The sequence below is a fragment of the Juglans regia genome, chromosome 2, assembly GCF_001411555.2.
Source record: "Juglans regia cultivar Chandler chromosome 2, Walnut 2.0, whole genome shotgun sequence".
Taxonomy (NCBI): Eukaryota; Viridiplantae; Streptophyta; class Magnoliopsida; order Fagales; family Juglandaceae; genus Juglans; species Juglans regia.
This window is the reverse complement of record NC_049902.1, coordinates 19,031,988-19,104,076: the sequence shown is the minus strand read 5'-3', so window position 1 is coordinate 19,104,076 and position 72,089 is coordinate 19,031,988. Positions and strand designations below refer to the sequence as shown.

The following is a 72,089-nucleotide window of genomic DNA, read 5'->3' as shown; positions in this document are numbered from 1 at the left end:
AAAATAAAAGTGAAAGAAATTTCCCGCTTGATTTCGGGTTCTATCATAGGATGATACGTTCGAACGTGTATATTTAACGTTCGAACGTTATCTGCAAAAAATTTAGCTGAAATTTTTTTTATGTTCGAATGTCATCTGAAAATTTGGCAGGATATTTTAACGTTCGAACATACAACTTAAACATTCGAACGTTATATCTAATGATTTAGTTTTTGCATAAATACACGCACGGGAGGAAGCAGACTCATTTCTGCTACTTCTCCCATGCGCTCAAATAACCGAGAGAGAGAGAGAGACAGTGAGAGAGGGCCGTGGGTTAGAGAGAGAGAGGGTCGTGGGTTAGAGAGAGAGAGTTAGAGTGAGAGAGTAGGGGTGATACCCGTATGGTGCGGGGTGGGGTGAGGGGGAAAAAATCCCATCCGCCCCGCCCCCCGCCTAGGCCAACACATTGTGTTTAAATATAAAAAAAACTGAAACTCGTTAGAGTTAGATTTTGAATTGTCTTGGCCTCCTATGCCAACCTTTATATAGGAGGCCAAGACAATGCAATAATCATCCTTAAGCAATGTGGTGCAGGGCTTGTTGCCCACCCCTATGAGAGAGAATTGAGTGAGAGATGGTTAATATTGTGAAACTCTAGCTCCATTGATTTTGGTAAGGATAAACACTTTTTCTTTTGTATTTTTTTGAATTTTATGATATTCGTATTGTGTTTTTTTTATATATATGTTTATAATAAGTTAATGTTGTATTTTTTTGAAAGATTGATTGTTTTGACAAGTTGAAACCTTTTGATTTGTAAGAGGATATTGTGAGTGCTAGATATATTTCTAAACTTTAGCAATATGTTTATACATTTTGTTGTGATTTTAGCAATATGTTTATACATTTTATTGTGATTTTATGCTTACTCTTGAAATATTGTGATTATTATTTATGAATTTTGTGAATAGTTTGAGAGTTTTTGGTGTTTATTGATGAATTAATATGTTTAGAAATATTATTGTGGGAATATTGTGAATATGTTGTGATATAGATTTGAAATATTGTAATTATTGTTTGTGAATTTTTATTGAATATGTTTATATGGTTAGAAATATATTGTGTTTAGTTTGTGGATTTATGTGAATTTTTTGATATAATATTTTTTGAATTTGTTCTTTAACAAGAAAATTATATGTTTAGAAACTTAATTTAAGTTAAGATTAAAACATTTAATATGAAAATTAATATTTAATATTTTATAAGTATATGATTATTATGCAAATTATAAGTATAGGATAAAACTTAATTTAAAAAAAAAGTATATAACTTAACTATATATAAAGTATAATATACATATAATAACTATAATTTATAATTACTTATTAAATATTCTTACCATTATGAGGTTCCAAACCATTATATTATTAAATATATATATAAATAAATAAAGTAAAATACTCTTCAAGAAAAAAGTCTTGAACCTACCAAATAAGTAGAGAGTTGGAATAAATAAATATACTTATTTAAAATAAACTAGAGAGTAAATAAATAAAGATCAAATAAATGCTTATATAGAAATTTTATACTTATTGTCTATATAAATAAATAACTCACTTAATTAAGTATAACAATTAAAATTATAATTTAGGAATGATAATAATTAAAATTATATAATAACCTTTAAAATTATATAATAACAATTATATAATAACAATTAAAATTACATAGGTATCAATTAACAATGTTCTGAGATATATAATAACAATTAAAATTATAATTTAGGAATAATAATAAATGATAGACTAAATTTTATTCTAATTGCTTGACTGTCGTAATCTCTCCGACCTTGAGAGTTGTCAAGGCTGGAGAGTTTGTGACATTTAAGTAATTATACTAAAATTTAGACATTTTTTCAAAATCATTCTTCCTCGTTATCTACTCATGATAGGAAACTTGTAAACATATTCTTCAATCTCTCTCTAGTTTAACAATATAACACTATTATTTGTTTGACATTGTTAATTCAAACAACATAGATATATTGTTTATAGTGTTTTTTGATAGATTTTGGGTGACATTGCATAAATAACCTTAGATCCGTTTGGGAATTAGTGTACATTTATGTATCCACTAATTCTTGAATTGTCCAGTGTGGACAATTTGAGATTATATTATTTGTATTGCACATTTTTGTTACTCTCACTCTCCACATTTAATATGAAGTTTTGGTGTCTTCCTGTACTATTCTTTGGCTATATTGTTCGTAGGGTCACAATCCCTCTATTTGAACATGTATACTTGGAAAATTATGGGGAGGTGCTGCCGAAATTTCTACTAACGTGAAAAATAGTAGAGTGACAAAATTTGTGCAATATGGATAATATAATCTCAAATAGGATAAGACCGACTACCTTATCAAAAAAGCAATGAAAATTGGAGCATGACATGCATGTGAATTTTCTATGTACGAGTTATTAATAGATAAATGTTTTTAGAAATGGACAAAAGTTGAATGTGTCTAGGCGATATACATGTAAAGGATTACGTACCCTATGCGCGTGGAGTAAGAACCTTCATTGATTTTACACGGGCATCTGCTGATAGTCGTGGTTACATTAAGTGTCTATGTCGAGGGTGTAAAAATTTGTGTGCGATAGGAGTGGATGGAGTTGAAAGTCATATATTTGTGAACAATATAGATCTAGGGTATACCCGATGGGTAATGCATGGTGAACCGTATGAACACTTAGCAGATGTATTGGTCGATCATTCAAATTATTTGCTGCACATGGATGATGATAATGAGCAGGATGGGATGGAGGAGATGTTGGGTGACATTGGAGCTGTGATGTTTATGGATGAGGTTGACAACAATGCCTCAAGTGACCGAGGGACTGATTGTGAAAATTTCTCTACAATGTGGGAAGATGCAGAGTGCGAGCTTTATCTTGGCTGTACAAAATATTCCAAAATGTTGTTTATTGTGCGGTTGCTTCACATTAAGTCATTGTGTGGAATGTCGATGAAAGCAATAAACATGGTATTGGACTTATTTAACGAGATGCTATCCAAGGGTTTGCATTGTTGAAGAATTTTTATAAAGCGAAACAATTGAGAAAGAGATTAGGATTTGAGTACAAGTCCATACATGCATGCAAGAATAATTGTGTTTTGTTCTGGAAGGAGAACAAAGAGAAACAAACATGTCCTGTATGCGGAGAGTTGAGGTGGAAGTGTAAGAAAAACGTACCGGTTAAGGTGTTGCGGTATTTTCCCTTGAGACCTAGGTTACAAAGACTATATATGTGTAAGAAAACAACTCACGATATGAGGTGGTACGAGGATAAAAGAGTTCAGGATAACGCATATATGAGGCACCCAGCTGACTCACTTGTGTGGCAATCTTTCGATAATCAATACCCATAGTTTGGGATAGAAGCTTGAAACGTGCGCTTGTGACTCACAACCGATGGATTCAACCATTTTGGGAATATAAGTACAAGTTATAGCACTTGGCCCGTAGTGCGCTGATTCTGTACAATCTTCCACCATGGAGGTGCATGAAGGCGTCCAAATTTTTGTTAACTTTACTTATTCCAGGCCCGAGATCACCTGGGAGTGACATTGATATATTCATACAGCCGTTGATTGAAGAGCTGAAAGAGTTATGAGAAGCAGGCGTCAATACTTATGTTGCATCCATGTCGACATCTTTTCAATGCATGCTGCGATAATGTGGATGATAAATAACTTTTTGGCATATGAGAATTTTTCTGGCTAGAGTATGAAAGGGAAGTTAGCGTGTCCGACGTGTAATAAAGAAACTACTAGTGAGTGATTAAAATATTCTCAGAAGTTGCGTTTCATGAGTCATCGTCGTTTTCTACCAGCAAATCATGCATGGAGAAAAGAATGTGCTAAGTTTGATGGGAGAGTAGATGATAGAATTGCACCAAATGAGTTGTCAGGGGAAGAGATAGTGGAACAATTGGTACATGTTAGAGCGAACAATGTTGGCAAACGTCGGGAAAAGATCAAGAGAAAATGAGGCGCATCAGAATTGAATTGGACAAAGCGTAGTATTTTTTTTGACTTGCCGTATTGATTGTCCAGCATGTTGCGACATAATTTGGATATAAAGCACATATAGAAGAATATATGTGATAATATACTGGGTACATTGATGAGCATTAACAAAAAGATGATGGACATGATCAAGACGATGAAAGATCTTGAGAGAATGCAACATAATCTACATTTGCGGGTGGAAGACAATAGGGTGGTCATGCCGCATGCATGTTTTACGATGACATGGGAGGAAATGATGGACTTCTGCAAATGGTTGCAAGTCATGAAGTTGCCAGATGGTTATGCTTCAAATATTGGTAGATGCCTGAGCCTTGATAATTAGAAAATCAGTGGATTGAAAAGTCATGACAATCACGTATTTTTGTAGAAGTTATTACATGTGGGAATTCGTGGGTAGTTGACATTTAATGTACGTATTGCCTTATCTAAACTCTAGATTTGTGCGCTTGGGGAGTAAATTGAGATATGTTGCGGAAACTGGAAGAAGACATTGTTACTATACTATGTAAATTTCAGCAGATCTTTCCACCATCATTTTTTTATGTCACGGTCCATTTAGCAATACATTTTCCTCGAGAGATACTGTTGGGTGGACCAGTGCAGTTTTGTTGGATGTATCTAGTTGAAAGATATTTGAGTCGACTGAAGCGTACTGTTGGGAATAAAGCCAGAGCTGAGGGGTCAATAGCAGAGGCCTATATACATGATGAATGGTTAACATTTTTCTCTCTATATCTTCGTGGTGTTGAGATATGATTTAATTGTCATGAGCGAAATGATGATTTTGCTGCTCCGCCTCCTCGTGAGCTATCAGTGTTTTCCTAGAATGTACGACCCTTGGGTACACAAATGGGTTACTATTTAATTGATGGAGAGTTGGGTAAAGTTAGGTGGTATGTGCTAAATAATAGTTGGGAGTTTATGACTATCTCAGGTATGTCGTTGCATGCTTCGAATAAATCTAGTTTCTTGAAGTTTAACTATAACTATTGTGCTCAAAATATTCTTCTTTTGCACTTATATACAGTGAGCACATGGACAAACTTATGATAGAAGGTGTAGAGAATATAGAGGCAAGACACGAGGAAGAATTTTTCAGATGGTTTGAAGAATGTGTATGAACTAATATTATATATATGTTACATTTTGAAACTTTTAACTCTGGGTAACTTTTAATAAATATATACTATTTCAATTGTTAGATTTTGGAACAACGTGCTCGTGATCTCGGATCAATTTCTCCTAAATGCATTGGCCCACGGTCCCTCAAATAGAGCACTTCGATACACTACATGCACGGTTTGTAGTTATAGATTCCATACTCTGGAACGTGAACATAATAGAAAGACTCAAAATTGTGGTGTGTTGGTCAAGGAGAGTCATGGAACAGATGATATTGGCTATTATGGTGTCATATGTGATATTATCGGATTGAAATATCTGGATGGGTCTATAACATATGTTTTCAAATGTGATTAGTGAGATCTAGGCGGTGGTCGGGTTTCAAAACATAGGGATAATCAGTTTACGAGTTTTAATACTACATCTAAATGGCACGAAGATGATCCATTCGTATTGGCTTGTCAAGCTTCCCAACTCTATTACTTGATTGATACAATGAAAAGCGCTAATGAAGATAGTGGAGAGATAAATTGGTGAGTCGTACACAAATTTGTCACTCGAAATATATATGAAGCAGGAACGAGTGCAGATTACGAGAATAGTGGAGATGAAAATGACATTTCGATTGTAGAGGCATATCAGGAAGATGAAGAGGGTATTAACTTGTTCGTTAACCTCAATGCACTCGAGTTGCTCCCCTTGTGTAGAGATGACGTCTCACCCATCCATCTTGACCCGTCCGTATTAAATGATTATTCAATTCAAGTAAGTGAGGAGGAAGAAGAGAAGAAGAGTTAGAAGAAGAAGACGAATCAGAATTCGGGCAGGAGATGGATAAGGAGGACGAATAAGAGGTTGATGATGATGATAAATATGTTATTGAGGGAGATTCTGAAATAAGCATGGAAAATACATCCGAAAATGAAGAATAAAAGTACTAAATATTTTATTCATATAGGTGACTATAAAATATTATACTTTTCATAATTTCTTCTAATTAATTTTCTTTGATATAATTAATCATTTTCAAGGATGTCGCCAAAACGACAACGAAGATATGTGCCTGCGCCAAGTCCAAGTCTCGAACCCATTGAGGACTCCCCACCCGAGGAATTCACTCCTGAAGATCAAGTTAACAAACCAAGAGAACAACAACCAGTCGACACCTACCAATAAGGAAATAATGTCGTTGATAATTAATTATATAGTTAATACTTTTGTCTCAATAACTATATAACTATAATTATACTATTATCATATAGTTGATGCATTTGCACGTCGCGGTCGTGGCTATACACGTGACATCTCTCTTGATAAAAATAGAAGGTGCGAAAAACTCAAGATCACTATTCATGATAATTTCACTAGAGGAGTAGATGATAGTGCAGCAACGCTTTCCTCCTATATTGGCACAATAGTTCGAACTTATGCTCCATTTTATGAGCGCTCATGGCGAGATGTTTCGAATGAGATTAAGAAGCACATTTGAAGTCGTGTGTTGGTGAGTTTCCTTTGAGAGTTTATTTTTTTACCTAAATTAGTATATCATATTTTTTACCTGATTCACTTATTAGAATGAATTTGACCTCGACTTTGGCCGTAGCGAGGATTTGAGAACTGTGAATGAGTTGATGGCTACATTATTTCGACGTCACAAGAGACGATGTCATGATCACTTCAAGAAGTTTGAGACGTTGGAAGAGACTGCGCAGTCCCCTTTCCAGCAGATGAAGTTAGATGATTGGAGAAAGTGTTGTGATTTTTTCACATCTCCAGATTATCAGATATTTTAAATTTATATCCTTTAATTATTTACATTCATATTCGTTTTATATATTATATGTATATATATTACAATTAACATTTTTAGATTTTGTAGCACTTGAGTTCTACAGTTCCATATAATAGATCCGCTCTAAGACTCCACCATCGTGCCGATTCAAGGTCATTCTACCATCTTACTGAAAAATTGGTAATTAAAAAATTATAGAATTCATTTATTTTTCTGATATTCTTTTATTTAAGTACTAACATTATCTTTTTAAAATTGCTAATGTCGCTTTGTTAGAAACGTGATGATCCTGAAAACTTTTTTCCTATTCATGTCTATGCTACTGCTCACACTAATTAACATAGTAAGTGAATGGATCTTGTTGTTGCAGATAATTATAAGTAGTGTTAATTTTGTTCAATAAATTATGCAACATGTGAATAATTTATTTTTTATTTCTATTTCGTTTAATACGTTACTTATTAACGATGTGTTTTCTTTAAAATTGCAGGAAAAAAATGATGGACATACAGTCAGCTTTTGGGGAATCCTCTCCTAGTGACATAGACATATTTATGCAAGTGCTCGAGCCGCAGTCTAGTATGGCAAGTGGTTTGGGACAATCTTTCAAGCATAGATGTTCATCCTCCTCAACCTCATTGATTTCACAAATTAATAATCTTATCAAAGATTTAGAAGCTGCACGGCGTGAGAATGAGTATATGAGGTCGAAACAACAAGAGTTAGAGTCTCTCTTAGAGCGACAGTCTCATTTAGAGACACGTTTGCAAGACCAACAGAGAGACCAAGAGAAAAGAATATGCAGTAAAGTCCAAGAGCAAGTGCAGCGGGAGATGATGGTGCAAATGGAGTGTGTTATGTCGTTGCAACAAAATTGTGGTAGGCGAGAAAAGAAGAAGAAATGAATTTTATCAGGGTATATAACTAATTTTAATATCTAATTTTGAAATTTTATAAGATATTTTTTAGTTGTGAATTGATGGTGTGTAATATGATACAATTGATATATTTTTTAATTTTATGAAATTAGTATTTCTAATCTGTACATTCGAATGTAAATTAAAAACGTTTGAACATTGAACGTAGTTGGTTTGAACGTTCAAACGTTCAAACATGAATACACAAAATTATATAGTAACATTCGAACGTACTCACCCTCAAACGAACAAAATGTTCGAATGATTAAGCGATTAACGTTCGAACAAACTTCTGAACCTAGCACTTGCATTCGAACACTTCTTTGTTAACATTCGAAATAACGTCTGAACGTTAAACCCATTACGTTTGATCATTGGTCCGTTAACGTTCGAACGAAAATTTGAACGTTTATTGCAATTAACGTTCAGACGCATAAACATTCGAACATAAATATGATACGTTCAAACTAAAATCAATGAACGTCAACTTCTGTCATTCGAATGCCAATCGGTCGGGTTACCGTTCGAACGTTTAATTGAACGTCTGAACCTTACTTTCTGTGACAGATCTCAACTGCCACAAAAAGGGAGCGTTCGAACGTTACACGAAACGGAACACCTCCAACTGTCATTAAAAATATTTTTTGTGACGATTCAACAATAAACCGTCACCGAATATTGTTAGTGACGTTTTGGTAATTTTTGACGACGGTTTCCTCTATCATATAAGACAAATTGTGTTGTAGTGAAAATATTGAATAGTAGTGATGAATAATAAAAAGTATGTGAAAAATAATTAAAAAATCATTGGGGTTTGCTTTTCGGACAGATTAATCCCTATACAACAATTCTAAGTTTTTTTTATTAATTCTTTTGCACTTTCAATTTTGATAAAATCAACCCTTCTGTTAACACACAATTATGTTTGGAAATTATTTTCATCCTATTTCATCTCATCCCATCATCTCATTTCCAAACATAACTCAAACACAAACACTTTTAAACTAATCAATACAACTTTTATAAACTTTCAAACAAAAAATAAAAAAAATTCAACTTTTTCAATCCCAAAACAAAAATTATATTAAAAAACTACATTCTAACAATATTTTAATTTTTATTGAACTTTTTCTTTTTTTTTTAAATCCAAAACATACTTAACTCAAACTATCTCACTACTATTCACAAATTATCTTATCATTATTCACAAAATATTTATCTCATCTCATTTTCAAACATCACTTAATCGTTCTTAAAATTATTGCCAAGTCAACACCAATATCTTGGACCTAGGTGCTATGTGCATGTAATGCAAAAATTATATAAAAAAAGAAAAGAAAAGAAAAGAAAATGATAATCATACAATTATTTCATAGGTGGACTACATATCCAACAAATTTGATTTTATTGTTGATTGTTTAAAAATAAGTTGTAAAATAATTATAAAGGAATTGCTACTCTTATCTATATATGAACATGTATAATATTTTATTTGTAAATTTAGAATTTTAGTTAAAAATATATTATTTATGTGAAGAATATGTAGTCCACCTGTCCACGTTAACTTGCTTAGAGCATTGGGAATGGACTAGCCAAATGGATATTTGTGAAATTTTGAGCTACAGTAATTTAGGGCACCTAGTCATATTGAAGGATCAAATTAATATTTTAGGATTTTTCCATCCAACTATTTTAATATTAATACAAAATATTAAATATTAAATATTAAAAATAAATAAATAAATAAAATAAAAATTTAACTTTATTGAGAATTTAGCTTACCGAGTCGATCTCGTACAAACAATAAATAAAAATCTTGAGTTAGGGCTCGAGCTTGAACTCGAATATTTTGAGTCGAGCCAAGCTCGGCAAGCCAAAGACCGGCTCGGCTCGATTATAGTCCTATTAGTAAGTATGTAAGATTCTATGTTTTTTATATATTTTATTTTGCCACATGTTCTCTAGGACATCTATATATAGGCACGAATTACTTTTTGTTGAAGATTAACCTCATTTGGTTACACAAATTATCTCATCTCATCTAATCATTACAATTTTTTTAAATTCCCACACAAAATATAATAAATTATTTAAAATTTTTAAATCCCAAAACACAAGTAATATTAAAAATTATATTCTAACAATATTTTATTTAACTTTCAACTTCCATTTCATCTCATCTGTGTAACCAAACGAGGCCTAAATACAAAGAACCTATTACTGAGCAAACACATAGACTCAATAAAAGCTTTCTTCCAAACTGGTGGGAAGAAAATCCTTCAAGCTAGTTTGTTGAATTTTCAAAATAACTGATCATGTGCCTCTCATATACTCAATCGATAAATAATAGTTTAATATGCAGGGTTGGACAAATTTTCTTCAAATTAGTTTAGAGAAAAATATTTATCTGGAATAAATACATGCAATATTGATATCACTAATTATGTAATCTAAGAGGCCAAATGAATTTTCTTAAAACAACATTATCTCTGTTTGATACCTTATTGTGTCTAATTCCCTCGAGGGATGGGTCCATAATAATTCACCTATTCCAATAACAAAAAGTTATGACTTTAATGATTCGGTTTTAAGAGCTAAACTCGCTACAGGTATGAGTCATAATTATTATGGAGAAGCCACCTGTATGTCCAAATGATCTTGCCATTTATCTTGATCGTGGAATACGTGTTTTTAAAATATTTTTTAGGCTGTTTGGATACAGAAACGGTTTTATCTCATCTCATCTCATTATTATAAATTTATCAAATACTCATACAAAATATAATAAATAATTCATTTTTTTTAAAATTCTAAAATAATAATAATAATAAAACAATATTTTATTTAGTATTCTCTCGTTTTCTCTCTATGGGTACGAGGTGAAGTTTAAGGTAGAATCTGGTGTCTATTGCTTGGGCTGAGTTTTAAGTGATAGAAGATGGATGATATGCAGGAGAGATGGAGTAAACTGAGATTAGCAGAGATTGAAGCGTGTGTGTTGGATCTGGATGAAGAAAGGGTGATTGAAACAAAGGAGAAGGGTGACCAAAGTTTGGTGGGGAAGTTATTTACATATTGCGTAGTGAGCAAGGAAGTGATTTCTTCAACAATGGCTAAGGTTGGGAGAATAAGTAAACAAATAATGTTCCATGATTGTGGAGCAAATATCTTTACAGTGACATTTGCTACACATGCTGATAAGTTATATGGGAAACCATGGTTGTTTGATAAAGGTTTGTTTGCATTGAAGTTATTTGATGGGTTTAACCAATCAAACAAAATCAGGTCTGACGGTGAAGTGTTCTGGGTGCAACTTCACAACCTGCCATTAGCATACATGAATAGAGTGTGTGGTGAGCTAATAGGTAAGACAATTGGCAAAGTTTTAGAAGTGGATCTCTCAGGTGATGGTATAGGGTGGGGAAAGTTTCTTTGAATCAAGATTGAATTGAAGTTACACCAAGTGTTGTCCAGAGGTAGAATGATTAGTGTGAATGGTGATAAAGTCTGGATTCCCATTAAATATGAAAAACTGCCAAAAGTATGTTTTATGTGTGGTTATATAGTTCATGAAGCAGAAGAATGTAGGTCGAAATGTGAGAACTTGGTTCATCATGCAGAAAAAACTCAGCAATTTGGCTCATGGTTTTGTGCGGATTCTACATGTTCAAGAAGGAGTTACTATAGTGGGAAGATCCATAATGGGGATGTTGAGAGGTGGAAGAAGAGACTAGTGGAAGGTGGCGAATCAGAAACTATTTCGGGAGTACAAAAAGGTGAAATTCGAGGAGCTAATTCCAATTCAAATTTGGATGAGGATGAGAATGTTGAATTTGTTGCGTGTACTCAACAGAAAGGGAATGATATGATGGCAGTATGAAAGATAAGAGGATTTGTTTAGATGAGAAGGAATGGATTAAAGATAAGAGTAGAAAAAGCTGATAGGTGTTGAGGAGTGGGAATTGGGAAGTGTCAACCAGAATTCAAATTTGGCAAATGAGGAAGGTACTTATGATGCTGAGATGGGCCTGGGCTTGGGCCTGGGCTCAGCCCAACTTAATGCTATTCAGATTAAAACAATGGAAAGAAATGAAAGGCAAGTCAATGCTCGTTTGATTCATGCAGGAAACCAATCTAAAACATGTGCTGAGAACAGTCCTCTTGACAATGGGAGTAGGCTTCACAGCAACAAAGGAGGGTGGAAAAAACATGCAAAAGAGAAATGTATGGTTACTCATAAAAAGACCTTAGCCATGTCCAAAAAAATGGGATTAGTAAATGAAGAGGAACTTTGTGAGGGTGAGGAAGGAAGGAAAAGATTAAAAGGCAATGGGGGAAGGGAACTATATCATTGCAAATGTTAACTTGGCAATGGCTGCTGAGTAGCACCGCCAAGAACAATGAAAATCTTAAGTTGGAATTGTCGGGGGCTTGGTAACCCTCGTGCAGCTCATGACTTTCACTGTCTAGTGAATGACAAGAGACCAGACTTAGTTTTCTTGATGGAAACTAAGTTAGATTCATATAGATGGGATTATCTTAAGAGAAAACTGAAATTTGAGGGCTGTTTTGTGGTTAATCCATTTAGAAGAAGTGGAGGGTTGGTCATAATGTGGAAGCTAGAGATAGGGGTGTCAATTCAATCCTACCCTAGATTTCATATAAATGCAAAGATTAAGACTAATAAGGAGGCAACTGAATGGCAGTTTACTGATTTTTATGAGTATCCTGAGGTTAGTAAGAGGCAAGAATCATGGGATATATTGGTGTCATTAAAACCCTCAAATAACATGCCTTGATTTGTTTGTGGGGACTTTAATGAAATTTTAACACAAGATGAGAAGAGAGGAGGAAATGAGAGAAGTGCAGCTCAAATGAACAAGTTCAGACAGACTTTAGAGAAAGGGGATCTATTTGATTTGGGATGGAAATATTTAAAGTTTACTTGGTGTAACAGACACAAATATGCAACATTTACATTAGAAAGATTGGATAAAGGGTTAGCAAATAGTGGGTGGTTGGACTGCTTTAACTCAATTAAAGTAGAAACTCTGGTTGCTAGAAGTTGTGATCACAGACCTTTATGTTTTTCTTACTGGCAGCATAATGTAGGTTCAAGAGGGCACAAACATTCATTCAAGTATGAAGTGGTTTGGGGCAAAGATGAATGCTGCAAGAAATTAGTAAGTGAGGTGTGGTTGAAGGAGGGTACAAGAGAAGATCTTTGAAGAGAAATATAGCAAAGACTCAAACTTAGTAGAGTGGCTTTGTCAAAATGGAGTAGAGGTTCTAGATTAGATTCAGAAAAAGAACTAAAAGAGAAGTTTGATATACTTGAATAGTTGCAAGATGATGAAAATCAACACAAGGAAGAGGAAACTTTGCAGTTACCCAAGGAAGTGGGAGATTTACTTCATAAAGAGCATCTCAAATGGAGGCAAAGGGCAAAAAGGCATTGGTACCGAGAAGGGGATAGGAACACCAGATTCTTCCATGCATGTGCTATACAGAGAAGAAATCAAAATTTTATTAAAAAAGTGAAGGATTATGATGGAAACATGAGAGTTGGAGAGTTTGAAATTGCACTAGCATTCCAGAATCACTTAAAGAATATTTATACATCCTCAAATCCAAAGGACACTAATATTGATGTATGTTTACAATGCATTGACAGAAGAGTGAATGTGGAGATGAATGCTAATCTTGAGGCTCCTTTCACTCATGAAGAGGTATTTGAAGCTCTACAACAAATGGGACCATTTAAATCTCCTGGTCCAGATGGGTTTGGAGCAGAATTTTATCAGTATCATTGGGAAGTAGTGGGTCCCAAAGTATGTGAGACAGTGTTTGAAGTTCTTGATGGGGGAGGTATGCCCGGTACCTTGAACCAAACTAATATTGTTTTAATTCCAAAGATTGATGTTGCACTATCTGTTAATGATTTTAGATCCATTTCTTTATGTAATGTCTTGTACAAGCTTATAGCTAAGGTGTTAGCAAATAGGCTTAAGCATGTATTACCCCATATAATTTCTAGTCTCCAAAGTGCATTTGTACCAGGTAGATCAATAATTGATAATGTAATAGTGGCATATGAAATACTACACTTTATGAAGGCAAGAAGAAAAGGAAGAGAGAGAAGCATGGCACTAAAGCTTGATATGTCAAAAACATATGACAAAATCGAGTGGAAATTTCTGAAGTCAATTATGGGGAGGTTGGGCCTTAGTGAAAAATGGGTACAACTAATAATGGAATGTGTGGAATCAGTTTCTTACTCGGTTATGTTAAATGGAAAGGTGGGTGAGAGATTTATCCCAACTAGAGGATTGAGGCAAGGTGACCCTTTGTCTTCTTACCTTATTTTATGTGCATAAGGCTTAGTTCACTACTGAAACTAAAGGAAAAATGAAGGGTGTAGCTGCTGTCAGAAGAGGTACCAGAATCACTCGTATGCTTTTTGCTAATGATTGTGTGATTTTTAGCAGAGCGAGTAAAGAGGATTGGAGGACAATACATGATATATTGAAGGTATATGAAGATTCTTCTGGCCAAATGCTTAACAAACAAAAAACAACTATCCTTTTCAGTTCTAACACAAGTGTACTCAATCAAAGGGACATTCTGCAAGAGGCTGGTGCAGTTTTATGTGGGGGTTATGGGAAATACCTTGGCCTTCCAACTATGATTGGAAGATCAAAGTATGAAACTTTCAAAGGCATAAAAGAGAGGATATGGAAGAAAACTCATAGTTGGAAAAACTCATTTTTGTCAAGTGCTAGAAGAGAGGTTCTGATCAAGGCAGTTTTATAGTCCACTCCTACTATACCATGAATGTGTTTCGATTACCAAGGAAGCTGAGTAATGAAATTAATTCCATGATAGCAAGATTCTGGTGGAGTAGTAAAAAAGAAGGAAGACACATTCATTGGAAGAGTTGGGGTAAAATGAGTGAAATAAAAAAGGAGGGTGGTATGAGGTTTAGGGATATTAACATATTTAATAAGGCTATGCTTGCCAAGCAAGGGTGGATGCTGCAACAGAATGCTAACTCAATGGCAGCAAAGATGGTTAAGGAAAAGTATTATAGGAAGAACCAATTCATTGAGGCAAAGCTTGGTTATAAACCATCTTTTATGTGGAGGAGTTTATTGGATGCACAAGATTTGGTGAAAGCAGGTATGGTGTGGAGAGTGGGTAATGGCAGGAGCATATCCATTTGGAATCATAAGTGGCTTCCCAATACTGCAAATTTCCAAGTGAGATCACTAGTTAGTATCCTGGATGTTGATTCAAAAGTCAGTTCTCTTGTTTTTTAGGATTTTCACTGCTGGAATGAGATGCTAGTTTGTGAAATTTTTAGTAGAGAAGAAGCTGCTCAGATATGTAATCTAACACTTAGCAGGAATGGTGAGGATGATAGAAGTTTTTGGGGCTTCACTAAGGATGTAAGGTTTTATGTGAGAAGTGCATACCACTTAGGCACTAGCATGAAAAAAGCAGAATTTGGTGAATGCTCGAATAGGCAGAAACAAAAACAAGTATGGGAGGGGATTTGGAGACTAAATGTTCCTAACTCTACCAAACAGTTTGTGTGGAAGACATTGAACAACATCTTGCCTACCAAGAAGAACTTGGTCCAAAAGAATATTATTGAAGTTGCGACATGCCAAACTTGTTGTATGGATGAAGAAATAGTATGTCATGTGTTATGGACCTGTCCAGCTGCAAGTGATGTGTGGGTAGAAAGTCAAAGTGGCCTACATAAGTGAAAATGTGAGGAGAAGGATTTCTTTTACATCTGGGCTGATATGCAGACAAAACTGCAGAAGAATAAAGTAGAAGAGGTTGCCACGATTTTAAAAGGATTATGGATTAGAAGAAATAAAATGGTGTTTGAAGGCAAATTTGATAGTCTACGCAAAGTTATAACTGCTGCTATATCAAGCCTTAGGAGTTTCCAAGAATCTAGAGTTGAGGTGAACTAGAATAAGGGGTTAAACATCAAAAGGAGGAAAGATACAAAGTGTAAGCCACCTGATGAGGGAGTAACTAAGGTGAATTTTGATGCTGCTCTTGATAAAACAAATAACAGACTTGGATGGGCATAGCAATAAGAAATTATAAGGAAGAGCTACTATTCTCATTATGTGCCTCAAAGATGTTTAGTGGAATTTCTGATCTGGCTAAAGCTGATGTTCTATGGAGAGCCATGGATTTAGTAGTGGAACTAGATGTTAGAAATGTGGTATTTAAAGGAGATGCTGAAAGAGAAATAAAAGGGGTACCAAGGAAGGGAGATATATGTGCATCGATGGGGCAGATTCTTGATGACATGAGGTGCAGATTATTTCATACACAAGATTGGTCTGTGGAGTTCATATACAAAGAAGGCAATAGTGTGGCTCATGAACTTGCTAAGAGGGCTTTGAGAATGAAAGGTGAATGTTGTTGGATTGAATAGGGACCTATAGAGATTGCTGGTATAATCAACAGAGAAATGCTATATAATAGTTTAGAGCAACATGATGTTGGTGACAGATTGTAAATAGATGCAATTTTTGCACCTTATGATTATGAATGAATGAGAAGTAACTATTGATGATTCGAAAGAAAAAGAAATAATATTTTATTTAACTTTTAACTTTTATCTAAAACTATATCATCTTATCTTACTATCCAAATGGTGCCTTGGGATTATTAATTTCTAGTATGAAATGAGTCCATCATTCACCAATTTTCTATCTTATTAAAAAAAAAAAAATAGTGATGGACTCTTAAAACATTAGTTTTTCAATGGTTAAACTTATTCATTAATTGGTCCATGGAATTTTATCCAATTTCAAATGGGTCTCCAAGTTAACTTCTTTTAAAAAAAAAAATCCTAAAAGTAATACCAAATTTCAAATTAATTTATCCATAAATTGTCATTAATTATACGACCAGAAATATTGACGTGATACCAATTACCTTTTCAGAACCAATCTCAATGATGACAAATGAAAACATGTACAATAAATGCTTTTAACAATTAAAAAAAATATTCTGAATAAACATGTCATGTTATAAATACGTTTATTTTTTTTAAAAAATATAATACTAGGAAGGATTGACATGCCAACGTGGATTTACACATGCGAACGGTTTGAAAATTTTGACAATATCTTTTCCCGCGTTATTTATAAGAGAAATTGATAATATTTACGTTAGAATGTGCATACTTAACATTCTAACGTAGATGCGTATACGTACGAACATAACAACGAGATGTGCGAATGTGAATGGATAAATGGAAGGATCTTTCCCGCGTAAATTATGGGTCACACACATGTGAAATCATCTAGGGCTGAGCAAAAATCCGACAATCCGACTCCGAATCCGGCTCCGCTCCGATTCCGCTCCGGCTCCGACTTGTCGGAGTCGGAGTCAGAGGTTTTTTCTTCTTGGAAGTCGAAGTCGGAGTCGGAGTCGGATCCATTGAAGATCCGACTCCGACTCCGCTCAGATCCGACTCCGATCCTCCGCCTCCGACGTCGCCCTCCGACTCCGCCTCCGCCTCCGCCTCCGATTTTATACATATTTTATAAAATATGTGTTTTTCTATATATTAATTATTTAAATTTTATACAACTATATCTTATATAGTTAGTTAAACTCAATAATATACTAGTTAAATAATATATTTATACTATAATATATAGACTAAATTGACTAATAATAGTTTAGTATATGACTATATATAAATATCATACTATTACAAATTTACAATATTACTACCATGTAACACTAAATTACTAATGTATAAATATAATAGCATATAATACTAATAACTAATGTATATATAATATACTATAAACACTAAGATGAATAATGACATCGATATGTAATATTGTAATACTAATGTATAAACACTAATCTATAAATTTATAATAACATATAATACTAATGTATAATAACTAAAGTATTATTCATATAAATTACTAATAGTCTAATAGTATTAATTACTATATATAAATTAGTAAACCACTTTAAGCCTATATATAAATGACTATATAAATTAATGTAGTATCAATTTGACAATTACTAATACTATATTAATATATGATACTATTAAGTTATTAACTATAGTGATATACTAGTATTAGACATTAAGTGTACTAATAGTCTAATACAATCAATGATATAGTCAGTATAATACTAATATACTAATACTATTATATAGTTATACTAAATTAATAATATCACTACTAGTATAACTAATATCACTACTAGTATAACTAATATTAATACTAATACTAATATACTAATACTATTATATAGTTATACTAAATTAAAATCATTATAGCAAGTACTAATACTAATATAGACTATAGTTATAACTTGTAGTATCATAATTATACTAAATCACTATAACTTATACTAATATAGTTATACTAAATGACTATAACTATAACTATATATATTATATAGTATTAATATCACTATTAATATAATATATAGTATTAATAATAACTAATAGTCTAATACTAATATAACTACTAGTATAACTAATATCACTACTAGTATAACTAATATTAATACTAATACTATTATATAGTTATACTAAATTAAAATCATTATAGCAAATACTAATATATAATTATTCTAATCACTACAACTAATTCTAATACTAATATAGACTATAGTTATAACTTGTAGTATCATAATTATACTAAATCACTATAACTTATACTAATATAGTTATACTAAATGACTATAACTATAACTATATATATTATATAGTATTAATATCACTATTAGTATAATATATAGTATTAATAATAACCAATAGTCTAATACTAATATAACTATTAGTATAACTAATATCACTACTAGTATAACTAATATTAATACTAATACTAATATACTAATACTATTATATAGTTATACTAAATTAAAATCATTATAGCAAATATTAATATATAATTATTCTAATCACTACAACTAATTCTAATACTAATATAGACTATAGTTATAACTTGTAGTATCATAATTATACTAAATCACTATAACTTATACTAATATAGTTATATTAAATGACTATAACTATAACTATATATATTATATAGTATTAATATCACTATTAGTATAATATATAGTATTAATAATAACTAATAGTCTAATACTAATATAACTATTAGTATAACTAATATTCATATATAATAATATATATCATATATTTTTTTATGAATCTTCATATATATATATAATATAAAATAGATTCATATTAATTAGTATATAATGTATATTAGTATATTACTATAGTAACTATTCATTATAAAATTAAAAAAAAAAAAAAAAAAACCTATTCATTACAGCAAAAACGGCGCCGTTGGATACCTGGGAGGGTATTGAATTTAGGTCTGCAGTGCAGCCTACGGGGTTCCAACTTCGAACTCGCACCCTCTCTCTCTCGCAGCGCCGCAGCCCTCTCGGCTCTCTCGCCAGTCGCCCTCTCTCTCGCGCAGCGCCGCAGCCGGCGCAGCTCTCTCGCACAACTCCTCCCTCTCGCAAAACTCCTCCCTCTCGCGAAGCCCGTCCCTCGCGCAGCCCTCTCGCAGAACCCCTCTCTCGCGCAACCCCTCACTCGCGCAGGCACAACCCCTCTCTCGCGCAGCGTCTCCCTCACACGGCCCTCTCGCAGAGCCCCTCTCTCGCCGTCTCGCGCAACCCTCCTCTCACGCAGGCCGCAGCTCCTCTTGGTAGGTTACCCAAATCCATCTTTGTTCTTTAATCAAATTTTTGAGGTTGATAATGTTGATTTTTTCGAATCTTTGATGTTGATAATGTTGATTTTTGTTGGTTCTATAATTCATTCATAGCTGTACGAATAGTCTGATGTAGAAGGATTTGAACATGGAAAGCTAAAGAGGTTACAGCGATTCTGATTTTGATGTGTTTAATTTCACTCCATAAATGATGGTTTTATTTGTATTAGGCAAACAACATCTTGCTGCCAGTGGTTTAGTAATTTTATATGTAATTTTTATATGTAATTTTTGATGTTGTTTTAGTGCCAGTGGTGTTTTAATTCATGTTGTTGAATGTTGGGTCTGATTTTTTTTCTATTTTTCTGTTTTAGATGAGTATATATTTTCTCAAATATATTTATGTTTTAGTGATTGTAAAACATCCACAAGTTGAGTTAATGAGTTTGTATTATGCTTTTGGGGCTGTGTTTGGCTGTTTTAGTGATTGTCTTAACCGTATTATTTTGTTTGTTTGTTGTGTGTTAGTTCTTAAATCATGAATATAGAAGGCAGAAACACTTCTACATCCACAGCTGCATCTTCTCCTGGCAACAATAATTGAAAATAACTCAAAACAAGATTTAAAACAAATAAAAAGCAACAATAAATTCTATGGAGTCTCTCCACTTGCATGCTGGTAAAAGAGAGAACAATCTCCACATTATTAATACTGCAAAGTTGATTTGCAAGATCTAAATTATTTAAATTTGATGTGTTAATACGCTTGCTTGCAAATAGAAAGTTTCGACTATATTTTTTCGACATTAAATTTTATTTCTAGAGTTTACAAAGTTCCAATTTAGTCCATTAGAACTTTAATATATTGACGTCATGCAGTCCTTTATATTTTTCCTAACTAGGCGCCTAGAGCTTTTTTTGAGCACCTAACTAATATCAGGATCCTTTTAGTCCTTTTGCCCTACACAAAACACGCAAAAACCAGGATGGTGGCTCCAAAGAGTTGGCATGAATCAGCACCAAATAGCACATGATGTAATGCACGGAAGACCAAGTTAACAACAAATATTAATGGATGCTTACCACACAAGCTGGAGCAAGAGGAACAAAAGTGAGATTTTTCTTCGCACCCTCATTTTGTATATCCAAAGTCTAGCAAGAAGATAAAGCAAAAATACGTCAGATTTCCATAAAGAAGTTCTAAAGAATACTTTTTTTTTTTTATAAGTTCTAAAGAATACTAATGGTTCATTGGTGCAATTTTCATCCATGTGAGTATCAAGGATCAATGTTCATACAAAATTAAACTTGTTGGGAGGTGTCAGCCTTCCTTTGGCACAAGTGTGCGGGCACAAACTCACATGGTTAATTTCACCAGACGAAATCATATATGACTAAACAAGAAATAAAGGAAAAGTCTGAAGGCAGTCATTTTTGTGCACCCCTTGTGCACAAAAATGAGTTGGGTTGTTTTTCTTACTAATATTTTCATTTTTTTTTTCAGGCACAACTTGAAAGTTGGAAGTTGGAACATTTAGAAATTTGTAATATTTAATATATTTTGGTTCATTTGTTGGGCATTTAGAATATTGTAATTTGGAAGCTTGTAATTTATTTTATTTTGGTGCATTTGAAAGTTTGTAATTAAATATTTAAATGTTGTTGGAACATTTATTTTGGTTGGCTCTTAGAACATTTTGGATTTCTTTTTTGTTAGAATGATGTGGATATCAGGATATGGAATCTAGAATCTAGATGATGGGAGTACATGTAAAAATAGGACTTTTTTTTTTAATTTTTGATGCATGTTATTGTAGTAGTGTAAGTATCTATTATTATAATAGATGTGGATGATAGATGGTAGGTGTGATATGTGGATGTTTATTGTAGTGATTAATATTTAGTTGGATGTGGATATGAGGATATGGATAATGGATGATGTGGATATCAGTAAGTTTGGCCATTCGAAACTTTTGTAATGCAGGTTTTTGTTTGCATGTTCTTTTAGTATAATGATAACATTAGATTGATATTGCATGCATGTCCAGGTCTTCTATTTAGTTTAGATTGTAATATTGAGAAAGTTGAAATTTGAAAGCCCACAAATTATATATATATTTTTTTAAAAGTGAGTCAAATATGAAGTTAAAAAAGATAAAAAAATAAAATAAAAAAATCCGACTCCGCTCCGACAAGTCGGAGTCGAAGTCGGAGCGGATTATGTAACTCGCGGAGTCGGAGTCGGAGGTCGGATTCGACCTCCGACAAAGTCGGAGTCGGAGTCGGAGGATGGGCCCTCCGACTCCGAACCAATCGGTGCTCAGCCCTAAAATCATCAACAAAACGTGCGAACGTTTTGAATTATACATTCGAACTTAATCCACGTGATCTGTGCTTGTTTTGGGATTATTAACGTAACGTTCGTACGTGAACTATTATACATTCAAACGTTTGTGAGTGTTAAAAATTAGGCGGTTCATTCAGCGGGAACCAAAATTTCATGTAACTTGCAAACGTATATAATGACATTTGAATTGACCGGATATTTGATGTGGCAAATTTTCATTTAACTTGTTGCTACAATAGCTCGAGGACGTCTTCAATACGTTGTCGTTTGAATACAGTGGACCTATAGCAATAGGTCCAAAATTTTTGAAAAAAAATAATGTCGCCCCAGACAAGTCTGGGGCATTTATTCCGTGCCTTCTTCACTTTGAGAACTCTATTTCACTGAAACAGAGATAGAGTGAGGGAGAGAGAGTGAGCATTAGAGAGAGAGAAGAGTGTTAGAGAGAGAGAGAGAGAGAGTTAGAGTGAGAGAAAGCGTTACAGAGAGGGAGAGAGAGAGTTAGAGAGAAAAGAGTTTAATAGTGTGAGGTTAGTATTATATTTTATTTATTTATTTTGAATAATGTTGTGATTTTTCTATATATTATTTAATTTGTACTAACTAGTATTGTGTTTTTGTTTGAAGAATTATTTCTTGGAGATTTTTGAAGCTTGACATTTATTGGGGATTAATATTGTGGGGAAATGTGAGTATGTGAATATGTTTTTTGGATATTGTGAAAATGTTATATAATTGATTGAGAATCTGTTTGGATATTGTGATTTTGTTGTTTGGATATTGTGAATATGTTATATAATTGATTGTGAATCTGTTTGGATATTGTGATTATGTTGTTTGGATATTATGAATATGTTTGGGTATTGTGAATATGTTGTTTGGATATTGTGAATATGTTATATAATTGATTGTGAATATGTTTGAATATTATATAATTGACTGTGAATATGTTTGGATATTGTGAATATGTTATATAATTGATTGTGAATATGTTTGAATATTATATAATTGACTGTGAATATGTTTGGATATTGTCAATATGTTGTTTGGATATTGTGAATATGTTATATAATTGATTGTGAATATGTTTGAATATTATATAATTGATTGTGAATATGTTTGGATATTGTCAATATGTTGTTTGGATATTGTGAATATATTTGGATATTGTGAATATGTTGGATATTGTGAATATGTTGTTTGGATATTGTAAATATGTTATATAATTAATTGAAACTATGAAGAATATTATAAATATGTTGGATATTATGCAAATTATAAGTAAATAACTTAACTATATATAAAGTATAATATACATATAATAACTATAATTAATAATAACTTATTAAATATTCCTATCATTGTGAGGTTTTAAACCATTATATTATTAAATATATATATATTTATATATATATAAAGAAAGTAAAATACTCTTCAAGAAAGAAGTCTTGAACCCACCAAATAAGAAGATGAGAATAAATAAATATACTTATTTAAAATAAAATAGAGAGTAAATAAATAAGGATAAAATAAATGCTTAATTAGAAATTATATACTTATTGTCTATTTAAATAAATAACTCACTCAATTAAGTATAACAATTAAAATTATAATTTAGGAATAATAAAAATAAAAATTATATAATAACCTTTAAAATTATATAATAACAATTATAATAACAATTAAAATTACATAAGTATCAATTAACAATGTCCTAAGATATATAATAACAATTAAAATTATAATTTAGGAATAATAACATTCCAAATTATATAATAAACTTTAAAATTATATAATAACAATTATATAATAACAATTAAAATTACATACGTATCAATTAACAATGTCCTAAAATATATAATAATAATTAAAATTATAATTTAGGAATAATAATCCGAGATCAATCATTATAGTATTTCGCATAGGATAGCCCCAACCAATCCAAGATCGCTATAAAAACTTTGTTGCTTGTTGAAAAATCTAAAGTTTCAATTCCATAACTATTAATTTTTATTTTATTTTATAAATTAACAATGTGAAACAATTAGTAGTGTTATATTGTTAAACTAGAGAGATATGAAAGAATATGTGAACAAGCTTCATGTCTTGTAGACAACGAGGAAGAATGATCTTGAAAAAGTATCTGTCAAATTGCTTGACTATCAAAGTCTCTCCGGCCTTGAAGTTGTCAAGGCCAGAGAGTTTGTGACACTTAAGTAATTAGACTAAAATTTAGACATTTTTTCAATATCATTCTTCCTCATTATCTACTCATGATAAGAAACTTGTGAATATATTCTTCCCTCTCTCTCTCTAGTTTAACAATATAACATTACTATTTGTTTGACATTGTTAATTCAAACAACATGAGGATATTGTTTGTAGTGTTTTTTGATAGATATTATGTGACATTGCATAAATAATCTTAGATCTGTTTGGAAATTAGTGTACATTTATGTGTCTACTAATTCCTAAATTGTCCAGTGTGGACAGTTTGAGATTATATTATCTGTATTGAACATTTTTGTTACTTCTACTTTCCACGTTTAATACGAAATTTCTGTGTCTTCCTGTACTATTCTTCGGGTATACTATTCGTAGGGTCACAATCCCTCTATGTGAACATGTATATTTAGAGAACTATGGGGAAGTGCTGCCGAAATTTCTACTAACGTGGAAAGTAGTAGAGTGACGAGATTTGTGCAATATGGATAATATAATCTCGAATGGGATATGACCAAATACCTTATCAAAAAAACAATGAGAATTGAAGCATGACATGCATGTGAATTTTCTATGTAAGTGTTACTAATATATAGATGTTTTTAAAAATGGACAAAAGTTGAATGCGTCTAGGCGATAGACTTGGAAATGATTACGTACCCTATGCACGTGGAGTAAGAACCTTCATTGATTTTGCTTAGGCCTCTACTGATAGTCGTGGTTACATTAAGTGTCCATGTTGAAAGTGTAAAAAGTTGTGCACGATAGGGTTGGATGAAGTTGAAAGTCATATATTTGTGAACCGTATGGATTTGGGGTATACCCAATGGGTACTGCATGGTGAGTCATATGAACAATCAGCGAATGTATTATTCGGTCATCCGAATTATTTGTGGCACATGCATGGTGCTTATGAGCAAGATGAGATGGAGGAGATGTTGGGTGACATTAGAGCTGAGATGTTTATGGATGAAGTTGACGACAATGCCTCAAGTTGCCAAGGGATTGAATTGTATGCATTGGCTCATAGTCCCTCAAATAGAGCATTTTGATATACTGCATGCACGATTCGAGGTTATAGATTCCATACTCTAGACTGTGAACGTAATAGAAAGACTCAAAACTCTGGTGTGTTGGTTGAGGGGAGTCATGGAATAGATGATATTGACTATTATGGTGTCATACGTGATATTATCGGATTGAAATATCTGGGTGGATCTGTAACATGTCTTTAAATGTGATTGGTAGGATCTAGGCGGTGGTTGGGTTTCGATACATGGGGATAATCACTTTACAAGTGTCAATACTACATCTAAATGGTACGAAAATGATCCATTCGTATTAGCTTGTCAAACTACCCAAGTCTATTACTTGATTGATCCGATGAAAAGGCGCTGATGAAGATAGTGGGGAAATAACTTGGCATTTCGTACAAAAATTTGTCCCTCGAAATATATATGAAGCAGGAATTAGTGTAGATTATGAGAATAGTGAAAATGAAAAATGACATTTTGATTATAGAGGCCTATCAAGAAGATGGAGGGGTATTAACTTGTTTGTTGATCTCGGTGCACTCGAGTTGCTCCCATTGTGTAGAGATGACGTCCCACCCGTCCATCTCGACCTGTCTGTATTAAATGATCATTCAATTCAAATAAGTGAGGAAGAAGGAAAAGAAGAGTCAGAAGAAGAAAACAAATCAGAATCCGAAGAGGAAGTGGATAAGGAGGACGAAAAAGAGGTTGATGTTGATGACGAAGATGTTATTGAGGGAGATTCTGAAATAAGCATAGAAAATACATTTGAAGATGAAGACTAAAAGTACTAAATATTTTATTCATATAGGTTTCTATAGAATATTATACTTTTTATAATTTATTCTAACTAATTTTCTTTGATATAATTAATCATTTTCAAGGAAGTCGCCAAAACGACAACGAAGAAATATGCCTCCTCTGCCAAGTCCAAGTTGTGAACCTATTGAGGACTACCCACCTAAAGAATCTGCTCTTGAGATCAAGTTAACACGCAAGAGAACAACAGTCAGTCGACACCTACCAGTAAGGAAATGTCATTGATGATTAATTATATGATTAATACTTTTGTCTCGATAACTATATAACTATAATTATACTATTATCATATGGTGGATGCATCTACTCGTTGTGGTCGTGGCTATACATGTGGCATCTCTCTTGAGAAAAATAGAAGGCACGAAAAATTCAAGATCACCATTCCTGATAATTCCACTGGAAGAGTGGATGATAGTGTAGTAGCACTTTCCTCCTATATTGGCACAGTAGTCCGAGCTTATACTCTATTTTATGTGCGCTCATGGCGAGATGTTTCGAATGAGATTAAGAAGTACATTCGAAGTCGTGTGCTAGTGAGTTTACTTTGACAGTACATTTTTTTCACCAAGATTAGCATATCATATTTTTAACCTAATTCACTTATTAGGATGAATTCAACATGTGAATAATTTATTTTTTATTTGTATTTCTTTTAATACATTACATATTGTGTGCTTTCTTTCAAATTGCAGGAGAAAATGATGGAGATGCAGTCAACTTCTGGGGAATCATCTCCTAGTGACAAACATATTCACTTAAATGCTAGGGCCGTAGTCTAGTACTACAAGAGGTTTGGGATGATCTTTTAAGCATAGATGTTCATCATTCTCAACCTAATTGATTTCACAAATTAATAATCTTGCCAAAGATTTAGAAGCTTTACGGTGGGAGAATGAGTATATGAGGTCGGACAGCAAGAGCTAGAGTCTCTATTAGAGCGACAATCTCATTTAGAGATGTGTTTGCAGGACCAACAGAGAGACCATGATAAAAGAATATGCAGTGAAGTCCAAGAGCAAGTGCAGCAGAAGATGATGGTGCAAATGAAGCGTGTTATGTCGTTACAACAGAGTCACGATGGGTGAGGAAAGAAGAAGAAAGGAATTTTATCAATTTTATCAGTGTATATAACTTATTTTAATATCTAATTTTGAAACTTTATAAGACATTTTTAATTGTTAATTGATGGTGTGTAATATGATACAATTTGTATGTTTTTAAATTTTATGAAATTAGTATTTCTGATCTATACGTTCCAATGTAAATAAAAAACGTTCGAACATTCGTTCACAATCGAACGTAATTACACAGAATTGTAACATAACGTTCGAACATCTGACTCAACGTTCGAACGTACTCACCCTCAAACGAACAAAATGTTCGAATGTTTAAACGATTAACCTTCGAACAAACCTCTGAATGTACCACTTGCGTTTGAATGCTTCTTCGTTAACATTCGAACTAGCATTTGAACGCCAATCGGTCGGGATGACATTTGAACGTTAGATTGGACGTCTGAACGCAACTTTCTGTGACATATCTCAACTGTCACGAAAAAAGGGAACGTTCGAATATTACACCAAACGGAATGCCTCCAACCATCACTAAAAATATTTTTAGTGACGATTCAACAATAAATCATCACCAATTATTTTCTGTGATGCACATTCGGTGACGGTCGTGGTGACGATTTCAAACCATCACCAAATATCTTTAGTGATGTTTTGGTTATTTTAGGTGATGGTTTCCTCTATCACAAAAGACAATTTGTGTTGTAGTGGATGAATACGGTGTCGTTTACTTCTAATGAATTGATGAATACGGTGTCTTTGCTTTTATTGTACTAATAGTTATGTTAGTTAGTATTTGGTGTCCTTTTTCCTTTAATGAATTGTAAATGAAGTAGTCCCTGGTTTAAGAAGATGAAACACAGTTGTTTAATCCTTCATGTGCATTGTCATCTCGCAAATTCAGTATAAAGGCAGACATGAGTTGGGGTTGAGGCCAACTCTGGTATTCAAGTGCAATTTCTCCTCTTCTTCTCTCTCTATCATTTACTCTTTCTCTCTCTAGTTCTTGATCACCATTCTGGAGGTTGACTCCCTCAAAGCAGTCATCATTTATAGCAGAAGGGTCCATCATAGTTGGTATCAGGAGTCAATAGTAATGGCAGAAGGTACAAGATCTTACGCACAGATTGTGGATGCACTTAACCAAGTCAGACAACGGCAAGAAACACAACAAAAACAAATAGAGGATACAAGTTCCATCTTATTTCAACAGCAAGAAGCTGCAAGACTTGACAGGGTGAATCAAGTGAAGAGATTCCCGGAGCTTTTGCAGCAAATATCAAGAATTTCTTACAACAATTCTAAGGGCAATGGACATAATGTAAGAAACAATCAGGACAGTCAACGTGGAGGCAGAGATGGTAATTATAATGAAGGAATGGGTGAAGTGCAAACTCAAGACATGGGTGACAGATCCCTTGCTAAAGGGATTAACCTTGACTTTCCAAGATTTTTTTGGTAAGAACCCTGCAGCATGGATATATAGGGAAAACCAATACTTGTTTTGTATGATCAAATTCCTCCTGGCCAAAGAATCTTTTTGGCTTCATTTCACATGTATGAGGAAGCCCTTATCTAGTTTCAAAATGCTAATGAAGCAGGTGCTTTCATTCTTGGGAAGAATTCACACAAGTTGTTCAAGTGAGATTTCGATCATCAGTTTATGATGATCCAATGGAGGCATTGACACGTTTGAAGCAAGTTAATTGTGTCACTATTTATAAGGCAGAGTTTGAGTTGTTTTCAAATAGAATTGAAGGGGTTTCTAAAAAAAAACAAGCTAAGTTGTTTTTTAAGTGGCTTGAAGAATGAAGTGAGACTACCAGCGAGGATGCTTAATCCCACTACCTTGAATGATGCCTTTGGGTTGGCCAAGATACAAGAACAATATGTGTGGTTGACTAAAAGATCTTGGAGGGGCACTTCTAATGATCTTGGTGGTCAATCTGCAGGAGGATCCAAACTAGGGACACCTAAGGTGTTGCCTAATACTAAACTACCTTATAAGAAAGTCTCTGAAGCACAAATGCAAGAAAGAAGAAGAAAACGCCTTTGCTATTTTTGTGAAGATAAGTGGCATCAAGGTCACAAATGTACTAAACCAAAGATTTATTTTTTAGAGGGAATGTATATTCTTGATGATGAAATTGCTGAAAATCAAGATAAGGTAGAGGATAATGAAGAAGCAATGCAGTTTGGTGATATTGCTTCGATTTCTTTACAAGCTATTGGAGGGACTCCAAATCCTAAGACAATGAGGATTGTGTGGGTAGATTAATAAAAAGAGGGTAGTCATTTTAATAGACACTGGTAGTACCCATAATTTTGTAGATACTACAGTGTCTGAGAAGTGTGCTTTGGCAATCAATAAAGATCATTCCATTCAGGTTCGAGTGGCCAATGGAGATGTTGTTCAGAGTTTGAGCAGAACTATTGTTGTGGTAGTATAGATGCAAGGTATAAGTTTTATTGCTGATTTCTTCACCCTTAATTTGGGAGGGTGTGATGTGGTTATGGGAGTGCAGTGGTTGCTATCACTAGGGCCTATACTTTGGAATTTTGTTGAGTTACACATGCAATTTTGTTATGGCACCAGAGCTGTGATTCTTAAGGGGTTAACATCACCAATTGCCGAGTTGGTTGATAACAAAGAGTTAGCCACTATTTCTAAAGTGGGATCAAAGGGCTTTTGGCTCTAGTTGATGGCTGTGGAGCCTGCTCAGAAACAATCTGTCATGTCTCCTCAGATTGATGAGTTGTTGCAGAAATATGAAAGGGTTTTTGAGGACCCTAAGGGCTTTCCTCCCTATAGATCTCGAGACCATCATATTATTTTAAAAGATGAGTCTATTCTTGTATCTTTGAGGTCATACAGATATCCACATTTTCAAAAAGTGGATTGAAAACATAGTGACTGAACTGCTTAAGACTAGGTTAGTAGACCAAGTCAATCTCCATTCTCATCACCTGTGTTGCTAGTCAGAAAGGCAGATGGTTTTTTGGGGATGTGCATGGATAATAGAATGCTCAATGAGGCCACCATTAAAGATAAGTATCTCATTCCAGTAGTTGATGAACTCTTGGATGAGTTATTTGGCTCAACTATTTTTTCAAAGCTTGATCTTAGGTCAGGTTATCATCAAATAAGGATGAGGCCTCAAGACATACACAAAACTGTATTTAGAACACATGAGGGACATTATGAGTTCCTTGTTATGCCATTTGGACTCACTAACGCTCCATCAACTTTTCAAGCTCTCATGAATAATGTGTTTAAATGATTCTAGAGAAAATTTGTAATTGTGTTCTTTGATGATATTATAGTGTATAGCAAGGACCTATAATCTCATTTGACACATTTAGCTACTGTTTTGGGAGTTTTGAAGCAAAATGAGTTATATGCTAAAACGTCTAAGTGTCATTTGCATGTCAAGAGATTGAGTACTTGGGCCAATTGATTTCCAGGGAGGGTGAAAGAGTTAACCCAAGGAAATTGGAAGTAATGGTTAATTGGCTAGTTCCAAAAACTCTTAAAGTTTTGAGGGGTTTTTTGGGTTTAATTGGTTATTAAAGAAAATTTATTAAACACTATGGCCAGATTGTAGCCCCACTGACTTGTTGAAAAAGGATGCTTTTTGTGGAATGAGGAAGCTACCATGGCCTTTAATGAGTTGAAGAAAGCTATTGTGACTCCTCTTGTGTTAGCATCGCCAGATTTCACTCAAAAAATTGTGATGGAGTGTGATGCATGTAGAGTTGGGGTGGGTGCTGTGTTGATGCAAAATTAGAAACCCATAACTTTTTTAAGCCAAGCTTTAAAAGGAAATAATTTAACACTCTCCACGTAAGAGAAAGAGTTGCTAGCATTGGTTTTGGCCTTTAAAAAATGGAGACCTTACTTGTTAGGATCATTTTTTACAATAAGAACTGATCATTTGAGTTTGAAATACTTGTTGGAGCAAAAAGTAGGTACAACAGCTCAATAAAAATGGATCTCAAAGCTGTTGGGCTATGAATTTTCCTTTGTATATAAGAAAGGGATAGAGAATAAGGTGGTTGATGCCTTGTCTCGAAAAGATTGCCAAGAAGATGAAGCTATAGTGTATGCCATTTCATACCCTACACCAGTCTGGTTAGAAGAGCTTAAACAAGCTTATGTCACAGATCCAGTAACTCAGCAACAGTTCGCATTGATGACAGAGGGTTCTCGTTCACATTCCTCTTTTACTATGAAACATGGGGTGTTATTAAAAAAAAGGCAAGATTTATGTGCCAAATTATCCATAGTTGAAGTTGAAGTTGAAGTTGTTGCATTTTATTCATTCCAGCCCCTCTGCTGGTCATTCAAGATTTCATAAATCCTTACAAAGGGCAAGATATGATTTTTATTGGTCTAGTTTTAAAAGGGATGTGAAGAGCTTCATTCGAGAGTGTGAAACTTGTCAAAGAAACAAAGTAGAAAACATCCACCTTGCTAGATTGTTACAGCCTTTGACAATACCTTATAATATTTTGACTGATTTTTCCATGGATTTTGTGGAAGGCTTGCTAGTTTCTAAGGGTTATTTAGTGGTAATGGTCGTTGTAGATAGGTTGTCAAAGTACTCTCATTTCATGCCTTTAAAACACATTTTTACAGCAGAGAAAGTGGCCTTATTGTTTTTTGACCATGTCTTCAAATTGCATGTTATGCGTCAAAATATTGTTTATGATAAAGGAGCTACTTTTAACTAGTTCCTTTTGGAAGGAGTTATTCAGATTACAAGGAGTCACACTCTCCTATTCATCTACCTATCATCTCCAAAGTGATAGCGAAACTGAGGCAGTGAATAAATGCCTTGAGCATTTTTTGAGATGCTTTACAGCTGACAAACCCAGATCATTGACTAACCTTAGTTGAATGGTGGTAGAACACCACGTTTTACACTTCTACCAAGTTAACCCCCTTATAAAGTGGTTTATGGCATAGCTCCAACTAAATTGCAATCTTATATCCCTGGTTTATATGTTAATCATGCAGTAGAAGAGGTGCTGAGAACAAGAGAGGAGATGTTGGCTACTTTAAAGCTTAATTTGCAAGCTGCTCAAGAGAGGATGAAATACCAAGCTGATAAGTCAAGAACTGAAAGAGAATTCCAGGTGGGAGATTGGGTGTTTCTCAGGTTATAGCCCTATAGGCAACAGTCCTTAATGGTTACGAGAAATTTGAAACTATCTCCTATCTCTTAAGTACTATGAACCATTTTAGATACTTGAGAGGATTGGTCAGGTGGCATATAAGCTGGATTTTCCTCAGACTTCTAGTTTGCATCCAATGTTTCATGTTTGGAAAGGAAGCTAGGCCAACTGATATGTCTTCTGTCTACATTACGACCAGTCAATTTTCATGGTGAATTAGCCCCAGAACTTGAGTGCATTTTACATTGAAGGACCAGGAAAGTCAATAACAAGCCATTGGTGGAGGTTCTTATATAATGGAAGTGGGCTACTATCGAGGAAGCTACTTGGGAAGCTTATTGGGAATTACGTGAGAAATTCCCTCACCTTTTGGGCAAGGTTGTCTAGAGGGGGAGGGTGTGTTATGTGCCTGAAAAGTGATGAAGTGCAATGGCTGGGCAGTGATGAAGTGCAGTGGAAGGGTACTGTGATGAGGTGTAGAAGAACAAAGATTGATCGACAGTTTTGTTAGTTGATACGACGTTGATGAATACGATGTCGTTGCTTTTATTGTACTGGTAGTTATGTTAGTTAGTATACGGTGTCGTTTTTCCTTTAATGAGTTATAAATGAAGTAGTCGTTGGTTTCAGGAGATTAAACACAGTCGTTTAATCCTTCCTGTGCATTGTCATCTCACAACTTTAGTATAAAGGCAGCCATGAGTTGGGGGTTAACGCCAACTCTGGTATTCAAGTGCAATTTCTTTTATTCTCTTCTTCTTCTCTCTCTTTCTCTCTCTAGTTCTTGATCACCATTCTGTAGGCTGGCTCCCTCGAAGTAATCATCATTTACAGTGGAAGGGTCCATCACACAACTCTTCTTTGTACTCTTCCAAAACTCCTTGAAACAAAACACCAAGGCTACCAATGTTAGATATTTTAATATGAATCACTAATGTTCGGATATTCGATTTTCTATGATCTACGATATTAAATAATAACAGTTATAAAGTACATTTCTTCATTATAGTTTGATAGAGAATCTAACTTGATTATGAGAAAAGGATCACCTTAACAATTTGACCTTCGAGTGTCTCCCGATGGCTAGAGATACAACTATATTGTAGGTGAGAACCCTTAAATCTCTTAGTGCTTAAATAGACTTCTGGCTATCATGAAATCTAGATGTATTTATATCCCACTATAATTCATTCATTAAGTGATGTAATTTGACCTAATATGAACCTACAAGGATATGGGTGTACGTGTGGGACATCGAGTTTTAATAAAGCTCTTACAACCAAACCTAGAACCGTAAAGACTTCAAAATTCTTAACATATCGGTGTTGACATGGAGGGATAGAGTTAATAATAATCCAAGAACCAAGAACCAAGGTTTTAAAAGAAAAAGAACAAAATATAATTTAGTGGAAGAAAACAGTTGAATGCCACTCAATTTATAAATCCAGAACTACAATATATTTATTATTTGTTTCTCGATATATCTGTTATTAGTATAATCATAAATAAGTATTATTCATCAATATAAAATTTTGCACAAAATAATAGAGAAATAATAAAAGAGTAAAGGAAAAAATATAAGAAAAACTGAAGCAAGACCATTTTAACCTTCAAGTATGATCATTCGGTTGAACTCATGTGCTTGTAGAATAATTATTCATCCAATATTATTGTCGACTTGTAATGACCTAAAAAAAGAGTTTATCAGTGATACTAAAGTTTACAAGGGCTATAAAATAAAAAGGAAACTATAGTCGCAAGCAATCTTGGGAATTTATAGCAGAATTAAGTATTAACACAACCATATAGAGAGAAAAAAAAAAAAAAAAAAAAAAAAGACAAGGGAAATATTTCATTGAGTGGTAAATAATCTTAACAATCCATATATGAGAAACTGAGTATTGATGTTTTGTTTCGTAGCCCAAGCAACTCCACGGCGCCCCAATTCATCCACCTGGAACTATGAAAAAATGAGAACCTCAGGTTGGTGGGGGACACCTCCGATGCCAAAGTTAGTGTGCAATTTCCTTATGAGAACTATGAAATCAATGTATCAAAGTGTCTAAACCCCTCCCCTCATGAGGGAGGGGGTATATATACCTGGTTAGGGGTGATACTTGGGAAGGGGATTGTGGATGTGTCCCTTCGTACTCGGGCCGATGTGTCCCTGCCAACTCCTTGTTGTGCAGCAGATTTGCCAGACTTGGTGGGGGTGTCTCCCCATGTTCTGTGTCGTGCATTGGCCCGTGCCCTCTATGCTCCCGACATGGACTTCCCATGTCTGCACGGATTCACGCTGGTTGGGTTCCACGAGGCCACCTACCCATGTCATTAATGTTGGCGTCGCCTTGGTTTCTGTGGCCTTCCAACTCCCGTTGGTTGATTTGATCGGGGGGAGGTCTCCCCACATCTCGTGCTACACATTGGCCTGTGCGCCCTACGCGCCCGACGTGGCTTTCCACGTCTATGCAGACTTGCATCGGTTGTGCTTCACGAGGCCACTCGCCTACATCATCAGTGACGCCTCAATTTTCGTAGCCTCGTTGCACACCAACGCTATATAAGGCCCCCTCCCTTCTCATTTCCACCATTGTTGCCTCTACCTTCTCTGAACTCTTCACCGTCGCATCCTCCCTTGTTCCTTGAGCTTTCCATGCCCTTCTTCTTAACTTTCACCATCGTCTTCAGCCGTTACCATGGCCCCAAAAAGTTCTTCCAGCGCTAAGCCTCTGTACTTTGCTAGGAGGAGTTGGGAGTCGTCGGTCTCCCCTAATGACCTCCGAGCATTCAAGGTGAAATACAACATCCCTGTATCGGCAATTCTAGAGGTCCCAGGGCATCGAGTACCTACCGTGGACTCTGATGGAATGGCGACCCATGTGGCACTCTACCCCCTCATGTTCACGAACGGGCTTCGCCTCCCATTTTTCCAACCCATTCGTGACGCTCTCAACTTCCTAGGGTTGGCCCTTGCACAGCTCCATCCGAACGCCTAGCGACTCCTGGTGGTTAGTTGCATTATCTACTGGAGGCTGCTCAGCTCCTGTCCTGAGGAGTACCTCGACCTAGCGGCTCGGGAGTTCCTGTTGGGGAATCGCGTACTAGCCTCGATGGGAGTCTGTGTAGTTTCCAGGTGTGCACGGCCGGAAGGCGTATCGCTAGCCTTGAGTTGCACCACTTGAACATCAAGGACTGGTCTCGGAAGTTCTTCTTCGTCTCGGGCTCGGGATGGGAGTACCCCGAAGGAGAAGAGGTCCATCAGGAGTATCCTGTTCGGGCCATCTGGTTGTACATCCCTTTTCTCCAAGAGCTTGTCCACTAATCTGTCCCAGAAGGAGGCCAAGCTAGCGACAATGCTATCCTAGGTATCGGCCCACCCTCACTATGCGGAGACTAACGTGGTGTTGTCCAACGTCAACATCAGGAGTTACCTGACCATTCCTGACTGCTCATACGTGCTTGGTCGAGACTTCTTGAGCGACCCCTCATCGCCTCGGGGTTAGAAGCATCACTCTAATCCTCCCGCAGCTAGCAATAGGGGGAAGCGACCAAAGATGGGTTACGACGAAGCGGTAGGGCTCCTCGAAATGAGGCCGGGTGATCCCGAAGCAGAGAGGGCGCTTCCTAAAGTGAAGCCAGAGGGACCAAACCCCCTTCTCCCCACAGGGGGTGGAGGAGCGAGGTCGGGGGGTCCCAGTGCCCAGAGATCCTAGTTCCCCCTGACTGGGGAACTACTTCTTTCCTGAGGACGCAATGCTCGACGTTCGCCTCATCATCCATTCTGCCGAAGTTCATCTTCAAGGAGAAGGAAGATGACGACATTCTCAAGGCTACCTTCTTCAACGCCTTCATCAAACCTACCCCCCAAGAGGACCCCAGTCGTGGAGTCTCTTGTCTCCTTAAAGGATTTCACCGATCTGTTGCCGTGAATGGGGATATGTCGTGTGAAGTGTCGAGATAAGCTAAGTAGTTGGACGAGTTGTATGAAGTGTCATGTTGTATGGGTTTAAGTTGGAGGTTAGTATTGGAGTATGGAGGTTGTTTACACAAGCGGGCGTTAGTGGATTATATGTTGATCTTAGGTGATAAAAGGGGTAGGGTACATGTGTAATTTGGTTGGACGCATGTGCTGGACATATTTACCATATGTAATGGATAATCTATCTTAAGCATGAATACACGATGTTTAATTCTCGAGGTTGGTTTAAAGTTGTGTATTATGCTTGGTTAAGATTAAGGTGAAATGTTGGTTAGGTTGTACGTGAATGAAGGAAGGGATGTGTGTTTTGACTAGGGTTGAGATGTATAACTTGATTGGTTCAAGTTATGCATCGGGATGGGAGTTTGATAGGAAGAGTGTCATGAAGGTGTTAGTGTGTCTTAACATTAAAGTGAATCATAGAGGTTCACTTTAAAGGATAAAAACATGGAGTAGAAAGCTATTGTTGGAAAGGTGACCTCAAGTAGGTCACGAGATATGGACTTGAAGAATTTTGAGAAACGTGATAAAAGAAAGCATAAAAGATGGAATAAGATGGTGGAGTGTGTCTAAGTGAAGGAAGTCCTAGTAAAGACAAGTTTATGTATTTTCTAAGTTAGTTACTTTTGCACTTGAAGAGAGAATAATGTAAGGTTATGTATGTAGGTTTTCATCTGACACGCACATGAATGGACTGCATAAAATGAGTATATCATAGAGTCCAGATAAGTATTATGTTCATACTCTTTTAGAGTTTTCTAATTATATGAAAATGAAAATGAAATGTTTCTCTTTATGATGCTTTATGAAACGATGTTTTATGTAATTATGCTAAGTATGAATGTTTAAAAGTATATATATGTATGACCTTCCTTGGCAGCCCCTCTTTATGCACCCAAAAGTAATAGTTGTATGCATGTGAATAGATATTATATGTAGTAACTACCGTCTTTATTTTAAATGATGAAATGAAATGTTAAGGTTTATGCACAATGATTTTAAATGATATTGAAAGTGACACGATGAAAGTGTATTTTTAACTACACTATGAAAGGTATTTTAAACAATGCTATGAAACGATTTTAAATGATGCCATGAACGGATGTTTACGATAATGCTCATGTTTATGCTTTTAAAAGATGTTTTAAATGTTGAGGTTCAAGCTTATGCCTTTAAACGATGTTTATGAAATGAATGGATTGATGAAAAGAATGAAAAGGAATGGACTAAATGAATGAAAGGAAATGAATGTTTTAATGTATGAAAATACGTAACGGCCATGACTGAATGAATGGGTACCAAAGGACTGGGCAAATTGCAATGCCGGGTAAGTAGTACTAGCAGTGCACCCAGTGCTACCCTCTAACTGAAAGGGATTCCCAACCTATGGCCACAGACAGAATCCAGGTCCAAAAGACCACTAACCCCAACACACGGGGCGTAATAGTGTGTACCGGCCAAATGAAAATTGAAGAAAATGAATGAATGAATGAATGAATGCTTTAGCAATGAATGAAAGCACAATGTGTGAGAAATGTTTTACGAAAGGAAAATATTTTTAAAGAAAACCCCACCTTGTAATGTTTTAAATGAAATGAATGCTTATGTAAAATATGTAGATGAATGTGAATGTATAACTGAAAATCTATGTTGGTATATTTTGACTGTATTAAGTAATACTTACTGATTATTCGACTCACTTTGTTTTTATGTATATCCCTCCCCTTCTCATGGACAACAGGAGGACGAAGCGTTAGGACAAACATGGCCCAAGGGAAGAGGTCATGAAGCCTAGGCGGGCCTAATGTAATGTATGAAAGGGTAATTTTGTAAAAGGACTTTTATTTTAATTTAAGAATTTCCACTACAAACTCTCTTTTAACTTATAGAGTAGATTTTTATCTTACACTTTGAACCTTTCATATACTAAGAAGGAAAGGAAAAGTTTTGAAATGATCAGTAATTCCCGTCTCATTTCTAAAGTCTCCCCACAAGGACTAGCGTTACATAATCCGAATCTTTAGAATTCATTTTAGTTCTTTTTAATCAACTCTAGTTATAATTATTTTGACTCAAATCCATTTAAGGGCTCAATATAACACGATTAATAAATGAGTCAATAATAGGTCAACCCGCTTTACCCACAATCCTCTCGTATAACCTACTTAAACTTTATTTGCATGAAGCATTCCACATAAGAAAAGATGCTCATTGTTTCAAAGGCCTTGATACTCGTCACTGGGATTCTGTTGGCTCGCTGCAAAAGGTCCCATTGTCTGTCTTCATCTATAAAACCATTATGTATCCTATACAAACACTACTTCAATATGAACCACTTGGTTTTAGGGGTGCTACACACCCAGCAGGGGGCGGGACCCTTTCCGGCACCCCACCCCCACACCCCGCCCGCTCCAATAGTGCCCATGGCCCACTGGGCCCCAAAAACTATTGTTGGGCCCAAAAGTGATCAAAAATCCATTTTTGGATTTAAATTTGTAAATATGACAATAATTTTTAAATTTGTTAGTATATATTATGTGTAAGTTAATGTAGCCTAATGCCAAGGCAATACAAGAGTCTCACTTAAGTTAAGTGAGACTCTTGTATTGTCTTGAACTCCTATATAAAAGCACATTAGACTACATTGTAACATGCACAATGTATTAAGTATAGTTTATTAATAAATTTATATATGGTAAAACTAATAACATATACTTATAAATACATATATATATATTTATATAAAATATATATAAATTGCGGGGTGGTGGGGGCCAGGCCACCCCCCACCCCTGCATGGGTAGGCACAATTACCCGCCCGACCATGCAAGGGTGAGGCGGATGAGGGCCCTGCCCATCTCTACATGGTTTTATTGATCCCTCCCACACATGTTTGTAAACTAAACAAGGCACAACTTATTAGAAGAGCTTACAGTACATGCATTAAGGCCTCATTTTTTGTATGAAAAAACAATTGCTTTAACACTAGTTTTGCCTATTTTTTGTATGAAAAAACAATTGTTTTAACACTAGTTTTGCAAGATTATCAAACGACTATCTTTTCATCTTGTATGCTTCAAAACTGAAAGACCTTCAATCGTAGGTTTCGATGCAAAGAGACAGTCTAACGTCTCAATCCATTTCGTCTTTCCTAACTTCCCAAACACTCTTGATACAAAAGAACCCCTCCTAAAAAAGAAATCTTAAGTCTGTATCTCCTCAATCACCTCAAAATTAGAATTATAACATACTTATGTTTGTTATTATTGGATATTGTTGGGAGTACAATATTGATATTATTATAGATTAATATTTCAAAAATATTGATATAGCTTTGAGATATTAACTACAATGTGATTATGAAAATTATATAATTTTCATATAAATTTATGTTAATTAGTTTAAATGAGTTATACGCGTGAGTTGAACCCATTTGCATGAAATTGGTTGAAACAAGGCGAAATGAATTGTGTCTTGTTAACCTAATTCCCGTCGATAATTAAATAGATCATGTCTTGTCACTCATTATTTATGTCGTATTGGGATTTCAAAGTCTAACCCATTTAATTAAACTTATTGTATCCATATGGACTCATATAGTTGAATGTTCATAACTTAATACAACACAAACAAAACTTGTGAACACGAATTGCAATCACTAATTCCATCTCATGTAACACCTTTTTCCATAGTTTGATGACCCATTCGAGTTTTTTTTTTTTTTTCTTCATCACCTTGTCCCAATGAGATTGAGAGGAGAAAGATGTGGCAATTTTTAATTTACTGGTATCTGCCTTGATTGAATAGACGACGGAGTCTGATATATTATTTGGAAAAGCACGCAGTCAGAACAATGGAAGTTCACGTATTAAGATTAACATCGAATGTCACCACGCATCCTTCAGATTGCATTACTTGGCTTCCGGAGATCCATAGGCATTGCTCCCAATCTGGCAAGTTAAAAGCACGCAAGTGGAGAAGAAAAGAAAAGGAAGAAGAAAAATACAATTACAATTACAAGCACCGGAAAAGCAAGGATCTCCGAATACAGGCCCGACGATTAAACATAAATGAATGGTTACTCGAACATGATATATCTCAGTCGAGGGAATAACCAAAACCAGTTTCCTTGCTTGCAATGTTCAAGCAGCTCCTTTGAATTGACTACAAAAAAATGTTGATGCAAGATTTTCCATTATTGTAAAGATAACTCCTCTTCATGTTGGACTGCAATAAAGTCACCTTGGAACGGACAGCCCAAACTCTAAATCAATTAAGAACACAAAGACATCAGAAGAAGCATATGAGAAAAACCAGTCTACATGGACAATAGCAGAGATGCATTCAAATCACATTCAAGCGAACAACTCCTAAGTGCAATAACAAATGTGATGATTCTGTGAATATTGCCAATGTTATGTTTTAAGATACAGCTAACTTAGGCACCCGAATTCCTTTATAACCAAGAATGACAAGAGACTCTATTCTAAAGTAGTTTTCCACATTGTTTTAATTCGAATACATCAAAAAGCATTGATGCAGGGCCCACCTCCAAATGCAGCACAAATGTCTCACGTGCCATCAACTCCATCTGAGAAAAGGATCAGCTATGTTACCATAGAATTCTTATTCTCTTTCTTGTATATGAAACAAAGTCAAGCCAAACACCTAGATCTGAAATTTTATTTGGTTTCGTACTCTGTTCACTGATCTTGAAAGGCCACCTTTAAGTTTTAACCATTTCCATTTTTTTAGGTAGTTATCATAGGAACTCTTTCTTTAACTCATTAAGATTTCCAAATTTTTGGCAATTATCATAGGAACTTTTACTTTCGGTATCACTATATTGCTTGCACAAAACTAGCTGAGTAATAAAGAAAGCAAAACAGAAATCAGTGGAGTTGAGAGCAGGGGAACTAAAAGGGCATAGGTTATATTAAAGATTGCCGAAGATTACATAAAAGACATATCGGTGACTCCTACGGCAAAATGAACCCGTAACTTCGGGCATCCATAGAATGGTCTTATGGAGTATTAAGGCGCTCTTTCTTCTTTCACTAGAAAAACAAATAGAGTCTAATGTAGATGAAAACAGCATTCCAAATGTGAACTATGGTGAGATTTCATGATCACTTGTAAGATATTCTAGCGGAAGCTATCTACTATAAGGTAATGGATACAAAAGTTCGGTGTTGGCTTCAAAGAAATCGAATGCGTAAAGCACAAGAGAAGAGAGAACTAATTGAATGCAAAAACCAAGGCGTTGGCCTCAAATAAATGATGCAAGTGAAGCACAAGAGCAAGGAAACAAAAATAATGGTATAATAAGCAATGCCAAACATCAGCCACGTAAAACATGCATAGGACCAATGTCTTGCAAATTTTGCCTAATCATGATGCCAGTAAACAAGTTGTACAGAATGTTTGCAGGCCCAATTTCTTGAAAATAGTGCAGATTTTTTATAGTTGCCATAATTCTTTAGTAAAGCATTAGGAAATGACACTTCTGATTTTTGCTCAAGAAACCCACTATTGACAAGAATTTAAGCTTCCTTCTCCACATGAGACTTTGAAAAAGAAAGATATTACGAACACTATGTTCGCAGAAAATTTGCTTAGGAAGAGCAATGGAAAAGATAATACTTTTTATGGAAAGGAAATGAGTAAAAAGAATAGATAAAGCTTCTCTTCTGACCTGGATAGTATTGATGGAAAGCTGAGGGCACTAATCATCCATTGGTTGTTTTAATGAGAGAAAAGAAAAGGGCATGAAATGACAGGAAATTTCTGTATACATTGGCTATGCCTACAGACTTCATCAATAAAATCCTTGAGAACATATCAAAAAAGAAAGGAACAGGCCGGAAAAGGAATATTTTAATTTTTACCATTATCCCCTTTCAGTAAATCATATGTTCCGTTTAGAGTGTTATTTAGCCTATTTTGTTCAAAGACCATTTCTCCCTACCCAAAACCATCCATTTATAGGCAGAAAGCCAATCCTCAAAAGGAGCTGTAAGTTTCCTCATAAATCCCTCCCTCTACATTTTGTTACGAGTATACAAACCCCTCCCTTTAGTTACTTAAGAGCATTGCAAAGACAAAATGCCATTCCCTACAATATTTTCTATTTCTTTCCATCCAAAAAATTATTTTGAAGCATATTGTATGGTTTCAGGAGAGACTATTGAGAATAGTTCTAAATAGTTTTCACATAATGTAATACTTTTTCAAAGATACCAAGGCAAATTTCTAAGTAATAAGATGAAGTGTGAAGCACCTTGCATTAAAACCATGGAAGTCTACCATATGTAAGCATTGGGAACCCGTGAAGATGAGGCGTCAAAGAAATATTAAATTGACACCAGGTTACTGAACACAACATTTAGACTCTTCTTATTTAGTAGAAACCTTCCCAGAAAAAAAGTAACACATCCACCCACTTGACCATTGCCTGATTGCATCACAAAGTGCTTTTGTGTTTGACTGAACTATGAGCTATAGTGACTAATTCAAGCCAATATTGGCCGTACAAGTCATGGAGCTCACTGATGGCATTTTTGTGGGTGGCTGTTCTGTTTTCAGGGTGGTTCTTGGTATAATTTTGGGATCTAAGGAAGTGGCCCTTCATAGGCGTGAATTTTCTGGAGATGATTCTGGATTTTAACTTTTCGCTCATGTAGGTGAATGAAAATTCTGGGATTTTTCTCATTTTGGAGTTAAGCTACAGGATGCAGCGGTTTTCAACCCTTTCTCAATAGTTTTCCGCAAGTTTGTACTAGGTTAATTGGTTTTCAGTTAGGGTTGTTTGCACTGAATCGGTGGCTAGAGATTCTTTTTTTTTTACAAGTAAAAAGAAAATTTTATTAATACAAATGAAATAGGTAAAGCGAAGCCCATGTATACAGGGAGTATATAAAAGAAACACCTAAATACATTTTAGGAACCAAAAATTAAAAAAAGAAAATCATTAACACTACTACCGTTGAGCACTATGGACGAAAACCAAAGCAATAGGGTGTGCAGAAAAAGATTTCGAAGTTCCTCTAGTGTGCGCTCCTATCTTCAAAACACCGTTCATTCATTTCCATCCAAATGCACCACATAAGGCACAAGGGAATCATCCTAAGGACAACCATGAATACCATTCCAACAAAATAATAAATCCACCACCCTCAAAGGCATCACCCAAGCCATGCTAATTCTACTAAAAATCTCATCCCGTCGAGCCCTTGTCACCTCCTAGGGCAATAATAAATGATCCATTGATTCCTCATTATTCTTATACATGTAGCACTAGTCCAAAACAATGAGGCCATGCTTCCTCAAATTGTCCATGGTCAACATTTTCCCAAGAGAGGCAGTCCATATGAAGAAAGCCACTTTGGAAGGCACATGGGACCTCCAAATACACTTCCATGGGAAAGAATTAAAACTCTGCGATGCCAACAACTTGTAATAAGATCGAAATGTAAACTTTTTGCTCCCTTTGGGACTGTTGAGAAAATGTTGGCTGGATGGAAACAATTGTATTTATGAATAGGGGGTAGCATTACCTTAATCAAGAAAACCCTCTCCAATCTTCCCACTTACTTTCTATCTTCATTTTCTTTGCCTGCAAGGGTGGCTAACCGGATTGAGAAGTTATTTCGTGCTTTCTTGTGGGGTGGAATGGGAGAGGAAGTTAAGTTCCATTTGATTAGTTGGGATAAAGTCTGCTCTCCCACCCCTAATGGAGGTTTGGAGGTTCATAATTTGAGGATTCTTAATAATGCTTTTTTGTGGAAATGGTTATAAAGATATCAATCAGAAGGGGAATCGCTTTGGAGGAAGGTTATGTATCATAAATATGGAAGTGCTTTGGGCGGTTGGTGTTCTAATGAGGTAAGGGGGGCGTATGGTGTGTGTCTATGGAAATTCATTAGAAATGGCTGGGAGAGTTTTGCAAGCCATGTTAGTTATGTAGTTGGTGAGGGTTCTAGGGTCCGATTTTGGTTTGATATTTTGTGTGGTGAACGCGCTCTTAATAGGGTGTTTCCGGCCATCTATTGTCTGGTTTGTGGTCCGCATGCCTCTGTTTCAGATCTGTTAGTTCGTTCTAATGGTTCCTTCTAGTGAGATGTTTGTATTACTAGAATTGTTCAAGATTAGGAAATTGGTGAAGTTTTCAGTTTTTTATACTCTTCAGGCTTGGTAGTAATGATGGGGATAGGATATTGTGGAGGTCCAAGGGGAGCAATAAGTTTACAATTTGATCAAATTTATAAGATGTTGACATCTCAAAATTGTTTTTATTTTCCTTGGAAGTGTATTTGGAGGTCTTATGTGCCTTCCAAAGTTGCTTTTTTCATATAGGACTAATTCTCTTGGGAAATGTTTGACAACGGACAATTTGAGGAAGCGCAATTTCATTGTTATGGATTGGTGTTACATGTGTAAGAAGCATGGGGAATCAGTGGATCATTTACTTTTACATTGAGAAATGGTAAGGGCATTGTGGAATGGAATTTTCTGTAGAATCGGTTTAGCTTGAGTGATGCCTTTGAGAGTGGTAAACCTTCTGGCTAATTGGAACGGTCTTCACAGTTATTCTTAGGTCAAGTGGTGTATCTGGATGGTTTTAATGATAAGGAACAAACTTTGACTTTGGAGGAACTACAAAAATTTTTTTGCGCACACATTACTATTTTGGTTTTCTGCTTTAGTGCTTACGTTTTCCAATTCTTTGAATATATTTAGGTGTTTCTTATGTATACTTCATGTATACATAGGTTTCACCTATTTCATTTGTATTAATAAAACTCTTATAAAAAAATATTCCATAAATCCACCCCATACGCCCCCCCTAACCTCATTAGAACACCAAGCACTTCCATCTCTATGGTCAATAACCTTCTTCCAAAGCGATTCTCCCTCTAATTGATACCTCATAACCATTTCCCCAAGAGGGCTTTATTTAATATCCTCGAGTTAGGAACCCCCAAACCTCCATTAGAAATTGGAGAGCAACCTTTGTTCCAACTAACTAAGTGAAACTTATCTTCCTCTGCCATTCCACCCCACAAAAAAACCCAAAATAACTTCTTAATCCTATTAGTCACCCCTACATACAAAGAAAACAAGGATAAAAAATAAGTAGAAAGGTTGGAGAGGATGCTATTGATCAAACTAATTCTACCACCTTTCGATAGACACATCAATTCCACCTAGCCAACCTTTTCTCAATTTTCTCAATCACCCCATCCCAAATGACTTTAGTCGTATAAGTTGCCCCCAGCAGCAGACCCAAATATTTCATAGGCAAGGAAGCAGCAACTTTACTGCCCAAGACTCGTCAAGCTATTAATATTGTGCACCACACCCACCAGAACCATCTTTGACTTTCCAATTCACCTCGAGACCCGACACAACTTCAAAACATAACTATAAGGCCCTTAGTGCTTGACATGAGCATGATCTGCATTGCAAAAAAGAAGAGTATCATATGTGAAAAGAAGATGAGAAATTATGGTAGAACCATTATAATCATTTCCCACTGAGAAACCAAAGAGAAAACATCCCTTAATGGAGGCCTCCACCATCCGACCAAGCGCCTCCATAAAAATAACAAAGAAAAAGGGGGATAATGGGCCCCCTTGCCTCAAGCCACAAGAGTTGCTTAAAAAACCAGAAGGGGAGCCATTTACTAACACCAAGAATCGAGTGGTAGAGACACAATGCTGGATCCACAAACACCACCTCTCCCCAAAGACATGTATATTAAAGAGGAAATCTCAATTCACATGATCATACCCCTTTTCCATATCAAGCTTGCATAATAAGCCTGGAACTCCCTACCTCATTCTACCATCCAAGCGTCTATTGGCAATGAGAACCAAATCAAGCATTTGCCTCCCTCGAACAAAGGCATTTTGAGGCTTATAAATAATTTTTTCCATAATTGTACTCATGGAGTTAGCAAGAATGTTCAAAATAATCTTGTAAACCCCACCCCAAGACTAATAGGGTGAAAATCCTTTAACTCCAAAACCCCAGGTTTTTTAGGATGAGAGCAATGAAAGTCACATTAAGGCATTTTTCGAACTTCTTGAAAGAATAGAACTCATGAAAGGCAAGATCACATCATCTTTCACAATATCCCAACGAGCTTGCAAAAATGCTATAGAAAAACATTGGGTCTAGGAGCTGTCTTTTGCCATCCCAGTAATCACCCAATGAATCTCATCTTCTTCAAAAGGTCTTTACAACCATCTTGCACTCTAAGGATCAAGAAACTCAAAACCCAAACCATTAAGTTTTGGCCTCCAAGTAGCTGGTTCCATGAGAATATTCTTATAGTAATGCACTATATGGTCCTTAATCTGAAAGGAGGAGAATACACGATTATTTGAATGAAGCATCTCAATAGTATTATTACGCAGATGTGAATAAGTCACTCTATGAAAAAACTTCATGCATTTATCCCCTTCTTTCAACCAAAGGGCCCTAGATTTTTGTCACCAAAAAATCTCCTCCATCAATAGCACCCTCTTTTCAGTCACCATCGAACATTTCCTCAACAAGGCCTCCTCAAATGGAACTCCATTCACCCCAGTCCTATGGTTATAAGGTAATTCTTCTTATTTGAGTTTCAACCTAACAATAATACCTTAATAAGCACTTTAAGCCAAAACAAACACATCCTAAGATTTAACTAATACAGCATTAAAGACTGCATACTCTTATTGTATTGAGCTTCTAAATACATTCTAAAAATGGCTAATACATAGTGGAAACTTTACTCAAAAGACTTGGGCCCGGTTTGGATACAAAAAGTGTTTCATTCCATCTCATCATAATAACTTTATCAAATTTTCACACAAAATATAATAAACAATTCAACTTTTTCAAATATCAAAACAATAATAATATTAAAAAAATATATTCTAACAATATTTTATTCAACTTTCAACTTTCATCTTAACTCATCTCAACTTACTATCCAAACGACACCTTAAAGGTCCAGTCCATGTGAACAAACTGCAAACTACCTTACAATCAAGCAACCCAAAATTGGCTGTGCAGAAAATGTCATACAAATGGAAACAAGTAATGCATCTTGTGAAAATGCATAAATTCCTTTTTTCGATAAGTGAAAATGCATAAATTTTACAAGCAAATGATACTTTCATATGTTACAATTAAGGGCCACCTTCCTCAAATACCATTTAAGAGCATCGATATAAATCAACCATCAAGATTCAAGCCTCAAACACAAGTTTCTATCCTTAACTAAGCATTCTTGATGCTACTAAGAGAACACTCATTTTCATACTTGATAAGTGCCAGGTCCAGCAAATTCCCATTTTATTTCTTTCAACCAACTCATCTTATGTGCCTGCAGGAACCAAAATATTCCAGTTAGATGGTGATAAGATCTTCCACCAAAGCACTTCCGGCCACAACCGTTGCCCCAATTCACCTTACTCATGAAATATAACTACTACAAAATCTAAAAGCAGTGCCTCAGTGTCTCCACCACAACCTTAACTATGACCAGTACTGTATCCTAACGCAATCATGCACTACATTGGTATAAGGATAGAAGGTACGATACATGGTACTACTTTTTTTTATAAGAGGATGCAAGGTACCAAATTACCTGTCACTTCAACACTCAAGCACAACAGATATTTACATGTGTGGTATCTATAAAATACGTGACCAATTAATTTTAAGTTGATTTTCAACAGTTTCATTCCCATCACTTTCTTCCATTTCAGTTCCAGCTTTCTAAACGCAATTTCAAAAGAACGCAAAGCAGACAATTGGAGAAGCAGCTGCGCAATTCAAAGCAATTGAGGAATGCATTAATTGGGTGGTAGTAGAAGCATGCAAAAGCCACTCACACTAAAGCCAAAAAAATAAAAGAAGCTTTTTTTATTTATTTATTTTACATGAGATTAGAGGCCTGGGGAGGTGCAGCAGAGTGTACCCTGCAAGACCGCTCGGCAACTCCTCGATGTTGTGCTCAGGCACGACGTCATTCTCGCCACTGCCACCGCGCTGTGCAACGGCAATAATGACTGCACGCTTCCCAATTCCGAGGGACACCTACCAAAATCAAACAAAAGAAGAAACTAAAATGAGAACAACTGAAAAAAGTTGAAAACATATGTAAACTAAGAGATAGAGGCAGACCTGAAGAGTGAGAACCGGGAAAGAGGAATGGAAGTGGATCTAGAGGGGAGATGGACGCGCGGAGAGGTGGGCGCGGCGGATTTGGTGAGAGGAGATGTGCGGAGGCTAGATCTAATGGCGGATTTGACGGATGATAGGGATGCTCTGCCGGCGAATCTATTGCAAGCCGAAGCCATTGAAGGATCGAAGGAAGAAGAATGCGACGAAGTGAAAATGTTTGGGAGGAGGTTGCAAGGGTTTAGGGTTTTAGCCTCATCGGGTCGAAGTAGACTGCCTCTTGTAGCGATTTGGATTGGGCTCCCTACTTTTTTTTTTCCCTTTTTTACAGAAAAAAAAAAAAAAAAAAAATTCATAATCACTGTTACATTTTAATTGTTAAATTAAAAGATATATTGCAAATACTGACACATCTTACAATTTTCTACAATTTTTTTCTAAATTTAGTTTTAATCAATTATATAATCATGTCACTCCATTAAATATAAATTTCAATATTAGACCCTTCATTTTATATAGAGATGTAAAATAATTACAAAATAGTTGTAAGTGAATTGTTTTCGAAAAGAATTGAGGATTTAGAATATTCAGTATAATATCTTTCTTCTTGTTCGTTTTTTCGAAATATGTAATATGACTTCTGAAATATAAAATTGAACATATATGGTTAAGTTGTTTCAAGAGCACAATTAATTATTTTCAATTGCAAACCAAACTAGAACGTATTCCATTTGAAATACATTTTCTCCATGGTGATGGTTTTGATAAGGGTGTTGGTTGAAGAAGTGTCAAGATACAAGTTTTGATAGGGGTGTTAATTGAAGAAGTGTCAAGAGACAACTATTTGATTTGGTCTAATGGTTGTGTCACTTGTTAATGGTTGTCATTTGCCAAACAGTGCCTGGTCTATAAATAGAGACCATTTCTGCACAATTCATGTACTTGAAAGTTGAAACTCCTATATACATTACCAACTTATTAGACAAATATCCTAACGGGAGTATCACCATTTTGCCCAAAACACAAAAAAATTTGTTCTATAAATTCTAACAATGATATTAAGAGTCTTGTCATGAAAAAGTGGTTATTATCTCGTATAGAACACCATTAATAGGCAAGTGGTTAGTTTGGCAACCATGCTTGCATATTACATTACAATCACTTGCAGAGGATTTTAAACCCAAAGGAAAAACTCTTCCAAATCACTGTAGGAGGTCTTGAGTATAATGGTAATCTTCAAAATTTGGTAACAAGTTACTACTTTGAAAAAAATTATTGACATATTTTCACACAAAGAATAAATTTTGTATTGCCCAAAATAGAGAATTCAATAAATTTTTCAAACATTATTCCAGCTGCTCGCTGGAGTCACCACTGCCGGGGTTCAAAAGCGTCAAGGACACATCGAAACTTGAGTCATCATAGATCAACTCCCCAGAGGGAAGCCTTGATCCAAATTTTATAGAGTCTGCATCGACCTAGCATGAGGAAGAAGAAAGAGAACACAATGGTCGAAACTGAACGACTTCGACCAATGGTCAAAAAAGCTCAAATAATTCTTGGCTATTTGACATTGTCGTTTAGCCAAGTAGGGAAGAAAGCGACCAAACGACATTGTCGTTTTGGCCACGTTTGGGAATCAAAAACTTGCATCAGATGACGCCGTTCCAAAGAAATGGACCATATGACATCATTTCGAGGACATTGGAAGCCACTCGAAAGAAGCAACACGACGTCATTTCGGACAAACTAAACGACACCATTTAATCTAGACCGGGCCATCATCAAACAACATGTATTTGGGCCTTGCCTCCAGCCCACTTCGTTAAAGCCCGTGGACTCATAATGGTCTGGATTGAGAAGCAAGCCCAAGCCCAAGATTCAAGCCCACGAGTCGACCCACTATTTGGAGCAGAAGGCCAAGCCTTGAGCCTAGCCGCAGGCCGAGAAAAGAAATGAGACACTCCCTAGCACCGTTGACCATCGGTTTTTTGTGCCTGAACCCGGTCTGTGCTGCCTAAACTACCTGACTTGGTTTTTTGAACCGATTCGGACAAGTTTTTGTGTTTTTGACTGTTCTAGGTCGTTTCAAGCCTGATTTGGTCTGTTCAAAAGTTGTTGTGAAAATCACTATATGGCACCTGTTGGTAAAAAAATATCGCCAGAAATTCCTTGAAATGGGAGAAACATCAAGGAAAACTTGTGGCAATACTCGAGTAGGGCAAAACTTCATTTATTCTCCTTATTTAAATTAGAACACAGGGATTCCTATGTTGTCACCTTGGATTAAATCTAAGGATTTTTATTATTATTAAGTTTGTAATAATTTTATTTTCTCATAGTCTGAACTATTGCATTTAATTTATTTACAATAGTACATTCATTGTTTCTACTTTTTTGTTGTTAATTTTTAAGGTATATTATTTATGGCATCAAAGAAAATTATTGATCCATCGGGAATAAAAAAATTAAATGAAAGAAAATGCATATAACTTTTCTTCTAACCTATTAAAAGATCTTATATACATTAACAACACCAAAACCATCAGAGAATGTAGAAAATGGCCCGAAGGGAAATTGAATGAGCGTACGAACTAGGGATAAGTGAGAATAACACAATGCGTGGGAAAAGATTTTGATTTTGCATTGTATGAATGATTATATCATTCCTCTCTTTGAAGACTATGAAACTGCCAAAAAGATTATGGATGCAGTTGAGGCAAAGTGTGGTATAAGGTTAGATACTTGTATACAATTATTATTGGATAATTATAACCGACCATGCATGAAAGAGAATGATGACTTAGGCAATCATGTATTCCAAATGAAATTAATTGTAAAAGAATTATACGATGTTGGTCTCACTAGTAAAATGCAAGTATAATGAATAGTCTTCTTCATCTTGGGATTATATTATTACTTCTTTAACACATAGTGGAAATGAAATAATAATAACATCAGTTCCAGTATTTTTAGTATTTTAAGGAGAAAGGATGAAGAGGGGGAATAGAAAGAGTGAATCATCCAATTTGCTTATGGCTTAGGAAGAAATTTATACATTGAAAAAAATGAAACTAAAACAATTTATAAAACACAAAATGGTCAAAAAAGAGGCAAAATAGACCATTTACCAAAAACTTTTTCAAATATTGGAAGAATGAGCATTATAAATCACAATATTCTAATAAGGAAAAAGCAAAAGAAAGCAATAAAACCGTGATAACAGTTTCAGAAGTAATGCTCATGAAACCAACACCAAAGGTTGACTCTGCAACAACAAGACATATATGCAGGAACAAATAGTTGTTTGTCAATCTTGAAGTAAGGTGAGCACATATTGTATATGAGAAACAACACATACTATAATATCTTGGGGTAAGGTACATTTAAATTTAAAGTAAATGGCTCCATTATTTTACTTGGTGATGTTATATGTACCTAATATTTGTAGAAATTTAGTATTAATGCATGTACTAGATTAGAAAGATTACACAATTGAGTTTAAGTTTGAAACTATTGTTATTAGTGAGGGTGATGTACTAATGAAAGGCATGAAAAGCCACTATATGTATGTTCTGAATATTGATATTAATAAAGTATCTATTTCTAATTATTTGAATGTGTTTCTTGTTTGTGCATGCTTATGACATTTAAGATTAGGTCATATTAATAAAATTAAGATAAGCATAATGTAGAAAAGTGGATTAGTACAACAAACAAACTCAATGATTTTGATAGACGTGAATCATGTCTCAAATTAAAAATGAGTTGTAAATCTTTTTTCAAAAGCTAAAAATCCACATATTTACTTGAAATTGTACATTCAGATATTTGTGAACCTTTTAAAACAAGAACCCATAGGAGAATTGAGTATTTTATTACTTACTCAAGCAAAAAACTGAGGCAATTGAGAAATTTAAAGAATATAAGGCAGACGTAGAAGCTTAGTTAGGTAGGCCCATTAAATATTTGAATAGTGATAGAGGAAGTAAATTTGAAGTTTTGGATACTTTTCACAAATTGGACGGTATAAGTTGATAACACATATTTATACTATGTCATATAGACCTCAACAAAATGGCATTGTAGAAAGAAGAAATATAACTCTTTTGGATATGAAGAGATCAATCATGGCATATTCTGATCTACCAACACATTTTTGGAGTGAAGCATTATCGACTGCAACATACATATTAAATAAAGTTGAAACCAAAACAAAACCTCTCACACATTACGAGATATGATCGGGACATAAACCAGACTTAAATAAATTCAAAGTATGTCGTTGTAAGACACAATTGCTTATCAAAAGGCTAATAAGGGACAAATTGAAAAGTAAAACCTATGAATGCAGGTTTATTGGGTATGTAGAAAATGGAAGTGGCTACGAAGTTTATCACTCCGATAGAGAATTGATAGAAAGTAGAGATGCCATTTTATTTGAAAATATAGACCTAATTACTTGAGTTAATCAGATAGATTTACTAAAAGATCTTGAGAATCAAAATATCTCTACAGGATCTGACAATGAAAATCCTGACGTTACTGGCATAGAGTAATAGAAATAAAATAAAGTTAAATAAAAATCAATCTTGAGGTATTGATATTGGAGATAGTGGAAATAAAAGAATTAGACGACCATCAGTACTATTTCAATATCATTATGCTCTAAATACTAGTTTGAAAAATTAAGAAAATGATCCTTAAAATTTTTCTGAGGTAATTAATAGTATCAATTCAGATAAATGGCTTGAGGCCATGAGAGATGAATTATAATTGATAAATAAAAATAATATGCGGGAGCTAACAGATCTTTCAAAATATAGAAAATTTATCAGTTGCAAGTGAATTCTTAGAAGAAAATTTAAAATTGATAGAAAGGTAAAAAACAAAATTAGTGACCAAAAGATACACTCAACAACTAGGTGTAGAATTTGTGTACACATATTCGTATGTGTCGAAATTCACATTTGTAAAGATTACCATGTCTATTGTTGTCAAAATGAATTTTAATTACATCAGTTAGATGTAAAGATGACTTTTCTTAATTACGAATTAAAAGATGATATCTTTATGATTCAAGCAGAATGATTTCAAATTGAAGGATATCAAGAAAAAGTTCACAGATTGAAGAAGTCATTGCATAGACTTAAACAATTTTTAAGGCAATGGTACTTGAAGTTTCACCAAGTCATTTTGGAAATAAGATATAAATGAGTCCACTAAATCACTTTGTATACATACGGAAAAATTATAATAAAATAATATTATTATCATTGTATGTAGAAAATATATTAGTAGCAAGTAATTTTCTAGATATGATGGATATATTACTAGCAAGTAATTTTCCATGTTCTTGGTTTAAGAATTTCAAGATTTAGAAATTAAAAAATGTTATATTTAGATCAAGAAAAATATTTAAAAAAAGAACTTAAAAAGATTTGATATGAAAAATTGTAAACTCTTAAATACACTTGTTTGTAAATGTTATGCTTTAACAGTATATGCCGAAAAGATGAGGAGAAAATAAACGAAATGCTTAAATCTCTTTACACTCAAACTGTAGGAAGCCTCATGTATGCAATGATAAATACAAGACCAGACATTTGTCATGTAGTAAGATTGGTAAGCAAACATCGATCCAATCCAGGTAAGGAACATTGGCAAGCAGTAAAGTGTATATTAAGGTATTTACAAGGTACCAAAAATATGAAATTGTGCTTTGGGATCAACGATCTGGAATTAATCGACTATAGTGATGCTGATTTTGGAAGTGATGTAGATAATAAAAAATCAACAAGTGGATATATATTTCTATTTGGTGGAACAACAGTATCTTGGTTGAGTAAAAAACATGGTTGTGTTGCTAAGTCTATTATGGAAGCATTATATATTTCTTCTAGTACTGCAGTGAGTAATGCGGTGCGGATGAAATGTTTTATTGAAAGTTTAAATTTGGGTATATCCATAGAACCAATTAATGTGTTTTGTGATAATGAGTTTGACATTTCATTGATAAAAGTGGGACAAAAATACATTAATGTGCATTATCACTATATTTTGAATATAGTGGAAATATGTGAGGTTAAAGTTAATTTTACTTCCTTGACCAAGATGGTAGCAAATCCAATAACCAAGGGATTGTCTTTAGAAAAATTCAAAGAACATGTGATTAGAATAGGGTTAAGAGACACTTATGTAAAGTAATCTTATGGTCAACATGCTTAACTCAGAAAATTCTGGGGAAGCCTAGATAAAAAGAGTAATGATGATTTACTCAAATAAATGATTTGATCATTTGTAAAGTCACTAATAAGATAATTAAAGAAAACCTTATGAATGGCCTTAAGGTGAGTTCTTGATAAAATTTCAACCAAATGTTGATTAACTAAGTAAATGGCTAATCATTTGTAAAGACATTGATAAAGTGAATAGAGAAAACCTCAGGAATAACTTTAAAGGAAGTACTTAACGAAAATTCAGTGCAGGTCGATACATGTGCTATGTATTAGGTTGGAGTCGTCAATTGTGACAGAAATATTAATTCAGTCACAGAGAATTGATGTCATTCACTAAAATTTTAGTGTAATAAAGTCACACCTAATATGTGATCAGTGGGAGCACATATAGTAAAAAGTACGATCAGATAAGGTAATAAAAAAAGTGTCCATGTAACACCCTGTACCTAGATGGGTCAAAGACTTATTGCATGTCACCTAAAATCATATCTTACAGTACACATATAAACTCCAATTTCTCAATTACACATAGATCTCATTGCTTTAAACCAACTACTCCAAAATAATTAACTAGGAACACCACAAAGTTTCAAAATAAATGTCGACCTTCCAAAATATCAAGTCAATAGAGCAAAACTAAACTATTGAATAAAAATTCTCTAATAACCAAAGTACTCTCTTTGTACTTAATCCACTATACTCGCATAGCCTTACCCATATTTCATATCCTTGATTCTCAGTTGAAACATCCAAAACATATGAAAATATTATGAGATAAAGGGTGTGTTATCAACAAATAACATATACTAGTATGTAAACATGAGCATTTACACCAAAGTTTTGAAAATGTTCCATTCCGACCGAAATTTGCTGTTCCGGAACTGTAACCAGAACTGTGTAGCAATATATTTCGTACTAGGTTCAATTCCGATAGTTTCAGCTCGTCTCGAGACATTCCGATTGGATTCCGGCCAAAAAGACTATTTCGATCCGAAATTGAACATAGATGATTTTTTTGTAATTATGTTTAAATCCATGGCATATTCGCAATTTACCAACTTTATCTTATTTTTCCCGATGCCCATTTTTTCTGATTCTTTCTCCCCCTTCCCCATATGAATACGAACTCATCTTCTCACACTCTCAACAAGAAAAAGTAAAGCCCTTCATCAATCTCCACCGTCCACAGAGTCTTAGACTCCACACTTCGACGACGCCACCTCCACAACGTCACAAGTTGCAACTACGTCGTGAATTGAGAGTCTTGGCTTGCAGCGACGACGCCATCCAGTCGTGAATCGTGAGTCTCGGACTCTACAACGTCACCTTGGTAGCTTGGTAGCCTTGGCTACTTTAGACTTAGATGATTAGATCATCTCATATTCCAATGAGTTTCCTTTACTTGAAGCAATTTAGTAATTTGATGAGTATTTTTAACTTGCAGTACTTTTATGGACCCAAATTTGTTGCAGTTTGAATATAAGTGCCCAGGGCAAGAAATAGTACTCAATGTGTCTATTGTAGCAAAACAATTAGAGGTAACAAAGTCATGAGGTTGAAGTATCATCTAGGTGGGATTTCAGGTGATGTAAAAGCATGTAAAAATGTCCCTGATGAAATAAAATGGCAAATGAAGGAGTTGATCAACAAAGTGAAAACAAAAACAAATAGAAGAAAAGAAAAATAAACTCAGAGATTGGAAGCCTTGTAGATTTTCCATATGATGATGCTGATGTTGATGATGATGATGAGGAACACATTCATGGTTCAAAAGGGAAGGGGAAGGAGAAAGTAGGTGGAAAGTTAATGAGGGCATTTAATATATTTTTCGATCCAAGAACAACTCATGGGTCTCAATCTTCTATTAGGAGTGCTATGTGTTCGAAGGAGATAATTGACAAAGCAAAGATGGCTATAGCAAATTGGTGGTATGATGCTAATTTACCCTTCAATGTATCTCAATCCAAATTTTATCAACTAGCAATAGATGTCATAGCTACCATCGGGCCAGGATTCAACGATCCTTCTTTACTTGAGTTGAGAGGAAATAAATTCAAGAATTCTGTGATTGTGGTTTAGAATTATCTTTTAGGTATTAAAACATTTTGGGGGGAGAGTGGTTGTTCACTAATGGCAGATGGTTGGACAAACCAGTGGCAATAACCAATAATTAGACTTTTTAGTTCATTGTGCAAAAGATACAATGTTTTTGAAGTCTATTGATACATCAGGCCTTAGAAAAGATTCTGACACATTATTTAACATTTTTTATGAAGTTGTTCAAGAAGTTGGGGTTAAGAATATTGTGCAATTCATAATGGACAATGATGCAAGTCATAAGACTGTAGGAAAAAAGTTACAGCAGAAGTATGGCTCTTTCTTTTGGTCCCCTTGTACAACTCTTATATAGATTTGATGTTAGAGAATTTTTGTGATCCCAAGCATTTTCCTATTATTGATAAAACTATAAAAAAGACAATGAAGATAACAAAATTCATTTATAACCATGCTTGGGTTTTGGCTTTAATGAGAAAAGACTTCACCAAAGGTAGTAATTTATGTTGCCCTACAGTCATAAGGTTTGCTACAAATTTTTTAAGTATCCAATGCTTACCTTTGTTTAAGAAAGAGCTTAGAAAAATGTTTAATTGTGATAAGTGGGTTTGATGAGGACATCTTTTTATTACTGTTATTTTGGTTATTTTTACTTATGTTTTCTTTATTTTAATGGGCTTGGGCTTGGGCTTTAGCCCATAACCTTTTTAAGGTTTACTTGGGTTTTGTTATTTTCCTATTTAAATACTTGTAATGAAATACTGAATGTTAGTTGTTGAAGAATTAAGAATTGTGCGCTTGTGCAGCCGCCTCCTTCCAATCTCCATTTCTCTTGCTTTCATCTTCTTCTCTTCTCCTTCTGGTTCTTCTTCTCTTCTCTTTCTGGTTCTTTCTTCTCTATTTGCTATTATTCTACTTCTATTTCTATTCTCATTTCTATCCTACATCATATTTGGTATCAAGAGCCGGTTCTATTGTTTTCTCAAACAATTAATTTCGGTCCCCATCGTTTCATCTTCTTCCTCTGAAACCATTCACCTTCTTCTCAAATCATCCATACCAGATCACGCCGACATCTCGAACTCCCTTCAATCCAAAAAAAGAAAAAAAAAATCGTTTCATCTTCCCCTCTGGTTTTCTCTTTCGGCGTTCTTTTCCCTTGCGTCGAGCACCAAATCTCAAGTCTACGCCGATAAGCCTTTGCGGCAAAACAGACCTCGCCGAAACCACCAAACCTGAGACAGACGGTGCCGGAAACATGAAATCTCAGCTCCGATTCTTCTCCCTCTGGCAGACGTCTCTCCGTCTCTCGATTTCTCCTCTTGCGCGACGTTCTTTTCTCCGAGAACAGGAACTGTAACGTCGGGTGCACCATGTGCTTCTTCTCAACGAACTAAGGGAGTTTACTGCTTCCTATTTCTATTTGGTTTTATACAATCGGTTTATTTTTAAAATTGTATCAATTGCTTTCTCTGTGCTGTGCTACCTGTAGTAAATTTTCCAGACCCACTTGATTGGATCCTTTGTTGATTTAGTTTCCGTGGTTAATTTTATTCTCATACTTGCTGCAACCCAATTTAGTCAACTCTTAGATTTTGTATTCCCATTCTCTCATCTTCATAAGACCATATCTTTGTTTTTCGTCTTTTCATTATTTATTCAAAAAAAAAAATCCTATGTGATTGGATTTTCTTGATTGGTATTTGGTCTTTGCTTTGTCATTTTAAATATCAGCATTAGTTGCTTGCCGTATTTGGATTTACGTAATCCCAAAAAGAAAAAAATAATAATATTGCTCAGGTTGATATTTTCATTGCTTGCATTTGTTGTTCATTGATCTCCATTGCACTTCATTTAGTGGGTGTTGCATTGCATGCAGTTGCGTAGTGGTCATCTTGTCACCCCTAGTTCCAGTACATTTACCATGGATCCTTCCCAATTTGATGCCCTCACCCGACAATTAGCTCAATTAGCCACTAACCAGTAGCATTTACAGACTCAATTAGTGGCTGTCCAAATTGAGGTGACTGCTACTCGTGAGGAGAACATGGACCTAGTTGCTAGGTTGAACAATTTGGAGGAACCCCCTCATTCATCTAACAATTATGAAGCATCCCATAATAGAGACCATCGTCGTCGACGAGGTGGTCGACAACACTTTAGACGTGATCATGGGGAAAGGGATTATGATCGTGAGCGAGGACGAGACTATTACCGTCAGGGTACTCAGTCTCCTACTCATCATGAAGAGCACTTATTTAGAAACATCAAGTTAGATGCCCCTACTTTTGATGGTTGTTTTGATCGTCGAGTTTTTACTCAATGGATTAAGAATATGGATCGTTTCTTTACTTGGTATGGGGTTCCTGAGGATCGGAGAGTTGAATTCGCCAGCTTGAAATTAACTAGCACTGACAACTCTGGGAAAGTGTAGAGGATCTTCTTGAGAGGCGTCATGCGCTTCCTGTTGGGAGTTGGGAAGAAATGAAATGCCGCCTTCAAGAGAAGTACTTACCCCAATCTTATAGGGGTAATTTATTGGACCAATGGAATGCCCTCACACAGGGCAATCGGCCAGTGACTGAGTACGTTACTCAATTCGATGAGTTACGAATGAGATGTCATGTAGTTGAGGATGAGGCCATGACCTTGAGTAGGTTTAGACAAGGCTTAAAAGATGATCTTAAGCATGAGCTTGTCCTTCGGGGTGTCACTACTCTTGACCATGCTTATTATTTAGTCCGAGATTATGAGTCGATTACCAGGACTCCGTATGGAAAGCGTGGTGACAACTGCCCGTCCATCACCCCAGCATCCACTTTTTCCCCTAAGTCTCTTCTAGGGCCTCCCCCATCTAATGTTCCTCCTGTATTGGAAAATAAGGGTAAAGGTCCTGAAATTCTTAGGACTTCCTCTCGCTTGCAATGCTTCAACTGTAAGGGTTTTGGCCATATTGCCTCCAATTGTCCTAGTCGAGCTTTGGTCATTGAAGAACATGAGGGTGTTGTTGATAAGGTTGATAAGCCGTTAGAAGATCAAGTCTATGAGCCTAAGCTTGAAGAGTTTGGTGATTTTGGTGATGATGAAGATACCTTCTTAGGTTGCATTCGGACCCTCCCTGTGGGTCTAGGTTCTATGCCCTTTGTTCCCAACACACTCCGGTTAAGTGTTGTTCGTTGTACCCTTACCCAGCCCAAAGATACTGATGATTGGCGTCGTCATGCCATTTTCCATACTTATATCAAAATCAATGATAAGGGTTGTAAAATCATTGTGGATAGTGATAGTTACATTAATGCGGTTTCTGTGGCTTTGTGTCACGTCTTGGGTTAAAGCCAGTTCTTCAGCCTCAGCCATATAGTGTCTCTTGGGTCGATACTTCTTCCATAGCTATAAAAGAGCGTTGTTTGGTGCCCATCCAATTCCTAGAGTATAAGGATCATATATGGTGTGACGTCATTCCTATGGATGTCGGTCATATCATTCTTGGTCGACCTTGGTTGTTCGACTTGGATGTAACCATCCATGGTCGATCCAATTCATGTTCCTTTGTGTTTAATGGGAAGAAGATTCACCTTAATCCGTTACCTCCAAAACCTGTTGGTTCACAGCAAGCGAAGAAAATTGTGGAACGAAAAGGGCTAAATATCATTAGCCCTACGGAGTGTGAGCATACACATGTGGGTAACTCTGTTGCGTTTGTTGTGGTTGTTATGGAGGTCCTGTTGGAGTCTCCAATAGTGGCCCTTGCTCAGACGGGTGGTCAAACTGAAGTTGTTAACCGCAGTCCTGGCAATTTTAGAAGATGTTTGGTCCAAGACAATCTTCGGGATTGGGTTTTGATCCTCCCTATCACTCACTTTGCATGTAACATTTCTGTGAATCGGTCTTTAGGCATGGGTCCCTTTGAAGTCGTTCATGGTTATAAACCTAGGAAGCTTTTAGATCCTATTCTCATGTCCCTACATGCTAGTGTGTCTGCATCAGTTAAGGCATTTCTACAACATTTTCATGATTCGCATATTGAGATCAATAAACAACATGAAGCCAGTAATGCATCATATAAACTTCGAGTTGATTTGCATATTGAGGATTATGTTGTGATCCGAATTAGACTGAAACGGCGTCCACCTGGATCCGTTCCAAAATTGCAAGTGCGTAGTGTTGGTCCTTTTAAAATTTTAAAGCATGTTGATCCAAATGCCTATGTTATTGATCTTCCATCACATTTTGGTTGCCACTCTACTTTCAATGTTGAGGACTTAGTTGCTTACAAAGGCTATTTCAATTCCTCCAATGATCTTTTTCTACCTCCATTTGTGAACCTTGACCTTGACCTTGACCTTGACCCTTTCGTTATTCCTACTCCAATTCCATCTATCACAGCACATAAAGATAAAATTGATGTTATTTTAGATGAACAGATGGTATTGACCAATGATGGAGAGGTTCAGTGTTTCCTTGTTCGCTGGGTAGATCCCAGAGAGACACTTCAACAGCTTGATTCAGATTTATTAGAGCTCTATCAGAGTTAGCCAGATCTTCTCCTGCCCGGATCACCGTCCACCCGTTCCTAGAGAGTTGATGGGGATACCAGATTCAGGCCTCCACTCATTCGTGTTTATGGACGTCGGAAGAAGCTTGCTCAACCACTTAGCTTATGGTTGGGTGATTGATTGCAGCCTTATTGTGTTTTGTTCACTCGACGGAGTCGAGTTTTTTCCCACCTCGGGAGAGTTGATGAGGACATCTTTTTATTACTGTTATTTTGGTTATTTTTACTTATGTTTTCTTTATTTGAATGGGCTTGGGTTTGGGCTTTAGCCCATAATCTTTTTAAGGTTTACTTGGGTTTTGTTATTTTCCTATTTAAATACTTGTAATGAAATACTGAATGTTAGTTGTTGAAGAATTAAGAATTGTGCGCTTGTGCAGCCGCCTCCTTCCAATCTCCATTTCTCTTGCTTTCGTCTTCTTCTCTTCTCCTTCTGGTTCTTCTTCTCTTCTCTTTCTGGTTCTTTCTTCTCTATTTGCTATTATTCTACTTCTATTTCTATTCTCATTTCTATCCTACATCAGGGTTGTATCAAGTTATTCTAAAAGCAACATAGGGAAGGAGATAAATAGGGTTGTTCTAGAAGATAGAGAGTTTTGATCTCAATGTCAGTTTATTATAAAAGTCAGCGAGCCTTTGGTTCAAGTACTATGACTTGTCGATGGGGAAGAGAAGTCTGCAATGGGGATACTTGTATGATGCAATGGAGAGAGCTAAAGAGAATATAAAAGCAAGATTGAAGAACAAATTTACTGCATTTATGCCATTCATCAGGATCATTGATGCTAGGTGGGATAAGCAGTTTCATAGTCCATTACATGCGGCAGGTTCTTTTCTTAACCCTGAAATTTACTTTAATCCTTGTTTTAAAAATAAAAATGATGTTTCAAGAGGGTTTTTGAGTTGCGTTATAAAGTTGGAACTTGATCCTAATAAACAAGACAAGATCATTTAACAACTTGAATTGTATAAGAATGTAAACGGTGATTTTGGACAATCTTTAGCGTAGTCCAGGTAACCTCAATATCCTTTGTTAAATAGTATGAATTTATATTTTAATTATTGTATTTAATTTTAAGTAATAATTTATAATTGAACTTTTGCTATAGTTGCATGGTGTACTAATTTTGGAAATGAAGTTCCAACTCTTCAAAAGTTTGCAGTTCGCATACTAAGTCAATGTTGAAGTGCAACTGACTGTGAAAGAAATTGGAGTATATTTGAGTTTATTCATTCGAAGAAGAGAAATAAATTAAAGCATAAACGTTTGAATGATCTAGTATTTGTTTGTTATAACTTGAAGCTGCGTAAGAGGTAAAAATTTTCAAAAATAATGTTTTTTACTGTTGAAAAATATGTAATATTTTCACTTACATGAGACTTTTATTTTGGCAGAAACATAAAATGGGGAAGAGATACTTTGGATCCTATCAATCTTGAGAACATTGACTTGATGGAGGAATATGTAGGTGAAGAATCATAGCTTATTGATGGAGAATACTTGGATTGGGGAGGTATTGAGGAGCCATTAGCCTTACTAAATTTGGAAGATACTGATAATGTTGGTCTTGATGTTGTTGATGATATGGTGACATTGAATAAAATATTTTGAGTAACGTTTTGAATGTTGGTCCTTATTGTCTTATTGATGACGTGGTGACATTGAAGAAAATATTTTGAGTAACGTTTGGAATTTTGATCCTTAATGTCTTGATGATGATGTGGTGACATTGAAGAAAATATTTAACCCCCATGGTAGGGTGTATGTTTGCGGTTAACCAAACAAAACCTATAACTATTCGTCACCAAGGTAATGCACTAAGAATAGAGACCCTGTTATATATCGCGGCAAGGTCAGATGCCACTATTATATCCAGTAGCATGGCCGAAGGCCACTATTATATCCCGTGACCGGGCTAGAGGCCACTATTGTATCCTGTGGTAGGGCCATAAACTAGAGCAAACAAAAATGTTGGTACCAACACATTAACAGAATAAAAAATATCGGAATCTAAACTAGAAAAAAATCAGAATGTCATGCCAAAGATTTTCAGATACCACATTATATCATAACAGAGTACTGAACAGATTTAGAGCATCTTCACATGACATGCACAAATTTTCAGATTTCATATTTGCTATTTTTGCACAGTTATAAACATAATGCCAAAATTTTTCTCATGTGTCACTATTCATGAGAAAAAGAAAATACGTTTATCTTTCATACAAATTTTATGAGTAATGTAAAACAAATAATTGAGATTGTTTCAAGTTTCTTTTCATAACAAAACATGCATATTTTTCAAAAATTAACCCCAATCCATTTCTTTTAAACAAAGTCTAACGTAGGAACCCCACTTACCTGAATTTTTTATCTCCTCTGAATTTTTCTACAACATGCCAAACCAATATCAATCGTCACCTATACAATAGACACGTAACTTACTTAAATATCTAATTAAACACATATTCTAATATTTAAGCCTAGAATACTAAAATATTTATTTTTCCTAAAAACCTAAAATTCTCATAACCTTAAAATATCATTACTTCCCAATTTCATCGATTTCCACTTAACTTCGCTGACTAATACATTTAGGGGTGTAAATAATTCAATCCAGACCGGACCAAAATTTTCGGTTTGGACCGGACCGAATTATGGATCGGTTAGTCTCAACACCAAAATATGTGGACCGATGACATTTAGTCTGGTTCCGGGTTCTAAAAATTTTGGACTGAATCGGACTAAACCCCTATATATATTTGTTTTAAAAAAATATTTTTAATAATTTAATATATTATTTTTATATAATAATTATATAAGTTAATGATGTAATTTTCATCGAATTTATTATCATTGACCACATATAACATAAAATAATATATGTCATTAATTAATAATAAATCATAAATTATGTGATAATTTATGTCATTATATATAAATAGTTAATACAACATACATTCACACATACTTACTATTTACACTTAATTAAAAAAATTAGGTTTTTTTTTTTTTTTTAATACCTAAGTTGCAAGCATGCATGATAATCTATGTACAATGAAATTATTTGATATTCATTAACCATATATAAAATGTATGATATTATTAATAATTATGCATACTAAAAAGTAAAATCTAAGTTAGCAAGTAGTAATTATCAACATCATAAATATGATTACAGTAAAATATTTTTTTAATGAGTTAGTTACATAATCCATATTAATAATTTACTTAATTTTAATTTAGTAATTTAAATAATTTTTTTATTAATTTATTTGAAAAAATAAATAAAATAATTAGGTCGGACTGAATTAGACAGAACCGATAGCCACCGGTCCGGTCCCTATGGATGTTCAATTCGATCCAGTCTGGAGAAAATGATGGATAGAACACCGAACCGAACCAATTTACAGCCCTAAATACATTAAACTCTAAATTATTTCTGTAAAGAAAAGTGTATGGCTAACATATTTATTCAATTAAAACTAAGCTCGTGTAAAATACATCTCTACTTAATACTCACTTAACATAATTCCAACTAAATCATAAGTCTATTTAATATCAAGTCCAACTTAAAATACATATCCAATTTTAAAAGTCAAGCCCAACCCAAGTCAATAACTATTATGCCAAGACTTACCTATTCAGGGCAATAATGTATAATCATTTAAAAGAATTATTTAGGTACTTTATCGAAAATCACATGACAAAAGGGCTTGAAGGCAATCTTCGTAAATATTAGGGAGATCATGTCCATCGGGGCTTAAGCCTAAAAGTTATTTAACAAAGACATATACCCGTTTCTGGAGGAAGAATGAAAACAAAAAAAGGAAACCAAAAGAGAGAGGCTTGACATTGGGAGGAAGAAAAATTTTACTAAGAGAGGGAGAGAGAGAGGTAGCAAGCGGTGAAATGGTGGTTGAGGTGAGGTTGACAGTGGAGCACGGCAGTAGAGCACTGAGAGGGAGAGAGAGAGAGAAAATTGTTTTGCCGTTGGCTTGGAGAAGGAGCGGGGAGGAGAGAGTGAGTTGCAACCGGGCTTACCGAGAAGGCAATGGCCAATAGTTTCTGGCTAATGGGGCCCTTCAATGTGGTGGTCGAAAGTGAATAGAGGTGAAAACCTATAGAGAGCCAACTTGTTACTCATGGTGAAGAGAGGGAGTGTCTGAGAGTGAGAGAGAGAGAGAGAGAGAGGAAGTGACAGAGCCGTATGGCGCAATAGTGACTAGTCGGGGCAATGGGTGGCATCTACCATCGCTAGTAGTGGAGATGCAGCTACTTGCTCTATTCTAAAGAGCAAAAAGAGGGACCCATTCGGTTGATGCGTGGAGGAATTTGGTTGTTGGCATGGAGGAGTATGTAGCGGCTTGTTCTCCTTGGGAAGCTACAGTTTCTCACGACAGGGCTAAGGGGACGAGACATAAACAATGTGGAGGATGTGCTTCACAAGAAATAATCACGGCTACAACAACCCTTAGGAGCTTGAGGGAGAAGACAAGTTTACTGTGTGATCTCTATGCTTGGTAGGAGGGTCTTTGGTCATTTGGAAACAAGGGCTTTTGGTGATGGTAACGCTCGTGAAGGGCTAATATTCCTGGACATGGAGATGTGGGGAGGGGACGTGCAAACTGAGTGTGGCGGTGGTCGTGAAGTGTAACCTAAATGTACATATATATATATATATATATACACTACTCTATCGAAAGCCCTAGCTATATGAGGAAGGTAGGAATTTTGTGTGTTGTCGTGAACCCTAGTGGAATGGAGACATGCATGGCGTGGCGTTTATTAAAAAACAAAAAATTAGACTTTGGGTCTCACGATTTAGAGCAAATGGGTGTGGGCCTTGGGGTAATCGGGTAGGGTTCATTTCAAATATTTGAGCCCAAGTCTTGGATAGTGTATGAACTAACAAATGGGTTCGGCCGGTTAGAGTAGTCCAAATAATCTCTTTGGTTTGTTCTTATTTTCATGGGTCAAATATTTAGTAAATACTAATGGGCCTCGACTCAAATTCTAAAATAATCCAACTCGTCCTATAGATTTTTTTCCCCTGGCCAATTACCAAATAAATAGATTCCATTTGGTCCATAAAATATTAAATAATTTTAACCTAATTATCAAACCCAATAAAAATCCATATTCCACCAAAATAAAATTTTAGGCTTGTAGCCTATTCAAAATTTCTCGTTAAATCTCAAGTAGGCTACCCATACATATTAACCAAAAACTTTAATAGTACGCAGGCTTAGCTTGGGTCTGGGTGTTATAGTGCACACGTAGAGGTTTGTCATATGCTCCGATGCAGATCTGCAGGAGTTTGCAGATGAGAGTTGAGTTGTAAAGCTTATATTGGTACCATGGTAATATACTAAACTAGATTCATTACCTTTTTTGTGTGTTCAAATGAGAGATGTAATTCTAAAGGGTGTGATCACATCAAATGGTGTACCCCTAATTGGTATACACTCTCCATGGTGATGATTCCCATTGGGAGTGTTGGTTGACAAAGTGTTAACTAAGAGACAACCATTTGATTTGGTCAAATGGTTGTGTCATTTGTTAATGGTTGTGTCATTTGTCAACCAGTGCCTTGTGGTCTATAAATAGAAACAATTTGTGTACTTGAAACTCTTTTGTATATCACCAACTTGTGGGACAAATACCCTAACAAGAGTGTTACCATTTTGCCAAAAACGCACCCACTTTCATTCTATAAATTCTAACACTTATAATTTGTATACTGCTTGTATTCCTTTAATTCATCTCTGACACATTATTTTATTCTGTAACATGTGTGTGTCGGCCATCACTGATATTCATTAATATATCATAGATCACCCCGTAAGACTACTTATAATCCACTCATGTCTTCCCTTTGATATTATATTAAGGAAAATATTTTAGCTAAAAAAGGATTATACAAAATCAATCCCACAAACTAACATTATTTGATGCAGTTCGTTAGATTTTAAAGTTACTTTTATTATAAAGTAGATCTAACAGATTACATGAAATCACGTCAATGTATGAGATTACTTTTGTGTAATCTGTTTGTGGCTGTAACACTCCTCTTGTATTAATAGGGAGCATGCTAAATGAAGATCATGGCATATATATATATATATATATATATATTTGTGTGTGTATGCCTTGGCCGAGTTGGTGATCCAAAGTAAAGTATTTTTTTCTAATTGCAACACTACAACATAAATGAGTTTTTGTAACGATTTGACAATTGTGACAGACCCCAAACCGTTATCAAAAAATATTTTCTATGACGTTTTGTGGAAATCGTCACTAAAGGTAGACGAGAAATTGCATTACATTCGAACGTATACATATTCACGTTCGAATGGATCCTGGACATTCGAACATTGAAGCTATTTACGTGCGAATGTGTAAATTTTTGGTGATAACGTTCGAATGTTAGTGATTCATGTTCGAACATTAATTGATTTAATAAAGTTAGATATTTCAAATTTAAAAAAAAAATTGAGAATTGAAGTGCAGTGATTTAATATTAAAGTTGGATAAGCTAACATTAAAAAAGATAGAGAACTGAAATTCAAAAATAGTAGATATATTAAATAATATTGTTCATTATATATAATAAAAATAAAGTACTAAATATGATAAAATTTTGTAAACAACACTCAGATCAACGTGTTGTTCACAAATCATGTATTGCAGAACTCTTCAATCAATGTCGTGGTCTCCTCGTTCAGAATATTAGCTGATGTCTTGTCACATCGCGAACGTGGTTTAACACGGGGCCTTACTCTGGAAAAAAAAAAAGGCACGAAAAAATCAAGGTCAACATACTTGATAACTTCACTGGGGAGTGGATGATAGTGTAGCATCGCTTTCCTCCTTTGTCGGCACATTAGTTCGACTTTACGCCTCATTTTATATGCGATTATGGAGAGATATTCCGAATTAGGTTAATGATCGTATTTGGAGTCATGTACTGGTGAGTTTATATACAATAGTAAATCTTTTTAGAGATTTTTTATTTCATATTTTTTACGCAATTCATTTCTTAGGATGAATTCGACTTCAATTTTGGTCATAGCGAGGATGTGCGAACTGTGAATGAGTTGATGCTACATTATTTCGATGTCACAAGGGACGATGTCATGACCACTTCAAGAAATTCGAGATGTTGGAAGAGACTATTCAGTCCTCTTTTTAGAAAATGAAGTTAGACAATTGGAGGAAGTATTGTGATCTTTTCGCAAGTCCAGATTATCAGGTATTCTACATTTATCCCTTATAAATTATATACTAATATATTAGTTCCATATATATAATTAACATTCTTAATTAATCTTGTATCACTTAAGTTCTATCAATGTACAGAATAGAACGACTTTGACAATCCACTATCGCGCTGATTCAAGGTCATTCTAACGTCTTGCCGAGAAAATCATAATTAATAGCTTATTAAAATTCACTCATTTTTATTAGGGGTGAAAATCGACCCTTTCGGCACGGTTTTTGGACAAAATCGACGTTGGCTGATGCTTCATTTTTAGGGGAGAAAATCGGCCGAAATTGGTCTGGGGAGGAGAAACACCGGCCGTCTCGACGTTGGAGGTTCTCTGGCGGTTCACGGTCGATTCATCGACGAGCTTCGTCGGAGAGAGTACAGAGGGAGAGTGTTGCAGATAAGAGAGAGAGAGAGAGAGAGAGAGAGAGAGAGAGAGAGAGAGAGAGAGAGAGAGATGAGAACTGAGAAGTGAATCAGGTAAGAAGAAGTGAGGAAGAAGATTACCTTATTTCGAAATGACGTCGTTTGGTTTCAAAAGGGAGAGTGTTGCAGATAAGAGAGAGAGAGAGAGAGAGAGAGAGGATGAGAACTGAGAAGTGAATCAGGTAAGAAGAAGTGAGGAAGAAGATTACCTTATTTCGAAATGACGTCGTTTGGTTTCAAACCAAATGGAGTCATTCTACTTAATTTTTTTTAATACATTATGAATAAGATGATGCCGTTTGGTTTAATACCAAACGACGTCGTTTCAGTTATGTTTAAAACACAACTATAGGCTTAAAACGATATTGTTCCACTAAAACGTAAGTAGAACAACGTCGTTTTAAGTTCATATATACTACTACTCACACTGATGAGTACAGTGAGTGGAATTATCCTATCGCTAAAAATAATTATGTAAGTGAGGTTATTTTCTATGAATAAATTATGCAACATGTGAATACATATTATGTTTGATTTCTCATTTCTTTTAATATGTTACTTATTGTGTGTTTTTGTTGTAATTACAGAAAAAAATGATTGAGATCCAGTCAGCCTATGAGGAATCATCTCCTAGTGACATGGATATATTCAAGCAAGTACTCGGGTGCAAGTCTGGTTTGATAAGAGGTTTGAGAGAGACGTTCTTTCAAGTGTGTTATTTCATCCTCCTCGACCTCGACCTCGACCTCGACTTCGGAAGTTAATAATTTTATCAAAGATTTGGATGTAGCACGCCAAGAAATAGAGCAAATGAAGTCGAGATAGAAGGAGTTGAAGACTCTCTTATCACGACAATTTGATTTAGAGACGCATTTGCAGCAGTGACAAAGAGACCAGGAGGAGAGAATATACATTAAAGTTCAAGAGCAAGTACAAAACGAAATGCTAGTCCAAATGGAACGTCTTATGTCACTACAGCAGAATCGCAGTGGGAGAGGACAGATGAAGAAATGAATATATCATTATCACTATTATAAACTTTTATTATCTAATTTTGAAACTCTATAAGACATTATTAGTTGTTACATTTATGGTGTAATATGATACAATTTGTATGCTTTTTAATTTTATGAAATTAATATTTCTGATCAGTACGTTCGAATGTAAAGAACAAACGTTCGAACATGGCTTCACATTTGAACCAACGTTCAAACATAATACCATTGAATTCCAACAAAATGTTCAAACGTAAGTCACTTTGTTCGGACGTTTCAACGCACAAACGATCTAAACGTTTGAATGATTAGAATCTAGACGTTCGAACGACAACCCAACATTCGAACGTTAAACATTTTAAGTTTGAACGCTTCGCCATTAACAACTAAATGCTACATTCAAACGTCTCACATCAAATGTTCGAATATTGTTACGTTCGAATATAAATATTAATCGTGCGAAGCAAAAACAATGAACGTCTAGTTTTTTACGTTCGAATGTTAATCGGTCTGTTTAACGTTTGAACATTGGCTTTTACGTGCGTAAATTACTTTCTATGATGGATTTTAATTGTCACAAGAAAACTTCACTTTCGAATGTTACATCTCACGAAAGATTTCTAACTGTCACAAAAAAAAAAAAAAAAACTTTTTGTGACAGTTGAAGAGTAAACCGTCACAAATTACTTTTTGTGACTCCTTTTAGGTGACGGTCTCAAACCGTCACAAAAAATATTTGTGACGGTTTCATCTATCATAAAAGCAAAAATTTGTGGTAGTGAAACTTTGATCGAGTACTAGTCCCTCTTGTTAATTAACGCATGCACGTACGCAAGCTTCCAATTACAGGAAGATTAATGGTATGAATAATGATAGCGTTACCACTATTCTACTACCCTTTTATTAACGCCTCGAACCCGAAGATCAGGAAAGTTAGTTCTTAATACTTAATATTAAGTTCAATAACACAACTATAAAATCCAGAAAAGTCTATAAATATTAATTTATTTACTCAACCCAAATATATATGTTCCTTCATAGGGACAACAAAAAAATTCTCAATAACATAAATTAAAAACTCTTCAAAAACTTGAAAATATCCTTAACTCAACAAATCAAAATAATCAAAAATAAATCAATTTGCTAACTATGACTCTCAAATAAGCACTTGTATACTCAGACACTTATTTCACTATAATCATCACATCTTACTAAAACTTCCTACTCATGTTCTCCAGCTGAACCATAACAAATATCTGAAAAATATTTGGAGATAAGGGGTGAGTTATCAACAACTCAGTAAGCAAAGAACATATACTAGTGTGTAAACATGAGCATTTATCAAAATTCAAAATGCTGAACAAAATATTTTCTTTCAGAATGCAAAATCAGAATACTTGTTTTCAGAATGCAAAATCATAACATATTACCAAAAATATAAGAGCGAAACTTCCAAAAAACATTCTTATGCAAAATTTCCTTTGGTAGAGCATAACTGAACATATTTATCTTATCTTATCATATCAGAATAGAGACCATGTTTAACCCCAGCGGTAGGGTTGTGTAAATTTTGATAGTTAACCGAGCAGAACCAGAATGTGAATCTTCCCCTTATTCATTCTTGGAGTCTCGAGTGTGCACATAGGACAGACCACGCAGAAACTACTTGTTTTCCAAAGTGGGTGCACCAGAAATAGAAAAGTTGATACCAACCCGAACAGAGGCCATAGTTTTACACATGTGGTAAGGTCAGAACAGAACAAAAACAGAATGTTATGCCAGAAGTTTTCAGAAATCACATCATATCATATCAGAGTAAAGAACATCTTCATAACAGAATATATAATCTTATCACAAAAATATAATTTATGCACAAAGTTTCATATCCGCTCTTTTTCGTTTAGTTCAAAAACAAAATGTCAAAATAGCTCATGTCTATAGCAGTCATGCCAGAAAATACTTTATTCTTATACATAATTTCATGAGTAATGCGGAACAAATAACTGAGGTAGTTCAATTTTTTTTTAAAAGAAAACATGCATACTTTTCCAAAAATCAATCTCAGCCCA

At 35.0% G+C, this 72,089-nt stretch overlaps 1 protein-coding gene across 8 annotated transcripts; it reads right to left on the bottom strand.

The window, feature by feature from the left end:
- Positions 1 to 40,101: 40,101 nt before the first annotated feature.
- LOC108989942 (protein NONRESPONDING TO OXYLIPINS 2, mitochondrial-like) lies at positions 40,102 to 48,773 on the bottom strand. Of its 8 annotated transcripts, none has more exons than XR_001995907.2 (5): positions 48,483 to 48,772; positions 48,239 to 48,395; positions 47,617 to 47,679; positions 40,852 to 40,893; positions 40,102 to 40,566 (listed from the first exon to the last, which is right to left on the bottom strand). XR_001995907.2 is itself a non-coding variant. In XM_018963722.2 (4 exons), the coding sequence occupies exons 1-3, from the start codon at positions 48,656 to 48,658 to the stop codon at positions 40,874 to 40,876; spliced, it is 315 nt and encodes a 104-aa protein (XP_018819267.1). In that variant the 5' UTR covers positions 48,659 to 48,773; the 3' UTR covers positions 40,102 to 40,566; positions 40,852 to 40,873. The 8 variants fall into 8 exon arrangements, 4 of the variants coding, with proteins under 4 accessions (XP_018819267.1, XP_018819265.1, XP_018819264.1 ...); XR_001995909.2 differs by having other exon boundaries at positions 48,277 to 48,395; XR_001995906.2 differs by lacking the exon at positions 40,852 to 40,893.
- Positions 48,774 to 72,089: the final 23,316 nt, after the last annotated feature.

Excerpts from the sequence above, each read along its gene's own strand:
- LOC108989942 (XM_018963720.2), bottom strand. The coding sequence starts at position 48,658 with ATGGCTTCGGCTTGCAATAGATTCGCCGGCAGAGCATCCCTATCATCC. Across the intron at positions 48,396-48,482 it reads TCCCGGTTCTCACTCTTCAG|GTGTCCCTCGGAATTGGGAA; the intron begins GTCTGCCTCTAT and ends TGATTTTGGTAG.